General features: G+C 43.2%; 1 protein-coding gene across 1 annotated transcript; it reads right to left on the reverse strand.

Annotated features, from left to right (window-relative positions):
* Positions 1-28,152: 28,152 nt before the first annotated feature.
* On the reverse strand, positions 28,153-51,805 carry LOC130297958 (oocyte zinc finger protein XlCOF7.1-like). The gene is made up of 6 exons (XM_056550827.1): positions 51,593-51,805; positions 48,330-48,509; positions 44,903-45,029; positions 44,656-44,747; positions 44,429-44,537; positions 28,153-30,439 (listed from the first exon to the last, which is right to left on the reverse strand). Exons 1-6 carry the CDS (start codon positions 51,668-51,670, stop codon positions 28,707-28,709), a joined length of 2,319 nt encoding a protein of 772 aa, XP_056406802.1. The 5' UTR covers positions 51,671-51,805; the 3' UTR covers positions 28,153-28,706.
* Between the last annotated feature and the right edge of the window lie 10,649 nt (positions 51,806-62,454).

A 62,454-nucleotide genomic window follows, 5' to 3' on the forward strand; every position in this document is an offset into this window, starting at 1 on the left:
GGAGACTATAACACTGCACACACTGATCTCTTATACTGATCATTATTATCCCATAGGAGACTATAACACTGCACACACTGATCTCTTATACTGATCATTGTTATCCCATAGGGACCTATAACACTGCACACACTGATCTCTTACACTGATCATTATTATCCCATAGGAGACTATAATACTGCATACACTGATCTCTTATACTGATCATTATTATCCCATAGGAGACTATAACACTGCACACACTGATCTCTTATACTGATCATTATTATCCCATAGGAGACTATAACACTGCACACACTGATCTCTTATACTGATCATTATTACCCCATAGGGACCTATAACACTGCACACACTGATCTCTTATACTGATCATTGTTATCCCATAGGGACCTATAATACTGCACACACTGATCTCTTATACTGATCATTATTATCCCATATGAGACTATAACACTGCACACACTGATCTCTTATACTGATCATTATTATCCCATAGGAGACTATAACACTGCACACACTGATCTCTTATATTGATCATTATTATCCCATAGGAGACTATAATACTGATCACACTGATCTCTTATACTGATCATTGTTATCCCATAGGGACCTATAACACTGCACACACTGATCTCTTATACTGATCATTGTTATCCCATAGGAGACTATAACACTGCACACACTGATCTCTTATACTGATCATTATTATCCCATAGGAGACTATAATACTGATCACACTGATCTCTTATACTGATCATTGTTATCCCATAGGAGACTATAACACTGCATACACTGATCTCTTATACTGATTACTGTTATCCCATAGGAGACTATAACACTGCACACACTGATCTCTTATACTGATCATTATTATCCCATAGGGACCTATAACACTGCACACACTGATCTCTTATACTGATCATTATTATCCCATAGGAGACTATAACACTGCACACACTGATCTCTTATACTGATCATTATTATCCCATAGGGAGCTATAACACTGCACACACTGATCTCTTATACTGATCATTGTTATCCCATAGGAGACTATAACACTGTACACACTGATCTCTTATACTGATCATTATTATCCCATAGGAGACTATAACACTGCACACACTGATCTCTTATACTGATCATTGTTATCCCATAGGGACCTATAACACTGCACACACTGATCTCTTACACTGATCATTATTATCCCATAGGAGACTATAATACTGCATACACTGATCTCTTATACTGATCATTATTATCCCATAGGAGACTATAACACTGCACACACTGATCTCTTATACTGATCATTATTATCCCATAGGAGACTATAACACTGCACACACTGATCTCTTATACTGATCATTATTACCCCATAGGGACCTATAACACTGCACACACTGATCTCTTATACTGATCATTGTTATCCCATAGGGACCTATAATACTGCACACACTGATCTCTTATACTGATCATTATTATCCCATATGAGACTATAACACTGCACACACTGATCTCTTATACTGATCATTATTATCCCATAGGAGACTATAACACTGCACACACTGATCTCTTATATTGATCATTATTATCCCATAGGAGACTATAATACTGATCACACTGATCTCTTATACTGATCATTGTTATCCCATAGGGACCTATAACACTGCACACACTGATCTCTTATACTGATCATTGTTATCCCATAGGAGACTATAACACTGCACACACTGATCTCTTATACTGATCATTATTATCCCATAGGAGACTATAATACTGATCACACTGATCTCTTATACTGATCATTGTTATCCCATAGGAGACTATAACACTGCATACACTGATCTCTTATACTGATCATTGTCATCCCATAGGGACCTATAACACTGCACACACTGATCTCTTATACTGATCATTATTATCCCATAGGGACCTATAACACTGCACACACTGATCTCTTATACTGATCATTATTATCCCATAGGAGACTATAATACTGATCACACTGATCTCTTATACTGATCATTATTATCCCATAGGGACCTATAACACTGCACACACTGATCTCTTATACTGATCATTGTTATCCCATAGGGGACTATAACACTGCACACACTGATCTCTTATACTGATCATTATTATCCCATAGGAGACTATAACACTGCACACACTGATCTCTTATACTGATCATTATTATCCCATATGAGACTATAACACTGCACACACTGATCTCTTATACTGATCATTATTATCCCATAGGAGACTATAACACTGCACACACTGATCTCTTATACTGATCATTATTATCCCATATGAGACTATAACACTGCACACACTGATCTCTTATACTGATCATTATTATCCCATAGGAGACTATAACACTGCACACACTGATCTCTTATACTGATCATTATTATCCCATAGGAGACTATAACACTGCACACACTGATCTCTTATACTGATCATTATTATCCCATAGGGACCTATAACACTGCACACACTGATCTCTTATACTGATCATTATTATCCCATAGGAGACTATAACACTGCTCACACTGATCTCTTATACTGATCATTATTATCCCATGGGAGACTATAACACTGTACACACTGATCTCTTATACTGATCATTATTATCCCTTAGGGACCTATAACACTGCACACACTGATCTCTTATACTGATCATTGTTATCCCATAGGAGACTATAACACTGCACACACTGATCTCTTATACTGATCATTATTATCCCATAGGAGACTATAATACTGATCACACTGATCTCTTATACTGATCAATGTTATCCCATAGGAGACTATAACACTGCACACACTGATCTCTTATACTGATCATTGTTATCCCATAGGAGACTATAACACTGCACACACTGATCTCTTATACTGATCATTGTTATCCCATAGGGACCTATAACACTGCACACTGATCTCTTATACTGATCATTATTATCCCATAGGGACCTATAACACTGCACACACTGATCTCTTATACTGATCATTGTTATCCCATAGGAGACTATAACACTGCACACACTGATCTCTTATACTGATCATTATTATCCCATAGGAGACTATAACACTGCACACACTGATCTATTATACTGATCATTATTATCCCATAGGAGACTATAATACTGATCACACTGATCTCTTATACTGATCATTGCTATCCCATAGGAGACTATAACACTGCACACACTGATCTCTTATACTGATCATTGTTATCCCATAGGAGACTATAACACTGCACACACTGATCTCTTATACTGATCATTGTTATCCCATAGGAGACTATAACACTGCACACACTGATCTCTTATACTGATCATTGTTATCCCATAGGGACCTATAACACTGCACACACTGATCTCTTAAACTGATCATTATTATCCCATAGGAGACTATAACACTGCACACACTGATCTCTTATACTGATCATTATTATCCCATAGGAGACTATAACACTGCACACACTGATCTCTTATACTGATCATTGTTATCCCATAGGAGACTATAACACTGCACACACTGATCTCTTATACTGATCATTATTATCCCATGGGAGACTATAACACTGCACACACTGATCTCTTATACTGATCATTATTATCCCATAGGAGACTATAACACTGCACACACTGATCTCTTATACTGATCATTGTTATCTCATAGGAGACTATAACACTGCACACACTGATCTCTTATACTGATCATTGTTATCCCATAGGAGACTATAACACTGCACACACTGATCTCTTATACTGATCATTGTTATCCCATAGGAGACTATAACACTGCACACACTGATCTCTTATACTGATCATTATTATCCCATAGGAGACTATAACACTGCACACACTGATCTCTTATACTGATCATTATTATCCCATAGGGACCTATAACACTGCACACACTGATCTCTTATACTGATCATTGTTATCCCATAGGAGACTATAACACTGCACACACTGATCTCTTATACTGATCATTATTATCCCATAGGAGACTATAATACTGATCACACTGATCTCTTATACTGATCATTGTTATCCCATAGGAGACTATAACACTGCACACACTGATCTCTTATACTGATCATTGTTATCCCATAGGAGACTATAACACTGCACACACTGATCTCTTATACTGATCATTGTTATCCCATAGGAGACTATAACACTGCACACACTGATCTCTTATACTGATCATTGTTATCCCATAGGGACCTATAACACTGCACACACTGATCTCTTATACTGATCATTATTATCCCATAGGAGACTATAACACTGCACACACTGATCTCTTATACTGATCATTATTATCCCATAGGAGACTATAACACTGCACACACTGATCTCTTATACTGATCATTATTATCCCATAGGGACCTATAACACTGCACACACTGATCTCTTATACTGATCATTGTTATCCCATAGGAGACTATAACACTGCACACACTGATCTCTTATACTGATCATTATCCCATGGGAGACTATAACACTGCACACACTGATCTCTTATACTGATCATTGTTATCCCATAGGAGACTATAACACTGCACACACTGATCTCTTATACTGATCATTGTTATCCCATAGGAGACTATAACTATGCACACACTGATCTCTTATACTGATCATTGTTATCCCATAGGAGACTATAACTATGCACACACTGATCTCTTATACTGATCATTATTATCCCATAGGGACCTATAACACTGCACACACTGATCTCTTATACTGATCATCGTTATCCCATAGGAGACTATAACACTGCACACACTGATCTCTTATACTGATCATTGTTATCCCATAGGAGACTATAACACTGCACACACTGATCTCTTATACTGATCATTATTATCCCATAGGAGACTATAACACTGCACACACTGATCTCTTATACTGATCATTATTATCCCATAGGAGACTATAACTGCACACACTGATCTCTTATACTGATCATTGTTATCCCATAGGAGACTATAACTATGCACACACTGATCTCTTATACCGATCATTGTTATCCCATAGGAGACTATAACTATGCACACACTGATCTCTTATACTGATCATTATTATCCCATAGGAGACTATAACTGCACACACTGATCTCTTATACTGATCATTATTATCCCATAGGAGACTATAATACTGATCACACTGATCTCTTATACTGATCATTATTATCCCATAGGAGACTATAATACTGATCACACTGATCTCTTATACTGATCATTATTATCCCATAGGAGACTATAACACTGCACACACTGATCTCTTATACTGATCATTATTATCCCATAGGAGACTATAACTGCACACACTGATCTCTTATACTGATCATTGTTATCCCATAGGAGACTATAACTATGCACACACTGATCTCTTATACTGATCATTGTTATCCCATAGGAGACTATAACTATGCACACACTGATCTCTTATACTGATCATTATTATCCCATAGGAGACTATAACACTGCGCACATTGATCTCTTATACTGATCATTGTTATCCCATAGGAGACTATAATACTGCACACACTGATCTCTTATACTGATCAGTATTATCCCATAGGAGACTATAACACTGCACACACTGATCTCTTATACTGATCATTATTATCCCATAGGAGACTATAACACTGCACACACTGATCTCTTATACTGATCATTGTTATCCCATAGGAGACTATAACACTGCACATACTGATCTCTTATACTGATCATTATTATCCCATAGGAGACTATAACACTGCACACACTGATCTCTTATACTGATCATTATTATCCCATAGGAGACTATAACACTGCACACACTGATCTCTTATACTGATCATTATTATCCCATAGGAGACTATAACTGCACACACTGATCTCTTATACTGATCATTGTTATCCCATAGGAGACTATAACTATGCACACACTGATCTCTTATACTGATCATTGTTATCCCATAGGAGACTATAACACTGCACACACTGATCTCTTATACTGATCATTGTTATCCCATAGGAGACTATAACTATGCACACACTGATCTCTTATACTGATCATTGTTATCCCATAGGAGACTATAACTATGCACACACTGATCTCTTATACTGATCATTATTATCCCAAATGAGACTATAACACTGCACACACTAATCTCTTATACTGATCATTGTTATCCCATAGGAGACTATATTACTGCACACACTGATCTCTTATACTGATCATTATTATCCCATAGGAGACTATAACACTGATCACACTGATCTCTTATACTGATCATTATTATCCCATAGGAGACTATAACACTGCACACACTGATCTCTTATACTGATCATTGTTATCCCATAGGAGACTATAACACTGCACACACTGATCTCTTATACTGATCATTATTATCCCATAGGAGACTATAACACTGATCACACTGATCTCTTATACTGATCATTATTATCCCATAGGTACCTATAACACTGATCACACTGATCTCTTATACTAATCATTATTATCCCATAGGAGACTATAACACTGCACACACTGATCTCTTATACTGATCATTATTATCCCATAGGAGACTATAAAACTGCACACACAGATCTCTTATACTGATCATTATTATCCCATAGGGACCTATAACACTGCACACACTGATCTCTTATACTGATCATTATTATCCCATAGGAGACTATAACACTGCACACACTGATCTCTTATACTGATCATTATTATCCCATAGGAGACTATAATACTGATCACACTGATCTCTTATACTGATCATTATTATCCCATAGGAGACTATAACACTGCACACACTGATCTCTTATACTGATCATTATTATCCCATAGGGACCTATAACACTGCACACACTGATCTCTTATACTGATCATTATTATCCCATAGGAGACTATAACACTGCACACACTGATCTCTTATACTGATCATTGTTATCCCATAGGGACCTATAACACTGCACACACTGATCTCTTATACTGATCATTATTATCCCATAGGAGACTATAACACTGCACACACTGATCTCTTATACTGATCATTATTATCCCATAAGAGACTATAACACTGCACACACTGATCTCTTACACTGATCATTATTATCCCATAGGGACCTATAACACTGCACACACTGATCTCTTATACTGATCATTATTATCCCATAGGGACCTATAACACTGCACACACTGATCTCTTATACTCATCATTATTATCCCATAGGAGACTATAACACTGCATACACTGATCTCTTATACTGATCATTGTTATCCCATAGGGACCTATAACACTGCACACACTGATCTCTTATACTGATCATTATTATCCCATAAGAGACTATAACACTGCACACACTGATCTCTTATACTGATCATTATTATCCCATAGGAGACTATAACACTGCACACACTGATCTCTTATACTGATCATTATTATCCCATAGGAGACTATAACACTGCACACACTGATCTCTTATACTGATCATTATTATCCCATAGGAGACTATAACACTGCACACACTGATCTCTTATACTGATCATTATTATCCCATAGGAGACTATAACACTGATCACACTGATCTCTTATACTGATCATTATTATCCCATAGGAGACTATAACACTGCACACACTGATCTCTTATACTGATTATTATTATCCCATAGGAGACTATAACACTGATCACACTGATCTCTTATACTGATCATTATTATCCCATAGGAGACTATAACACTGATCACACTGATCTCTTATACTGATTATTATTATCCCATAGGAGACTATAACACTGCGCACACTGATCTCTTATACTGATCATTATTATCCCATAGGAGACTATAACACTGATCACACTGATCTCTTATACTGATTATTATTATCCCATAGGAGACTATAACACTGATCACACTGATCTCTTATACTGATCATTATTATCCCATAGGAGACTATAACACTGCACACACTGATCTCTTATACTGATCATTATTATCCCATAGGGACCTATAACACTGCACACACTGATCTCTTATACTGATCATTATTATCCCATAGGAGACTATAACACTGCACACACTGATCTCTTATACTGATCATTATTATCCCATAGGGAGCTATAACACTGCCCACACTGATCTCTTATAGTGATCATTGTTATCCCATAGGAGACTATAACACTGTACACACTGATCTCTTATACTGATCATTATTATCCCATAGGAGACTATAACACTGCACACACTGATCTCTTATACTGATCATTGTTATCCCATAGGGACCTATAACACTGCACACACTGATCTCTTACACTGATCATTATTATCCCATAGGAGACTATAATACTGCATACACTGATCTCTTATACTGATCATTATTATCCCATAGGAGACTATAACACTGCACACACTGATCTCTTATACTGATCATTATTATCCCATAGGAGACTATAACACTGCACACACTGATCTCTTATACTGATCATTATTACCCCATAGGGACCTATAACACTGCACACACTGATCTCTTATACTGATCATTGTTATCCCATAGGGACCTATAATACTGCACACACTGATCTCTTATACTGATCATTATTATCCCATATGAGACTATAACACTGCACACACTGATCTCTTATACTGATCATTATTATCCCATAGGAGACTATAACACTGCACACACTGATCTCTTATATTGATCATTATTATCCCATAGGAGACTATAATACTGATCACACTGATCTCTTATACTGATCATTGTTATCCCATAGGGACCTATAACACTGCACACACTGATCTCTTATACTGATCATTGTTATCCCATAGGAGACTATAACACTGCACACACTGATCTCTTATACTGATCATTATTATCCCATAGGAGACTATAATACTGATCACACTGATCTCTTATACTGATCATTGTTATCCCATAGGAGACTATAACACTGCATACACTGATCTCTTATACTGATCATTGTCATCCCATAGGGACCTATAACACTGCACACACTGATCTCTTATACTGATCATTATTATCCCATAGGGACCTATAACACTGCACACACTGATCTCTTATACTGATCATTATTATCCCATAGGAGACTATAATACTGATCACACTGATCTCTTATACTGATCATTATTATCCCATAGGGGACTATAACACTGCACACACTGATCTCTTATACTGATCATTATTATCCCATAGGAGACTATAACACTGCACACACTGATCTCTTATACTGATCATTATTATCCCATATGAGACTATAACACTGCACACACTGATCTCTTATACTGATCATTATTATCCCATAGGAGACTATAACACTGCACACACTGATCTCTTATACTGATCATTATTATCCCATATGAGACTATAACACTGCACACACTGATCTCTTATACTGATCATTATTATCCCATAGGGGACTATAACTGCACACACTGATCTCTTATACTGATCATTATTATCCCATAGGAGACTATAACACTGCACACACTGATCTCTTATACTGATCATTATTATCCCATAGGAGACTATAACACTGCACACACTGATCTCTTATACTGATCATTATTATCCCATAGGGACCTATAACACTGCACACACTGATCTCTTATACTGATCATTATTATCCCATAGGAGACTATAACACTGCTCACACTGATCTCTTATACTGATCATTATTATCCCATGGGAGACTATAACACTGTACACACTGATCTCTTATACTGATCATTATTATCCCTTAGGGACCTATAACACTGCACACACTGATCTCTTATACTGATCATTGTTATCCCATAGGAGACTATAACACTGCACACACTGATCTCTTATACTGATCATTATTATCCCATAGGAGACTATAATACTGATCACACTGATCTCTTATACTGATCAATGTTATCCCATAGGAGACTATAACACTGCACACACTGATCTCATACTGATCATTGTTATCCCATAGGAGACTATAACACTGCACACACTGATCTCTTATACTGATCATTGTTATCCCATAGGGACCTATAACACTGCACACACTGATCTCTTATACTGATCATTATTGTCCCATAGGGACCTATAACACTGCACACACTGATCTCTTATACTGATCATTGTTATCCCATAGGAGACTATAACACTGCACACACTGATCTCTTATACTGATCATTATTATCCCATAGGAGACTATAACACTGCACACACTGATCTGTTATACTGATCATTATTATCCCATAGGAGACTATAATACTGATCACACTGATCTCTTATACTGATCATTGCTATCCCATAGGAGACTATAACACTGCACACACTGATCTCTTATACTGATCATTGTTATCCCATAGGAGACTATAACACTGCACACACTGATCTCTTATACTGATCATTGTTATCCCATAGGAGACTATAACACTGCACACACTGATCTCTTATACTGATCATTGTTATCCCATAGGGACCTATAACACTGCACACACTGATCTCTTAAACTGATCATTATTATCCCATAGGAGACTATAACACTGCACACACTGATCTCTTATACTGATCATTATTATCCCATAGGAGACTATAACACTGCACACACTGATCTCTTATACTGATCATTGTTATCCCATAGGAGACTATAACACTGCACACACTGATCTCTTATACTGATCATTATTATCCCATGGGAGACTATAACACTGCACACACTGATCTCTTATACTGATCATTATTATCCCATAGGAGACTATAACACTGCACACACTGATCTCTTATACTGATCATTGTTATCTCATAGGAGACTATAACACTGCACACACTGATCTCTTATACTGATCATTGTTATCCCATAGGAGACTATAACACTGCACACACTGATCTCTTATACTGATCATTGTTATCCCATAGGAGACTATAACACTGCACACACTGATCTCTTATACTGATCATTATTATCCCATAGGAGACTATAACACTGCACACACTGATCTCTTATACTGATCATTATTATCCCATAGGTGACTATAACTGCACACACTGATCTCTTATACTGATCATTATTATCCCATAGGAGACTATAATACTGATCACACTGATCTCTTATACTGATCATTATTATCCCATAGGAGACTATAACACTGCACACACTGATCTCTTATACTGATCATTATTATCCCATAGGAGACTATAACTGCACACACTGATCTCTTATACTGATCATTGTTATCCCATAGGAGACTATAACTATGCACACACTGATCTCTTATACTGATCATTGTTATCCCATAGGAGACTATAACTATGCACACACTGATCTCTTATACTGATCATTATTATCCCATAGGGACCTATAACACTGCACACACTGATCTCTTATACTGATCATCGTTATCCCATAGGAGACTATAACACTGCACACACTGATCTCTTATACTGATCATTATTATCCCATAGGAGACTATAATACTGATCACACTGATCTCTTATACTGATCATTATTATCCCATAGGGGACTATAACACTGCACACACTGATCTCTTATACTGATCATTATTATCCCATAGGAGACTATAACACTGCACACACTGATCTCTTATACTGATCATTATTATCCCATATGAGACTATAACACTGCACACACTGATCTCTTATACTGATCATTATTATCCCATAGGAGACTATAACACTGCACACACTGATCTCTTATACTGATCATTATTATCCCATATGAGACTATAACACTGCACACACTGATCTCTTATACTGATCATTATTATCCCATAGGGGACTATAACTGCACACACTGATCTCTTATACTGATCATTATTATCCCATAGGAGACTATAACACTGCACACACTGATCTCTTATACTGATCATTATTATCCCATAGGAGACTATAACACTGCACACACTGATCTCTTATACTGATCATTATTATCCCATAGGGACCTATAACACTGCACACACTGATCTCTTATACTGATCATTATTATCCCATAGGAGACTATAACACTGCTCACACTGATCTCTTATACTGATCATTATTATCCCATGGGAGACTATAACACTGTACACACTGATCTCTTATACTGATCATTATTATCCCTTAGGGACCTATAACACTGCACACACTGATCTCTTATACTGATCATTGTTATCCCATAGGAGACTATAACACTGCACACACTGATCTCTTATACTGATCATTATTATCCCATAGGAGACTATAATACTGATCACACTGATCTCTTATACTGATCAATGTTATCCCATAGGAGACTATAACACTGCACACACTGATCTCATACTGATCATTGTTATCCCATAGGAGACTATAACACTGCACACACTGATCTCTTATACTGATCATTGTTATCCCATAGGGACCTATAACACTGCACACACTGATCTCTTATACTGATCATTATTGTCCCATAGGGACCTATAACACTGCACACACTGATCTCTTATACTGATCATTGTTATCCCATAGGAGACTATAACACTGCACACACTGATCTCTTATACTGATCATTATTATCCCATAGGAGACTATAACACTGCACACACTGATCTGTTATACTGATCATTATTATCCCATAGGAGACTATAATACTGATCACACTGATCTCTTATACTGATCATTGCTATCCCATAGGAGACTATAACACTGCACACACTGATCTCTTATACTGATCATTGTTATCCCATAGGAGACTATAACACTGCACACACTGATCTCTTATACTGATCATTGTTATCCCATAGGAGACTATAACACTGCACACACTGATCTCTTATACTGATCATTGTTATCCCATAGGGACCTATAACACTGCACACACTGATCTCTTAAACTGATCATTATTATCCCATAGGAGACTATAACACTGCACACACTGATCTCTTATACTGATCATTATTATCCCATAGGAGACTATAACACTGCACACACTGATCTCTTATACTGATCATTGTTATCCCATAGGAGACTATAACACTGCACACACTGATCTCTTATACTGATCATTATTATCCCATGGGAGACTATAACACTGCACACACTGATCTCTTATACTGATCATTATTATCCCATAGGAGACTATAACACTGCACACACTGATCTCTTATACTGATCATTGTTATCTCATAGGAGACTATAACACTGCACACACTGATCTCTTATACTGATCATTGTTATCCCATAGGAGACTATAACACTGCACACACTGATCTCTTATACTGATCATTGTTATCCCATAGGAGACTATAACACTGCACACACTGATCTCTTATACTGATCATTATTATCCCATAGGAGACTATAACACTGCACACACTGATCTCTTATACTGATCATTATTATCCCATAGGTGACTATAACTGCACACACTGATCTCTTATACTGATCATTATTATCCCATAGGAGACTATAATACTGATCACACTGATCTCTTATACTGATCATTATTATCCCATAGGAGACTATAACACTGCACACACTGATCTCTTATACTGATCATTATTATCCCATAGGAGACTATAACTGCACACACTGATCTCTTATACTGATCATTGTTATCCCATAGGAGACTATAACTATGCACACACTGATCTCTTATACTGATCATTGTTATCCCATAGGAGACTATAACTATGCACACACTGATCTCTTATACTGATCATTATTATCCCATAGGGACCTATAACACTGCACACACTGATCTCTTATACTGATCATCGTTATCCCATAGGAGACTATAACACTGCACACACTGATCTCTTATACTGATCATTATTATCCCATAGGAGACTATAACACTGCACACACTGATCTCTTATACTGATCATTATTATCCCATAGGAGACTATAACACTGCATACACTGATCTCTTATACTGATCATTATTATCCCATAGGAGACTATAACTGCACACACTGATCTCTTATACTGATCATTGTTATCCCATAGGAGACTATAACTATGCACACACTGATCTCTTATACCGATCATTGTTATCCCATAGGAGACTATAACTATGCACACACTGATCTCTTATACTGATCATTATTATCCCATAGGAGACTATAACTGCACACACTGATCTCTTATACTGATCATTATTATCCCATAGGAGACTATAATACTGATCACACTGATCTCTTATACTGATCATTATTATCCCATAGGAGACTATAACACTGCACACACTGATCTCTTATACTGATCATTATTATCCCATAGGAGACTATAACTGCACACACTGATCTCTTATACTGATCATTGTTATCCCATAGGAGACTATAACTATGCACACACTGATCTCTTATACTAATCATTGTTATCCCATAGGAGACTATAACTATGCACACACTGATCTCTTATACTGATCATTATTATCCCATAGGGACCTATAACACTGCACACACTGATCTCTTATACTGATCATCGTTATCCCATAGGAGACTATAACACTGCACACACTGATCTCTTATACTGATCATTGTTATCCCATAGGAGACTATAACACTGCACACACTGATCTCTTATACTGATCATTATTATCCCATAGGAGACTATAACACTGTACACACTGATCTCTTATACTGATCATTGTTATCCCATAGGGACCTATAACACTGCACACACTGATCTCTTATACTGATCATTATTATCCCATAGGAGACTATAACACTGCACACACTGATCTCTTATACTGATCATTATTATCCCATAGGAGACTATAACACTGCACACACTGATCTCTTATACTGATTATTATTATCCCATAGGAGACTATAACACTGCACACACTGATCTCTTATACTGATCATTATTATCCCATAGGAGACTATAACACTGCACACACTGATCTCTTATACTGATCATTATTATCCTATAGGAGACTATAATACTGATCACACTGATCTCTTATACTGATCATTATTATCCCATAGGAGACTATAACACTGCACACACTGATCTCTTATACTGATCATTATTATCCCATAGGAGACTATAACTGCACACACTGATCTCTTATACTGATCATTATTATCCTATAGGAGACTATAATACTGATCACACTGATCTCTTATACTGATCATTATTATCCCATAGGAGACTATAACACTGCACACACTGATCTCTTATACTGATCATTATTATCCCATAGGAGACTATAACTGCACACACTGATCTCTTATACTGATCATTGTTATCCCATAGGAGACTATAACTATGCACACACTGATCTCTTATACTGATCATTGTTATCCCATAGGAGACTATAACTATGCACACACTGATCTCTTATACTGATCATTATTATCCCATAGGAGACTATAACACTGCACACATTGATCTCTTATACTGATCATTGTTATCCCATAGGAGACTATAATACTGCACACACTGATCTCTTATACTGATCATTATTATCCCATAGGAGACTATAACACTGCACACACTGATCTCTTATACTGATCATTGTTATCCCATAGGAGACTATAACACTGCACATACTGATCTCTTATACTGATCATTATTATCCCATAGGAGACTATAACACTGCACACACTGATCTCTTATACTGATCATTGTTATCCCATAGGAGACTATAACACTGCACATACTGATCTCTTATACTGATCATTATTATCCCATAGGAGACTATAACACTGCACACACTGATCTCTTATACTGATCATTATTATCCCATAGGAGACTATAACACTGCACACACTGATCTCTTATACTGATCATTATTATCCCATAGGAGACTATAACTGCACACACTGATCTCTTATACTGATCATTGTTATCCCATAGGAGACTATAACTATGCACACACTGATCTCTTATACTGATCATTGTTATCCCATAGGAGACTATAACACTGCACACACTGATCTCTTATACTGATCATTGTTATCCCATAGGAGACTATAACTATGCACACACTGAACTCTTATACTGATCATTGTTATCCCATAGGAGACTATAACTATGCACACACTGATCTCTTATACTGATCATTATTATCCCAAATGAGACTATAACACTGCACACACTAATCTCTTATACTGATCATTGTTATCCCATAGGAGACTATATTACTGCACACACTGATCTCTTATACTGATCATTATTATCCCATAGGAGACTATAACACTGATCACACTGATCTCTTATACTGATCATTATTATCCCATAGGAGACTATAACACTGCACACACTGATCTCTTATACTGATCATTGTTATCCCATAGGAGACTATAACACTGCACACACTGATCTCTTATACTGATCATTATTATCCCATAGGAGACTATAACACTGATCACACTGATCTCTTATACTGATCATTATTATCCCATAGGTACCTATAACACTGATCACACTGATCTCTTATACTAATCATTATTATCCCATATGAGACTATAACACTGCACACACTGATCTCTTATACTGATCATTATTATCCCATAGGAGACTATAAAACTGCACACACAGATCTCTTATACTGATCATTATTATCCCATAGGGACCTATAACACTGCACACACTGATCTCTTATACTGATCATTATTATCCCATAGGAGACTATAACACTGCACACACTGATCTCTTATACTGATCATTATTATCCCATAGGGACCTATAACACTGCACACACTGATCTCTTATACTGATCATTATTATCCCATAGGAGACTATAACACTGCACACACTGATCTCTTATACTGATCATTGTTATCCCATAGGGACCTATAACACTGCACACACTGATCTCTTATACTGATCATTATTATCCCATAAGAGACTATAACACTGCACACACTGATCTCTTACACTGATCATTATTATCCCATAGGGACCTATAACACTGTACACACTGATCTCTTATACTCATCATTATTATCCCATAGGAGACTATAACACTGCATACACTGATCTCTTATACTGATCATTGTTATCCCATAGGGACCTATAACACTGCACACACTGATCTCTTATACTGATCATTATTATCCCATAAGAGACTATAACACTGCACACACTGATCTCTTATACTGATCATTATTATCCCATAGGAGACTATAACACTGCACACACTGATCTCTTATACTGATCATTATTATCCCATAGGAGACTATAACACTGCACACACTGATCTCTTATACTGATCATTATTATCCCATAGGAGACTATAACACTGCACACACTGATCTCTTATACTGATCATTATTATCCCATAGGAGACTATAACACTGATCACACTGATCTCTTATACTGATCATTATTATCCCATAGGACACTATAACACTGCGCACACTGATCTCTTATACTGATCATTATTATCCCATAGGAGACTATAACACTGATCACACTGATCTCTTATACTGATTATTATTATCCCATAGGAGACTATAACACTGATCACACTGATCTCTTATACTGATCATTATTATCCCATAGGAGACTATAACACTGCACACACTGATCTCTTATACTGATCATTATTATCCCATAGGGACCTATAACACTGCACACACTGATCTCTTATACTGATCATTATTATCCCATAGGAGACTATAACACTGCACACACTGATCTCTTATACTGATCATTATTATCCCATAGGGAGCTATAACACTGCCCACACTGATCTCTTATACTGATCATTGTTATCCCATAGGAGACTATAACACTGTACACACTGATCTCTTATACTGATCATTATTATCCCATAGGAGACTATAACACTGCACACACTGATCTCTTATACTGATCATTGTTATCCCATAGGGACCTATAACACTGCACACACTGATCTCTTACACTGATCATTATTATCCCATAGGAGACTATAATACTGCATACACTGATCTCTTATACTGATCATTATTATCCCATAGGAGACTATAACACTGCACACACTGATCTCTTATACTGATCATTATTATCCCATAGGAGACTATAACACTGCACACACTGATCTCTTATACTGATCATTATTACCCCATAGGGACCTATAACACTGCACACACTGATCTCTTATACTGATCATTGTTATCCCATAGGGACCTATAATACTGCACACACTGATCTCTTATACTGATCATTATTATCCCATATGAGACTATAACACTGCACACACTGATCTCTTATACTGATCATTATTATCCCATAGGAGACTATAACACTGCACACACTGATCTCTTATATTGATCATTATTATCCCATAGGAGACTATAATACTGATCACACTGATCTCTTATACTGATCATTGTTATCCCATAGGGACCTATAACACTGCACACACTGATCTCTTATACTGATCATTGTTATCCCATAGGAGACTATAACACTGCACACACTGATCTCTTATACTGATCATTATTATCCCATAGGAGACTATAATACTGATCACACTGATCTCTTATACTGATCATTGTTATCCCATAGGAGACTATAACACTGCATACACTGATCTCTTATACTGATCATTGTCATCCCATAGGGACCTATAACACTGCACACACTGATCTCTTATACTGATCATTATTATCCCATAGGGACCTATAACACTGCACACACTGATCTCTTATACTGATCATTATTATCCCATAGGAGACTATAATACTGATCACACTGATCTCTTATACTGATCATTATTATCCCATAGGGGACTATAACACTGCACACACTGATCTCTTATACTGATCATTATTATCCCATAGGAGACTATAACACTGCACACACTGATCTCTTATACTGATCATTATTATCCCATATGAGACTATAACTATGCACACACTGATCTCTTATACTGATCATTATTATCCCATAGGAGACTATAACACTGCACACACTGATCTCTTATACTGATCATTATTATCCCATATGAGACTATAACACTGCACACACTGATCTCTTATACTGATCATTATTATCCCATAGGGGACTATAACTGCACACACTGATCTCTTATACTGATCATTATTATCCCATAGGAGACTATAACACTGCACACACTGATCTCTTATACTGATCATTATTATCCCATAGGAGACTATAACACTGCACACACTGATCTCTTATACTGATCATTATTATCCCATAGGGACCTATAACACTGCACACACTGATCTCTTATACTGATCATTATTATCCCATAGGAGACTATAACACTGCTCACACTGATCTCTTATACTGATCATTATTATCCCATGGGAGACTATAACACTGTACACACTGATCTCTTATACTGATCATTATTATCCCTTAGGGACCTATAACACTGCACACACTGATCTCTTATACTGATCATTGTTATCCCATAGGAGACTATAACACTGCACACACTGATCTCTTATACTGATCATTATTATCCCATAGGAGACTATAATACTGATCACACTGATCTCTTATACTGATCAATGTTATCCCATAGGAGACTATAACACTGCACACACTGATCTCTTATACTGATCATTGTTATCCCATAGGAGACTATAACACTGCACACACTGATCTCTTATACTGATCATTGTTATCCCATAGGGACCTATAACACTGCACACACTGATCTCTTATACTGATCATTATTATCCCATAGGGACCTATAACACTGCACACACTGATCTCTTATACTGATCATTGTTATCCCATAGGAGACTATAACACTGCACACACTGATCTCTTATACTGATCATTATTATCCCATAGGAGACTATAACACTGCACACACTGATCTATTATACTGATCATTATTATCCCATAGGAGACTATAATACTGATCACACTGATCTCTTATACTGATCATTGCTATCCCATAGGAGACTATAACACTGCACACACTGATCTCTTATACTGATCATTGTTATCCCATAGGAGACTATAACACTGCACACACTGATCTCTTATACTGATCATTGTTATCCCATAGGAGACTATAACACTGCACACACTGATCTCTTATACTGATCATTGTTATCCCATAGGGACCTATAACACTGCACACACTGATCTCTTAAACTGATCATTATTATCCCATAGGAGACTATAACACTGCACACACTGATCTCTTATACTGATCATTATTATCCCATAGGAGACTATAACACTGCACACACTGATCTCTTATACTGATCATTGTTATCCCATAGGAGACTATAACACTGCACACACTGATCTCTTATACTGATCATTATTATCCCATGGGAGACTATAACACTGCACACACTGATCTCTTATACTGATCATTATTATCCCATAGGAGACTATAACACTGCACACACTGATCTCTTATACTGATCATTGTTATCTCATAGGAGACTATAACACTGCACACACTGATCTCTTATACTGATCATTGTTATCCCATAGGAGACTATAACACTGCACACACTGATCTCTTATACTGATCATTGTTATCCCATAGGAGACTATAACACTGCACACACTGATCTCTTATACTGATCATTATTATCCCATTGGAGACTATAACACTGCACACACTGATCTCTTATACTGATCATTATTATCCCATAGGAGACTATAACTGCACACACTGATCTCTTATACTGATCATTATTATCCCATAGGAGACTATAATACTGATCACACTGATCTCTTATACTGATCATTATTATCCCATAGGAGACTATAACACTGCACACACTGATCTCTTATACTGATCATTATTATCCCATAGGAGACTATAACTGCACACACTGATCTCTTATACTGATCATTGTTATCCCATAGGAGACTATAACTATGCACACACTGATCTCTTATACTGATCATTGTTATCCCATAGGAGACTATAACTATGCACACACTGATCTCTTATACTGATCATTATTATCCCATAGGGACCTATAACACTGCACACACTGATCTCTTATACTGATCATCGTTATCCCATAGGAGACTATAACACTGCACACACTGATCTCTTATACTGATCATTATTATCCCATAGGAGACTATAACACTGCACACACTGATCTCTTATACTGATCATTATTATCCCATAGGAGACTATAACACTGCATACACTGATCTCTTATACTGATCATTATTATCCCATAGGAGACTATAACTGCACACACTGATCTCTTATACTGATCATTGTTATCCCATAGGAGACTATAACTATGCACACACTGATCTCTTATACCAATCATTGTTATCCCATAGGAGACTATAACTATGCACACACTGATCTCTTATACTGATCATTATTATCCCATAGGAGACTATAACTGCACACACTGATCTCTTATACTGATCATTATTATCCCATAGGAGACTATAATACTGATCACACTGATCTCTTATACTGATCATTATTATCCCATAGGAGACTATAACACTGCACACACTGATCTCTTATACTGATCATTATTATCCCATAGGAGACTATAACTGCACACACTGATCTCTTATACTGATCATTGTTATCCCATAGGAGACTATAACTATGCACACACTGATCTCTTATACTAATCATTGTTATCCCATAGGAGACTATAACTATGCACACACTGATCTCTTATACTGATCATTATTATCCCATAGGGACCTATAACACTGCACACACTGATCTCTTATACTGATCATCGTTATCCCATAGGAGACTATAACACTGCACACACTGATCTCTTATACTGATCATTGTTATCCCATAGGAGACTATAACACTGCACACACTGATCTCTTATACTGATCATTATTATCCCATAGGAGACTATAACACTGTACACACTGATCTCTTATACTGATCATTGTTATCCCATAGGGACCTATAACACTGCACACACTGATCTCTTATACTGATCATTATTATCCCATAGGAGACTATAACACTGCACACACTGATCTCTTATACTGATCATTATTATCCCATAGGAGACTATAACACTGCACACACTGATCTCTTATACTGATTATTATTATCCCATAGGAGACTATAACACTGCACACACTGATCTCTTATACTGATCATTATTATCCCATAGGAGACTATAACACTGCACACACTGATCTCTTATACTGATCATTATTATCCCATAGGAGACTATAACACTGCACACACTGATCTCTTATACTGATCATTATTATCCTATAGGAGACTATAATACTGATCACACTGATCTCTTATACTGATCATTATTATCCCATAGGAGACTATAACACTGCACACACTGATCTCTTATACTGATCATTATTATCCCATAGGAGACTATAACTGCACACACTGATCTCTTATACTGATCATTGTTATCCCATAGGAGACTATAACTATGCACACACTGATCTCTTATACTGATCATTGTTATCCCATAGGAGACTATAACTATGCACACACTGATCTCTTATACTGATCATTATTATCCCATAGGAGACTATAACACTGCACACATTGATCTCTTATACTGATCATTGTTATCCCATAGGAGACTATAATACTGCACACACTGATCTCTTATACTGATCAGTATTATCCCATAGGAGACTATAACACTGCACACACTGATCTCTTATACTGATCATTATTATCCCATAGGAGACTATAACACTGCACACACTGATCTCTTATACTGATCATTGTTATCCCATAGGAGACTATAACACTGCACATACTGATCTCTTATACTGATCATTATTATCCCATAGGAGACTATAACACTGCACACACTGATCTCTTATACTGATCATTATTATCCCATAGGAGACTATAACACTGCACACACTGATCTCTTATACTGATCATTATTATCCCATAGGAGACTATAACTGCACACACTGATCTCTTATACTGATCATTGTTATCCCATAGGAGACTATAACTATGCACACACTGATCTCTTATACTGATCATTGTTATCCCATAGGAGACTATAACACTGCACACACTGATCTCTTATACTGATCATTGTTATCCCATAGGAGACTATAACTATGCACACACTGATCTCTTATACTGATCATTGTTATCCCATAGGAGACTATAACTATGCACACACTGATCTCTTATACTGATCATTATTATCCCAAATGAGACTATAACACTGCACACACTAATCTCTTATACTGATCATTGTTATCCCATAGGAGACTATATTACTGCACACACTGATCTCTTATACTGATCATTATTATCCCATAGGAGACTATAACACTGATCACACTGATCTCTTATACTGATCATTATTATCCCATAGGAGACTATAACACTGCACACACTGATCTCTTATACTGATCATTGTTATCCCATAGGAGACTATAACACTGCACACACTGATCTCTTATACTGATCATTATTATCCCATAGGAGACTATAACACTGATCACACTGATCTCTTATACTGATCATTATTATCCCATAGGTACCTATAACACTGATCACACTGATCTCTTATACTAATCATTATTATCCCATAGGAGACTATAACACTGCACACACTGATCTCTTATACTGATCATTATTATCCCATAGGAGACTATAAAACTGCACACACAGATCTCTTATACTGATCATTATTATCCCATAGGGACCTATAACACTGCACACACTGATCTCTTATACTGATCATTATTATCCCATAGGAGACTATAACACTGCACACACTGATCTCTTATACTGATCATTATTATCCCATAGGGACCTATAACACTGCACACACTGATCTCTTATACTGATCATTATTATCCCATAGGAGACTATAACACTGCACACACTGATCTCTTATACTGATCATTGTTATCCCATAGGGACCTATAACACTGCACACACTGATCTCTTATACTGATCATTATTATCCCATAGGAGACTATAACACTGCACACACTGATCTCTTATACTGATCAATATTATCCCATAAGAGACTATAACACTGCACACACTGATCTCTTACACTGATCATTATTATCCCATAGGGACCTATAACACTGTACACACTGATCTCTTATACTCATCATTATTATCCCATAGGAGACTATAACACTGCATACACTGATCTCTTATACTGATCATTGTTATCCCATAGGGACCTATAACACTGCACACACTGATCTCTTATACTGATCATTATTATCCCATAAGAGACTATAACACTGCACACACTGATCTCTTATACTGATCATTATTATCCCATAGGAGACTATAACACTGCACACACTGATCTCTTATACTGATCATTATTATCCCATAGGAGACTATAACACTGCACACACTGATCTCTTATACTGATCATTATTATCCCATAGGAGACTATAACACTGCACACACTGATCTCTTATACTGATCATTATTATCCCATAGGAGACTATAACACTGATCACACTGATCTCTTATACTGATCATTATTATCCCATAGGACACTATAACACTGCGCACACTGATCTCTTATACTGATCATTATTATCCCATAGGAGACTATAACACTGATCACACTGATCTCTTATACTGATTATTATTATCCCATAGGAGACTATAACACTGATCACACTGATCTCTTATACTGATCATTATTATCCCATAGGAGACTATAACACTGCACACACTGATCTCTTATACTGATCATTATTATCCCATAGGAGACTATAACACTGCACACACTGATCTCTTATACTGATCATTATTATCCCATAGGGACCTATAACACTGCACACACTGATCTCTTATACTGATCATTGTTATCCCATAGGAGACTATAACACTGCACACACTGATCTCTTATACTGATCATTGTTATCCCATAGGAGACTATAACACTGCACACACCGATCTCTTATACTGATCATTATTATCCCATAGAGACCTATAACACTGCACACACTGATCTCTTATACTGATCATTATTATCCCATAGGAGACTATAACACTGCACACACTGATCTCTTATACTGATCATTATTATCCCATAGACTATAACACTGCACATACTGATCTCTTATACTGATCATTGTTATCCCATAGGAGACTATAACACTGCACACACTGATCTCTTATACTGATCATTATTATCCCATAGGAGACTATAATACTGCACACACTGATCTCTTATACTGATCATTATTATCCCATAGGAGACTATAACACTGCACACACTGATCTCTTATACTGATCATTGTTATCCCATAAGAGACTATAACACTGATCACACTGATCTCTTATACTGATCATTATTATCCCATAGGAGACTATAACACTGATCTCTTATACTGATAATTGTTATCCCATAGGGACCTATAACACTGCACACACTAATCTCTTATACTGATCATTATTGTCCCATAGGGACCTAAAACACTGCACACACTGATCTCTTATACTGATCATTATTATCCCATAGGGACCTATAACACTGCACACACTGATCTCTTATACTGATCATTATTATCCCATAGGGACCTATAACACTGCACACACTGATCTCTTATACTGATCATTATTATCCCATAGGGACCTATAACACTGCACACGCTGATCTTTTACATTGATCACTCGTTTCTCATAGGTAACCAGTGATCAATGATTCTACCGCTTGACTGCTCATGTCTGGATCTAAGGCACTGAGCAGTCATTCGGCGATCGGACACCAGGAGGCAAGGTAGGAGACCCTCCGCGTGTCCTACAGCTGTTTGGGATGCCGCGATTTTGCCGCGGCGATCCCAAACAGCCCCCTGAGCTAGCTGGCAGTGATTTACTTTAGATGCAGCGTTCAACTTTGACCGCCATGTCTAAAGGGTTAATAGCGCGCGGCACCGCAAACACTGCTTTGCCTTGACTCACTGGAGAAAACACACTAGCCATACTGACAGTCACTTGTCAGCAGGTTTGTTGCCCCTAGCAACAACTCCATCGGGTTCTCCCAGACTTGGTTCTAGGCACCAGGGTGCTGCAATTCAATCGCTGACCTCATTGCGCTGCCCGCATCCTCCACCAAATGATGACTCGCTCTTGCAGATAGGTGCGGTTGCAGTATGGAGGCAAGGAAACAGGACTTTTCAAATAAAAGTTCAGTGTTTTATTCACACTTGGCAGAACAAAGGAAAACGTAACAAAAGTCCACCTGTATTCCTTAGGTGTTTGTTCATGCCATGCGGCATCAAGCAAGACACATGACGCTCATCCTTCCATGACACCACCCGGAAGTCGGGCAGCAGCATGCATTTACACCTGGTATTTAAGGCAGCAAGGTTCTATATCCTCCACTGGAAAAAAAAATGTTTTAAATCAACTGGTTCCAGAAAGTTAAACATATTTGTTAATTGCTTCTCTTAAAAAATCTTAATCCTTCCAGTACATATCAGCTGCTGTATGCTCCACAGGAAGTTGTGTAGTTATTTCTAGTTTGACCACAATGCTCTCTGCTGACACCTGTGTCCAGAGCAGGAAAAAATCCCCATAACAATCCTCTCCTGCTCTGGACAGTTCCTGACATGGACAGAGGTGGCAGCAGAAAGCACTATGGTAAGACAGAAAAGAAATTCAAAAAGAAAAGAACTTCCTGAGGATTATACAGTAGCTGATAAGTACTGGAAGGATTAATATTTTTAAATAGAAGTAATTTACAAACCTGTTTAACTTTCCGGCACCAGTTGATGTAAAAAAGAAAAATGTTTTCCAGTGGGGTACCCCTTTAACTTTCTCTCCCTAATCCAGTAGTCTCAAACTGTGGCCCTCCAGATTTTGCAAAACTTCAACTCCCAGCATGCACGGACACCAAAGGCTCTCCGGGCATGCTGGGAGTTGAAGTTTTGAAACATTTGAGGTGGCCGCAGTTTGAAGAGGACTGCACTAAAGGATAAGATGAAAGGAAAACCTTGATTTCCCTTTTTGGGGACAGTGTGCATCCTCTGGAGGAAAACCGACCTTTGGTTGAAGCTTTGCAACATCTGGAGGGCCACAGTTTGAGACCACTATCATCTGTGTGGATTATTGGACTCATCATTTATGTTCAGAACGCCGGATGTGCTAGGCTGCAGGCAGCTGTGGTCGTCACCCCTTCCAGTGATGTGTATGGGAGGGGGTGTGACGGCTGTGGTTCCCTCGTAATTCTGCGCCTTTCAATCCACACATCCAGATTACGGGGTGCCGAGCCAGAGATTGCGGGGGGCTCCCAGCTGCATTTGGATCGGGGATTAGATGACTAGGTGCGGAGTACTCTTTTACAGTTTATGGGTAAATTCTTTGTTATCCTAAGAGGAGTGACTTCACTATTCAAGTTCTACATTTGTCTCGTATTTTACTTGCACATATTCTGGCTACTTAGGGTTCTCTCTATTAAAGGAGAACTCCGGGATACCTTAAAATTTTTCAAACTTCTCCAGGGACCCGGGATTTAAGAAAACAAACCGTACATACCTGCTGCTGCTCCCCCAATAACCTGCTCCGACCACCGCAGCGATCCTCTTCCTGGTTGCTGGTGGTTACAGTGATGTCCAGCCTCGGCAAGAAACCAGGAAGAGGATGGCTGTGGAGGGCAATACAAACCCTAAATGGCCAAACCAAACCCCCGCTTTATGTAGATGCTGGGGACGTATATCTGGTGGTGCATTCTCTCCATGGAAAATAGACCTATGAGAGGTTCTCTTATATATAACATGATTTATCTATAAAACATTTCCCACATTCTGCATATGAAAACAAACTTCTCTCCAGTGTGACTTCTCCCATGTAAATCAAGATGTGATTAATGTGCGAAGCATTTCTGGAAGGAAAAAAAAAAAAAAGACTTCTCTCCTGTGCGTCTTCTCTCATGTAGAACAAGATCAGGATAGTCAGACAAACCAGGTCGGCAACACGTGGGCAAACGCAGCACAAAATCACAGAACCAGAGTCAGGGCAAGCAATGGATCAAACCTAGACAGCGGCGCAGTACAAAATGACAGAACCAGAGTCAGGGCAAGCAATGGGTCAAACCTAGACAGCGGCGCAGTACAAAATCAACAGGAAAAGGCAAGGTCAGGTGACAGGAGGTCTGAAGATTAGTCTGGCGGTGTACTCTCTCCATGGAAACCAGATTTGCCATATAAGGGGTTAATAGACTGTAAAACATTTCTTTGGTAAGAAACAGAAGCTGATAAAGTATAAGAGCCTTATAACAAGCGCCTTTTATTTTATTTAACTTAATCACCTTTATTTTATTTAACTTAATCACCTTTATTTTATTTAACTTAATCACCTTTATTTTTATATATTGTGTGGAAAAAGATCAATTATTATCTGTTCATCCTTTTGAACCCATTCAAGAAATTGATCTGTTTGAGGATAGCCTTTTTAGTAGCCATCACCTCGGCTAAGAGAGTAGGGGAGTTGCCGACTCTTTCCTGAAGAGAACCTTACACAATCTTTGTCGAGGACAAGGTCCTATTGAGATTAATCCCTACTTACCTAAGTGTCCGTCCTTCCTAAACACTAATCAGGTTACTGCTTTACCTGATCTTCCAGAGGATGAGGACCAAGTACTCAAGAACTTAGAGGTAGTTTGTTGCTTCAGGACTTACCTTGAACGGACTTTAGCCATTCAAGGTCCTCGCTGAGGCAAGAAAGCCTCTAAACTACTATATCTAGATGGATTTCTAGTTCTATTCACTTTTGTGAGACACCCCATATTGTGCTGCTGAGGAGACTAAGGCAAAACAGATTATCAATCAAATCATATGTTCTCTCCTGTGTGACCTCGCACATGTGTATCAAAATATGATTTACGTGAGAAACATTTCCCACATTCTGAACATGAATACGGCTTCTCTCCTGTGTGACTTCTCTTATGTATAACAAGATTCGATTTATCTATAAAACATTTCCCACACTCTGCACATGAAAATGGCTTCTCTCCTGTGTGACCTCGTATATGTGTATCAAGATTTGATTTACGTGAGAAACATTTCCCACATTCTGCACAAGAAAACGGCTTCTCTCCTGTGTGAACTCTCTTATGTACAAGAAGATTCGATTTATCTATAAAACATTTCCCACACTCAGAACATGAAAATGGCTTCTCTCCTGTGTGACCTCGCACATGTGAACCAAGATATGATTTACTTGAGAAACATTTTCCACATTCTGAACATGAATACGGCTTCTCTCCTGTGTGACTTCTCTTATGTATAAGAAGATTCGACTTATCTATAAAACATTTCCCACATTCTGTACATGAAAATGGCTTCTCTCCCGTGTGACCTCGCATATGTACATCAAGATGTGATTTACGTGAGAAACATTTCCCACATTCAAAACAAGAAAACCGCTTCACTCCTGTGTGACTTCTCTCATGTGTATCGAGCTCTGATTTCCTTGAATAACACTGACCACATACTGAGCATGAATATGGCTTCTCTCCTGTATGAATTCTCTCATGCATGACAAGATTTGATTTTTTTCTAAAACATTTCCCACATTCTGAACATGAATATGGCGTCTCTCCTGTGTGGCTTCTCTGATGTTTAAGAAGCTCAAATTTATATGTAAAGCATTTCCCACATTCTGAACATAAATATGGCTTCTCTCCCGAGTGAGTTTTCACATGTCTAACAAGATACGATTTACATAGAAAGCATTTCCCACATTCTGAACAGGAAAAAGGCTCCTCTCCTGTGTGCCTTCGCTGATGTATAAGAAGATTTGATTTACGTGAGAAACATTTCCCACACTCTGAACATGAAAATGGCTTATTTTCTGTGTGAGTTCTCTCATGATTAGCACAGTTAGACTTGCTGGTAAAGCATTTCTGACATTCTGAACAGGAATACGGCTTCTCTCCTGTGTGAGTTCTTTCATGTGTAACCAGATTTGATTTCTTTCTAAAGCATTTTTCACATCCTGAACAAGAATACGGCTTCTCACCCGTGTGAATTCTCTCATGTATAACAAGATTTGAACTCGTTCGGAAACATTTCCCACATTCTGAACATGAATAAGGCTTCTCTCCTGTGTGAATTCTTCGGTGCTTAAAAAAATCTGATCTATTTGTAAACCATTTCTCGCATTCATCACATTGGATCCTTTTCCCTTCTCTATTCTCTGCCCTTGTGGTAACAATGTGTAGTTGGTCAGGGGGATTATTATATGATAGATCTGAATGGACATTAGGGGTAAGGAGGTTTTCTCCTGAGGAGCGCTCCATGATCTCTCCATCTTCTCCTGAGGAGCGCTCCACGATCTCTCCATCTTCTCCTGAGGAGCGCTCCACGATCTCTCCATCTTCTCCTGAGGAACGCTCCATGATCTCTCCATCTTCTCCTGAGGAGCGCTCCACGATCTCTCCATCTTCTCCTGAGGAGCGCTCCATGATCTCTCCATCTTCTCCTGAGCAGCGCTCCATGATCTCTCCATCTTCTCCTGAGCAGCGCTCCATGATCTCTGATGTTTCCTTCCTCCTGGGATTTCCTGTTGGGATAAAATGGATTTTGTTATTTTGTTTTCCAAAGAAATTTACAAACATTTTTATTAGGCTACAAAAAACACACACCGTTTTTGATTCACTCTGAGGTGCAGTTTTTTGTCTGACAGGAAGTAGAATTGTTCCTTATATTTTTATTACTTTTCAATCCACTTTTTTTGGGCTTAAGAAAAATTTTTGAAAATATAATCTGTTTGCTGGTGGTAATGTATAGAAAAATGTATTAAATTAAAAATATTCACCACTTCAGGAGTAGTCGGGATAGTCAGACAAACCAGGTCGGCAACACATGGGCAAACAAAGTACAAAGCCACAGAACCAAAAGGCAAGACAAGCAATGGATAAAAACCTAGACAGTGGCGCAGTACAAAATTACAGAACCAGAGGCAGGACAAGCAATGGATAAAATCCTAGACAGCGGTGCAGTACAAAATTACAGAACCAGAGGCAGGACAAGCAATGGATAAAATCCTAGACAGCGGTGCAGTACAAAATTACAGAACCAGAGGCTGGACAAGCAATGGATAAAAACCTAGACAGCGGCACAGTACAAAATTACAGAACCAGAGGCAGGACAAGCAATGGATAAAAACCTAGACAGTGGCGCAGTACAAAATTACAGAACTAGAGGCAGGACAAGCAATGGATAAAATCCTAGACAGCGGTGCAGTACAAAATCACAGAACCAGAGGCAGGACAAGCAATAGATAAAAACCTAGACAGCGGCGCAGTACAAAATCACAGAACCAGAGGCAGGACAAGCAATAGATAAAAACCTAGACAGCGGCGCAGTAAAAAAAAAAAAAAAAAAAAAATCCCAGAACCAAAGGCAGGACAAGCAATGGGCAAAAACCTAGACAGCGGCGCAGTACAAAATTACAGAACCAGAGGCAGGACAAGCAATGGATAAAAACCTAGACAGCGGCACAGTACAAAATTACAGAACCAGAGGCAGGACAAGCAATGGATAAAAACCTAGACAGTGGCGCAGTACAAAATTACAGAACCAGAGGCAGGACAAGCAATGGATAAAAACCTAGACAGCGGTGCAGTACAAAATTACAGAACCAGAGGCAGGACAAGCAATGGATAAAAACCTAGACAGTGGCGCAGTACAAAATTACAGAACCAAAAGGCAGGACAAGCAGTGGGTAAAAACCTAGACAGCAGCGCAGTACAAAATCACAGAACCAGAGGCAGGACAAGCAATAGATAAAAACCTAGACAGCTGCGCAGTACAAAATCACAGAACCAGAGGCAGGACAAGCAATAGATAAAAACCTAGACAGCGGCGCAGTAAAAAAAAAAAAAAATCCCAGAACCAAAAGGCAGGACAAGCAATGGGTAAAAACCTAGACAGCGGCGCAGTACAAAATTACAGAACCAGAGGCAGGACAAGCAATGGATAAAAACCTAGACAGCGGCGCAGTACAAAATTACAGAACCAGAGGCAGGACAAGCAATGGATAAAAACCTAGACAGCGGCATAGTACAAAATTACAGAACCAGAGGCAGGACAAGCAATGGATAAAATCCTAGACAGCGGTGCAGTACAAAATTACAGAACCAGAGGCAGGACAAGCAATGGATAAAAACCTAGACAGCGGCACAGTACAAAATTACAGAACCAGAGGCAGGACAAGCAATGGATAAAAACCTAGACAGTGGCGCAGTACAAAATTACAGAACCAAAAGGCAGGACAAGCAGTGGGTAAAAACCTAGACAGCAGCGCAGTACAAAATCACAGAACCAGAGGCAGGACAAGCAATAGATAAAAACCTAGACAGCGGCGCAGTAAAAAAAAATAAAAAATCCCAGAACCAAAAGGCAGGACAAGCAATGGGTAAAAACCTAGACAGCGGCGCAGTACAAAATTACAGAACCAGAGGCAGGACAAGCAATGGATAAAAACCTAGACAGCGGCGCAGTACAAAATTACAGAACCAGAGGCAGGACAAGCAATGGATAAAAACCTAGACAGCAGCATAGTACAAAATCAACAGGAAAAGGCAAGGTCAGGTGACAGAAGGTCAGAAGATTAGTCAGGCACAGGGAATACAGAAATACTGGTGATGGGAAGAACCTATCAGGGGAACAGGTCTGGAATCAGAGCAGGTTTACATCCCCCGGCTTCAGCACCGAGCTGATTGGTCCGGAGCGCTCCCCTCCTCATAGACCAGCTTTGTTCATACTTCTTTCTCTGTATGGGGCCTAAAAGATCGATTTATTCTGTCATGTGGTATGGACGTGCCTCTGTGGGAGGAGCCTTATGAGGTGTGGACAGGCCTGTGGGAGGAGCCTCATCATGTGGTGTGGACAAGCCTGTGGGAGGAGCCTTGCCTGTGGTCAGAGATCATGGCCAATCAATAGCTACAGTTTGTTATGTGTAATGTGAGAGGACTAAGGAATAGAAGGCGGAGATCACTATAAGTCATGTGATGGGGAAGCAGACTGAAGTGCCACCCCTGAGGATCTGTGGACCTGAGATGCCTTTAAGGCTTTTGTGGTTAGCAATCCATGGCTAGAGGCTCCGGGGAGTCTACTCCAGACTGACTGAACCGGAGAGGGAGGTCCTGGCCTCAGAATTGGAGGACATTCGGTCTCCCGACAATACACAAAAATGTCTTCCCACTAAGCAGGTGTATCAGGAGCGGGAACGGAGCAGCTAGATCCTTCTGAGCATAGTCAGTATGAACAGACCTGGGGGGAGGGGAACAGTGTTGGAGTGTATAGGTGGATACTGCACCCCGTCCACCACCATAGATGATCCCACAGGAAATCCTCTTACTGACCACACTCACAACCTCCAATACCCTCCTGTACTTATCAAACACCCCACTCCCCACCTGACAGTATAGAGCACCTGAGGGAACCCATCAACCCAGAGCCATTTCCTCTCTCCAGAATAATAAGTCCCCAGTATAACCGGCTGAATTCTATATAAGACCTTCTCCTCCTTCCTACCCCACAACTACGTACATTGTATGAGGAGGCTCCTGAACGCCCTTATAGTCGTTACCTGTAAACCAGGTAAGTACCCACATAACTGTGATTCGTATAAGCTTTTAGCGCATGTGGTTGGACAGAATATTCTTAAAGTCTTAATGGTACTCTGCTTCAGAACATTTTGTTTCGAACTCTTGGAACTGGCGACGGGGGTCGTGACGTCTCTTCGTGATGTCACACCACACCGCCTCAATACAAGTCTCATATCTCCTCTCCTCCTTTCCTGTGGTGTTCCCCTTTATGTATATAAAGTCTCTATCATCTCCTCTGTCTCCTATATAAATCTCATCCTCCTTTCCTGTGGTGCTCCCCTTTATGTATATCAAGTCTATCATATCGGGAGTGAGCAAACGGCTGTGCTGAGAGCTCCCGCTAACCCCGTTCTGTAGCACTGCTTTTCCTTACCCTGAGTGGCTGGTCTTCTCCTGGTGGGTCCCTCTGGAGTGGAGGAGCACCCAGGGCTGGTTCTGGTCCGGAGGCTGTCTGTGGAGCGGGAGGCTTCCTCCTCCTGCGTCCTGGGCTGTGGATGGTCGCACTGTGAGGCTCCGGCGGAGATCCTGGTGGGTGGAGCGATTTCTCCTGGTCCCGGACGCTCTGTGCTGTCAGGTAGTGGACTTCTCCGGCGCCTGGCTCCCTGTCTTCTCGGCCCTCTCTGGCAGTGAGCGCCATCACGGACCTTCATGGGCGTGGCTTCCAACTGTAGGCCTGGTTGCTGTGAAGACTCCCACCGTGGAGTGCACCCTGAAGAGACCTGCTGGAGTCCCGGCCTCATCCTTCTGGGTCTATTGCTGGGCTGACTGCTGACCTTCTGATACAGCTTGTGAGTACCCTGGTGGGAGACATCTTGCCTTGCTGGGACTTGTGGTGCAGTGCATGCTCCGTGGACATATCTGCAGTGCTGTTGTGTTCCTTGATCAGTGAACTGTGTGGCTAGTGACATGCTGCCTGCCAGGGGGGGCTCTTGTGGTAATAAACGGAACAAGAAGTCCAAACTGATTGCCTTGGCCTCTCGGCGGACCTCTGATGATGGGTCCTCTTGCTCTGGTGTCCCCTCTCTAAGAAATCCTGGTGCTCAGACCCCGCTTGCTTCCAGAGTCTCTGTGCAGGCAGTGAAAGCAATGAGCCGGTTCTCCAGGGCTCTGGACTGTTCTGGGGGAGATTATCTTGATCCTCCACTGTCGATTTTTGAAGGGTCTACGACACCACCGGGGGGTTCTGAACCGCATGGATGACTTGGAGAACTGTCTGAGGCTTAATAACATCCACCTTGTGGACCTTCCTGAGAAGGTAGAGGGGAATGATCCTGTGTTGTTCCCATAAACGTGGCTGAAGGAGATTCTCCCTTTGGATACTTTCTCTCCCTATTTCTCGGTTGAGCGAGCACATCGAGTTGCGTCTCGGCCTACTCCTCCTGGTGGCCCTCCACGTCCCTTCCTTGCCAAACTTCTACACTTCAAGAACAGGGATGTTATTCTCAGAGCTGTACGTATTAAGGGAGAAGTTATTTGTGATGGAAGCAGAGTGTCCTTTTATCCGGACTTTTCTGTGCAGCTTCGCAAGCAGTGGGTGCAGTTCACAGAGGTCCGGGCAAAGCTACGTGCCAAGGGCTACCGCTACCCAATGTTGTATCCGGCTCGCCTGAGAGTAGTGGATGGAGCATCTGCCAAGTTCTTCACTTCTCTGACTGAAGCTCTTCACTGGGTGGATGCGGCCCCCCAGGTTCGGCCTTCGGATTGAACTATCCTAAACTTCATTGCTAAAGACTGTTCCCCATTATTGTCTTTAGACAGAGATTAGGGAGGTAGTTTCTGCTTAGGGCCTCCTTAGGTTCCTCTATTCCTTCCTTTTTAGTTTATGGCGGGAGGGCATATTAGTCTTGGTGGTTTAGTCTCATTTGGCGTTCTTTCGATGCTCCGTAATAGTTGTAGTTTTGGGTCTAGGTCTGCACTGTGTTCGGGTATAGAAGGTTACTATGTCCCGTTTAGTGTTAGAGTTTTCTTGGGGATGTTTTGGTTATGCCATGTTGTTTTTGTACATGTTTTGTGTTTGCGCCCCTTTTGTTTTTTTGTTGGTTGTGTGCGGGGTGTATGGTCCCGGTGCTCTGCCCTGCTCTGTCCCGGCCGTTCTTGGGTCTCTCCTGTTTCTAGCTCATATTTTCAGTTCTGATAGGGACCCTGAAGGTGGTTAGTTGGAATGTTGGGGGGCTTAATTTTAAGTTTAAAAGGGCCTTGTGTCTTGACTTTGTGAAACGCCAATCTCATATTTGTCTACAGGAGACTCATGTTACAGGTCAGAAGGTTCTTGCCCTAAAGAGGGCCTGGATAGCGCGGGGTTATCATGCCTCTTATTCGAATTATGCTAGGGGCGTTTCTGTGTTAATAACTAAATCCCTGCCATTTGCGGTTTCTCAGGCAGCTTGTGACCACTTTGGGAGATTTGTGATTCTACATTGTTCTCTGGGTCCTTTTTCCTTTGTCTTGGTCTCTGTCTATGTTCCCCTCGTCACTAATAAATTGTTGCCTCTTCTCTCTGATCCTGTTCTTTTCATAGATTTCAATGTGGTTCCTGATCTAGCTCTCGATCGCACTGCCACTGCGAACCCTGGCTCTTCCTCAATTAACTGGTGCTTGGCGCTGGGCCTGACCGACCTCTAGAGGTGGAAATACCCAAATACATCTTCCTTCTCCTTCTATTCAGTGGCCCATAGGTCGTTCTCTCGCACTGACCTTGCTCTAGCATCTGAGGACCTTCTTCAAGCGGTAAGAGATGTTTCCTACACCACTAGGGGGCTCTCAGACCACTCAGCTATACTGGTAGTCCATCTAGGCCCCTGTCCTTCTTCCCCTATCTAGCGCATGCATCCTGGCTGGTTACAGGCGGAGGCAGTTGTGGACGCTCTGGGGGTTGCCCATACTGAATATTGGGAGCATAATGATTCTTACCCTGACCCTTTACTGCAATGGGATGCGTACAAAGCCATGGTTAGAGGTGCCTTCATAGCTGGAGTAGTGGGCCGGAGGAAAATTAGGTTGGCTATGGACGTTAAGCTGTTGCAGGAGGTGGGGGAATTAGATGCAGCGTATGTTTGGGACCCTTCCCCTGAGAATGAGGGCGTGGGCCAGGGCTCAGAGATCCCTGCTGGTCATTCAGAAGGATAGGGTCCAGTTGCGCATGGCGGATAGGGAGGATGCCTTGTTTGCATTTGGGGACAAATATGGTAAACTCCAGGCATATCTAGTGAAGGCTAGGCACCCTGCTGCCTCTATCCCTAGTATCAGGGGCCCAGATGGTGCGGTGATGACTGACCCTATGTTGATTAACACTGTCTTTAAGGACTTTTACTTTTCCTTGTATGCTGCCCCTTCTAAGCCATGTCAAGGGGAGATTTTTTCCTTAGGGATTTATCCCTTCCTACGCTTAGGTGTTCTCAGGCGGAGCCGTTAGATTCCCCCTTTTCGGTCGATGAGGTGGAACAGGCTCTGAGAGATCTTTCTCATGGGAAGATCCCCGGTTTAGATGGGATGATAAGTGATTGGTACACGATGAATGAGTAACTATTGGCCCCTATACTTCTTAAATTGTTTCACTCCATAGCTGATGCTGAAGCTCTTCCAGACTCTATGAGGGAGGCGTTGATTGTAGTGCTTCCTAAACCTAGAACAGATCAGTTACTGCCTGACTCCTATAGACCTATTTCCTTATTGAATGTTGATGTTAAGATTTTGGCTAGAGTATTGGTTACTTATCTGTACGGGGTCATTGATACTGTCGTTCATTCTGACCAAACTTGGTTTATGCCGGGTAGAGCTACTGATGTTAATGTGAAGCGTCTGCAACTCAACATAGCAGCTGTGGGGGAAGGCTTTCCTACAGGTGTGGTGGTCAGTCTAGATATTTATAAGGCCTTTGATTCGGTACAGTGGCCCTATCTCTGGGAAGTATTGGGTGGGTTTTGGCCTCGTTTCTGTGCTTGGGTTCGTTTACTTTAGGATAGTCCTAGAGCACGCAGTCGCACTTATTTGACTGTGTCTGCTCCTTTTAGCCTGGGTCGTGGGACGTGGCAGAGGTGCCCGCTCTCTCCTTTTCTCTTTGCGCTGGCGATCGAACCCTTGGCCGCAGCTGTTCATAGGGCACCTGATATCTGTGGTATCCCCAGGAAATCTATTGTGGAGAAGGTTTCCCTTTATGCAGATGACACACTGGTGTACCTGGCGGATGGCGAGGGCTTTCTCCCGTCCCTCATTGATCTACTTGACCGGTTAAGTGTCATTTTGGGCTGGCAGGTCAACTGGGCCAAGTCCTCATTGATGGCTCTGTCGTCTGGAGTTCCCCTTCTCTCCCCTCCTTCGGCCGGGGTACAAATGGTTTCGTGTTTCAGATACTTGGGGGTGGAAGTGACTATATCCCTACTAGACTATATGTTGTTGATCTTAGATCCACTCTTGTGCTCCACTGTGGAGCGGTTGAATGCCTGGCCCTCGCTTCCTCTCTCCTTAGCGGGTAGGATAGTTAAAATGATATACCTTCCTAAATTCCTTTACCTTTTTCATTTAGCGTCAGTGATTTTCCCTAGAAAATATTTTACTACATTGTGTGGTGCTCTGGGATCTCCCAACTGGTCTATGCAGCGTGGTGAATCGACCTAGATCTGGCAAACTCGGCAACAGCCCTGGCTGGTTCGATTATGGGATCCTATGAATCTCTCACTAATACGCTCTACAGGTATCGCTCTCGGTTCTTCCTTCCCTGTTCAGACTATCGCTAAAGTGTGGTCCGTGGTGTTGAGCAAATTTCCACAACTGCTGGTTTCTCCTAGGGCACCCTTGTGGGGGAATGTACATTTACCTCACCTACATGGGTTACAGGAGGCTGGTTTTTGGGGTCCTCATGGTGTCAAATTTGTGCTTCACCTGTTTGGGAAGGACCAAGTTTTCTTGTTCTTTTCAGATATGAAGGAACGTTATGGCATTCCTGGAAATGCCTTCTTTAGGTATCTCCAGCTCAGACATCCGGTTCAAGCGCAGTTTGGCTCCCTAACGTTTACCCCTGTGTTTTCTGAGGTGGAGCCTCTCCTAGGCACTACGGACCTTTCTAAACCTCTTACTCCAGCTTATGCACTCCTCCAGACACTGTGACCTAATCCTTTCTTACAGGCCTTCCATAAATGGGTGGCTGACATCCTGGATTTGTCAGTCAGTCAAAGAAAGGTTAATTGTTCCTATTATGCTACTGTGGTCAGTAGACAAGATATGTTCTGAAGTTGTATTATACCCCTTCTAAGCTTAAAGGCATTGGTGTTTCTCAGTCTGATTTCTGTTTCCGATGCTTTGTGGAAGTTGGTACTTTTCTACAAGCGGTGTGGGAGTGTCCTGTCATTGCTGTCTTCTGGGGGGAGGTGATGGAGTTTCTTGCTGATAATCCGGACTTTCCTTTTTTGTTTACTCCGGTGGTGTCTGCTGGGAGTTATTAATGACGTGGTCTCCGGCTCACAAATCTGCTGGAAGTTATTGATGTGGGCTCCGGCTCACGAGTCTGCTGGGAGTTATTAATGATGTGGTCTCCGGCTCACGGGTCTGCTGGGAGTTATTAATGACGTGGTCTCCAGCTCACGAGTCTGCTGGGAGTTATTAATGACGTGGTCTCCGGCTCACGGGTCTGCTGGGAGTTATTAATGATGTGGTCTCCGGCTCACGGGTCTGCTGGGAGTTATTAATGACGTGGTCTCCGGCTCACGAGTCTGCTGGGAGTTATTAATGATGTGGTCTCCGGCTCACGGGTCTGCTGGGAGTTATTAATGACGTGGTCTCCAGCTCACGAGTCTGCTGGGAGTTATTAATGACGTGGTCTCCGGCTCACGAGTCTGCTGGGAGTTATTAATGACGTGGTCTCCGGCTCAAGAGTCTGCTGGGAGTTATTGATGATGTGGTCTCCAGCTCACGAGTCTGCTGGGAGTTATTAATGACGTGGTCTCCGGCTCACGAGTCTGCTGGGAGTTATTGATGATGTGGTCTCCGGCTCACGAGTCTGCTGGGAGTTATTAATGACGTGGTCTCCGGCTCACGAGTCTGCTGGGAGTTATTGATGATGTGGTCTCTGGCTCACGGGTCTGCTGGGAGTTATTAATGACGTGGTCTCCGGCTCACGAGTCTGCTGGGAGTTATTAATGACGTGGTCTCCGGCTCACGGATCTGCTGGGAGTTATTGATGATGTGGTCTCTGGCTCATGGGTCTGCTGGGAGTTATTAATGACGTGGTCTCCAGCTCACGGGTCTGCTGGGAGTTATTGATGATGTGGTCTCCGGCTCACGGGTCTGCTGGGAGTTATTAATGACGTGGTCTCCGGCTCACGAGTCTGCTGGGAGTTATTAATGACGTGGTCTCCGGCTCACGGGTCTGCTGGGAGTTATTAATGATGTGGGCTCCAGCTCACGGGTCTGCTGGGAGTTATTAATGACGTGGTCTCCGGCTCACGGGTCTGCTGGGAGTTATTAATGACGTGGTCTCCAGCTCACGGATCTGCTGGGAGTTATTAATGACGTGGTCTCCGGCTCACGAGTCTGCTGGGAGTTATTAATGACGTGGTCTCCGGCTCAAGAGTCTGCTGGGAGTTATTAATGACGTGGTCTCCGGCTCAAGAGTCTGCTGGGAGTTATTAATGACGTGGTCTCCGGCTCACGGGTCTGCTGGGAGTTATTAATGACGTGGTCTCCGGCTCACGGGTCTGCTGGGAGTTATTAATGACGTGGTCTCCGGCTCAAGAGTCTGCTGGGAGTTATTAATGACGTGGTCTCCGGCTCAAGAGTCTGCTGGGAGTTATTAATGACGTGGTCTCCGGCTCACGGGTCTGCTGGGAGTTATTAATGACGTGGTCTCCGGCTCACGAGTCTGCTGGGAGTTATTAATGACGTGGTCTCCGGCTCACGGGTCTGCTGGGAGTTATTAATGACGTGGTCTCCGGCTCACGAGTCTGCAGGGAGTTATTAATGATGTGGGCTCCGGCTCACGGGTCTGCTGGGAGTTATTGATGATGTGGTCTCTGGCTCACGGGTCTGCTGGGAGTTATTAATGACGTGGTCTCCGGCTCACGAGTCTGCTGGGAGTTATTAATGATGTGGGCTCCGGCTCACGGGTCTGCTGGGAGTTATTAATGACGTGGTCTCCAGCTCACGGGTCTGCTGGGAGTTATTAATGACGTGGTCTCCAGCTCACGGGTCTGCTGGGAGTTATTAATGACGTGGTCTCCGGCTCACGAGTCTGCTGGGAGTTATTAATGACGTGGTCTCCGGCTCACGGGTCTGCTGGGAGTTATTAATGACGTGGTCTCCAGCTCACGGGTCTGCTGGGAGTTATTAATGATGTGGGCTCCGGCTCACGGGTCTGCTGGGAGTTATTAATGACGTGGTCTCCGGCTCACGGATCTGCTGGGAGTTATTAATGACGTGGTCTCCAGCTCACGAGTCTGCTGGGAGTTATTAATGACGTGGTCTCCGGCTCACGAGTCTGCTGGGAGTTATTAATGACGTGGTCTCCGGCTCACGGGTCTGCTGGGAGTTATTAATGACGTGGTCTCCAGCTCACGGGTCTGCTGGGAGTTATTAATGATGTGGGCTCCGGCTCACGGGTCTGCTGGGAGTTATTAATGACGTGGTCTCCGGCTCACGGATCTGCTGGGAGTTATTAATGACGTGGTCTCCAGCTCACGGGTCTGCTGGGAGTTATTAATGACGTGGTCTCCGGCTCACGGGTCTGCTGGGAGTTATTAATGACGTGGTCTCCGGTTCACACAGACGTTTCCTGATTTGCTTCCTGCAATTCTGCGCTCATAAAGTGGTAGTGATGACCTGGAACGATACTTCCCCTCCCCCCGCTGTCTCGGCTAAATATGGTTATATTTATGGACCCCTTAGCTTCTGCTGGATGTGTATATTATTCCCCCTTGTTGGTGCCGTATGTATATTATTCCCCCTTGTTGGTGCCGTATGTATATTATTCCCCCTTGTTGGTGCCGTATGTATATTATTCCCCCTTGTTGGTGCCGTATGTATATTATTCCCCCTTGTTGGTGCCGTATGTATATTATTCCCCCTTGTTGGTGCCGTATGTATATTATTCCCCCTTGTTGGTGCCGTATGTATATTATTCCACCTTGTTGGTGCCGTATGTATATTATTCCCCCTTGTTGGTGTTGTATGTATATTATTCCCCCTTGTTGGTGCCGTATGTATATTATTCCCCTTGTTGGTGCCGTATGTATATTATTCCACCTTGTTGGTGCCGTATGTATATTATTCCCCTTGTTGGTGCCGTATGTATATTATTCCCCCTTGTTGGTGCCGTATGTATATTATTCCCCCTTGTTGGTGCCGTATGTATATTATTCCCCCTTGTTGGTGCCGTATGTATATTATTCCCCCTTGTTGGTGCCGTATGTATATTATTCCCCCTTGTTGGTGCCGTATGTATATTATTCCCCCTTGTTGGTGCCGTATGTATATTATTCCCCCTTGTTGGTGCCGTATGTATATTATTCCCCCTTGTTGGTGCCGTATGTATATTATTCCACCTTGTTGGTGCCGTATGTATATTATTCCCCCTTGTTGGTGCCGTATGTATATTATTCCCCTTGTTGGTGCCGTATGTATATTATTCCCCTTGTTGGTGCCGTATGTATATTATTCCCCCTTGTTGGTGCCGTATGTATATTATTCCCCCTTGTTGGTGCCGTATGTATATTATTCCCCTTGTTGGTGCCGTATGTATATTATTCCACCTTGTTGGTGCCGTATGTATATTATTCCTATCTTCTCCTCTGTCTCCTATATAAAAATCTCCTCCTCCTTTCCTGTGGTGTTCCCCTTTATGTATATAAAGTCTCTATAATTTCCTCCGTCTCCTCTTTCTTCTATACATGAGAAGATCTTGGAACCTTTCCTGGTCAGTTTTATCCTCAGTCCATGGACTAGTTTAGTATGGTCTCCACTGCTAATACCTCTCCCTATACACCCACGAGCACCTCCCTCTACTGCTAACACCTCTCCCTCTACACCCATGAGCACCTCCCTCTACTGCTAATACCTCTCCCTATACACCCACGAGCACCTCCCTCTACTGCTAATACCTCTCCCTCTACACCCATGAGCACCTCCCTCTACTGCTAATACCTCTCCCTATACACCCACGAGCACCTCCCTCTACTGCTAATACCTCTCCCTCTACACCAATGAGCACTTCCCTCTACTGCTAATACCTCTCCCTCTACACCAATGAGCACTTCTCTCTACTGCTAATATCTCTCCCTATACACCCATGAGCACCTCCCTCTACTGCTAATACCTCTCCCTCTACACCCATGAGCACTTCCCTCTACTTCTAATACCTCTCCCTATACACCCATGAGCACTTCCTTCTACTGCTAATACCTCTCCCTATACACCCATGAGCACTTCCTTCTACTGCTAATACCTCTCCCTATACACCCATGAGCACCTCCCTCTACTGCTAATACCTCTCCCTCTACACCAATGAGCACTTCTCTCTACTGCTAATATCTCTCCCTATACACCCATGAGCACCTCCCTCTACTGCTAATACCTCTCCCTCTACACCAATGAGCACTTCCCTCTACTGCTAATACCTCTCCCTCTACACCAATGAGCACTTCCCTCTACTGCTAATACCTCTCCCTCTACACCAATGAGCACTTCCCTCTACTACTAATACCTCTCCCTCTACACCCATGAGCACTTCCCTCTACTGTTAATACCTCTCCCTATACATCCATGAGCACCTCCCTCTACTGCTAATACCTCTCCCTATACACATATGAGCACTTCCCTCTACTGCTAATACTTCTCCCTATACACCCATGAGCACTTCCCTCTACTGCTAATACCTCTCCCTCTACACCCATGAGCACTTCCCTCTACTTCTAATACCTCTCCCTATACACCCATGAGCACTTCCTTCTACTGCTAATACCTCTCCCTATACACCCATGAGCACTTCCTTCTACTGCTAATACCTCTCCCTATACACCCATGAGCACCTCCCTCTACTGCTAATACCTCTCCCTCTACACCCATGAGCACCTCCCTCTACTGCTAATACCTCTCCCTATACACCCACGAGCACCTCCCTCTACTGCTAATACCTCTCCCTCTACACCAATGAGCACTTCCCTCTACTGCTAATACCTCTCCCTCTACACCAATGAGCACTTCCCTCTACTGCTAATACCTCTCCCTCTACACCAATGAGCACTTCCCTCTACTACTAATACCTCTCCCTCTACACCCATGAGCACTTCCCTCTACTGTTAATACCTCTCCCTATACATCCATGAGCACCTCCCTCTACTGCTAATACCTCTCCCTATACACATATGAGCACTTCCCTCTACTGCTAATACTTCTCCCTATACACCCATGAGCACTTCCCTCTACTGCTAATACCTCTCCCTCTACACCCATGAGCACTTCCCTCTACTTCTAATACCTCTCCCTATACACCCATGAGCACTTCCTTCTACTGCTAATACCTCTCCCTATACACCCATGAGCACTTCCTTCTACTGCTAATACCTCTTCCTATACACCCATGAACACCTCCCTCTACTGCTAATACCTCTCACTATACACCCATGAGGGTTATACAGGTGTATTATCTTGCACCATTCACAAAATATCGCATATGAACATGTAGTCACTTATTTATCTGCTCTAATGTGGGGTCGAAAAAAAGGACAATGGGCCTAATAAAACACAAAACTTTACCATAATTTCTGATTTATGACAGTAAAAAAAGTACCCTCTGAATTCCCTCTGTAATCTATTATTACATCCCTGGGGTAACACCTCCTGGCATTATTACATACCTGGGGTAACACCTCCTGGCATTATTACATACCTGGGGTAACACCACCTGGCATTATTACATACCTGGGGTAACACCTCCTGGAATTATTACATACCTGGGGTAACACCTCCTGGAATTTCCTCCTTCACTTCCCTCATACACGGGTGATGGCCGCTCATCCTCTCTTCTTCATCCTCCACTTTATTATTAGTCAGATCTCCCCCCTGATGTGACATATAGAACAATTCACTACAATACAGCAGACAGGAGGAGCAACAGAGACCCTCAAAATCTATGACTGCAGGACCCCCCCTATAGAGATGTAGGATCAGCCCCATCTACCTGATGCTTCTCTGGGACATTTCCCTCTGGACAGTCCTGGGAATACAGAGGGCGGGGACACCTCTCGGGTGGATTTCTATCAATGACTCCAGCTGTAGGGAACACACAGGGAATGAATACATCAGAGCTGGATAGATTTCTATGTTACTAGGTAGTGAGAGTGATATCTATATATATATATATATATATATATATATATATATATATATATATATATATATATATATATATATATGTCGCTTCTTACCTTGTGATGTGAGGGGCCGGTGATCCTCCATCATGACTATGTCCTGGTACAGATCCTTGTGTCCTTCTACATACTCCCACTCCTCCATGGAGAAATAGACCGCCACATCCTGACACCTTATAGGAACCTGACACACAATGATACCGTCATCACCAGACCCCTCCATTACTGTATAATGTCCCAGCAGTGTCACCTCTCATCACCAGACCCCTTCATTACTGTATAATGTCCCAGCAGTGTCACCTCTCCAGTCATCACCAGACCCCTCCATTACTGTATAATGTCCCAGCAGTGTCACCTCTCCAGTCATCACCAGACCCCTCCATTACTGTATAATGTCCCAGCAGTGTCACCTCTCTAATCATCACCAGACCCCTCCATTACTGTATAATGTCCCAGCAGGGTCACCTCTCCAGTCATCACCAGACCCCTCCATTACTGTATAATGTCCCAGCAGTGTCACCTCTCTAATCATCACCAGACCCCTCCATTATTGTATAATGTCCCAGCAGTGTCACCTCTCTAATCATCACCAGACCCCTCCATTACTGTATAATGTCCCAGCAGTGTCACCTCTCCAGTCATCACCAGACCCCTCCATTACTGTATAATGTCCCAGCAGTGTCACCTCTCCAGTCATCACCAGACCCCTCCATTACTGTATAATGTCCCAGCAGTGTCACCTCTCCAGTCATCACCAGACCCCTCCATTACTGTATAATGTCCCAGCAGTGTCACCTCTCCAGTCATCACCAGACCCCTCCATTACTGTATAATGTCCCAGCAGTGTCACCTCTCCAGTCATCACCAGACCCCTCCATTACTGTATAATGTCCTAGCAGTGTCACCTCTCTAATCATCACCAGACCCCTCCATTACTGTATAATGTCCCAGCAGTGTCACCTCTCTAATCATCACCAGACCCCTCCATTACTGTATAATGTCCCAGCAGTGTCACCTCTCCAGTCATCACCAGACCCCTCCATTACTGTATAATGTCCAGCAGTGTCACCTCTCTAATCATCACCAGACCCCTCCATTACTGTATAATGTCCCAGCAGTGTCACCTCTCCAGTCATCACCAGACCCCTCCATTACTGTATAATGTCCCAGCAGTGTCACCTCTCCAGTCATCACCAGACCCTTCCATTACTGTATAATGTCCCAGCAGTGTCACCTCTCCAGTCATCACCAGACCCCTCCATTACTGTATTATGTCCCAGCAGGGTCACCTCTCTAATCATCACCAGACCCCCTCCATTACTGTATAATGTCCCAGCAGTGTCACCTCTCTAATCATCACCAGACCCCTCCATTACTGTATAATGTCCCAGCAGTGTCACCTCTCTATTCATCACCAGACCCCTCCATTACTGTATAATGTCCCAGCAGTGTCACCTCTCCAGTCATCACCAGACCCCTCCATTACTGTATAATGTCCAGCAGTGTCACCTCTCTAATCATCACCAGACCCCTCCATTACTGTATAATGTCCCAGCAGTGTCACCTCTCCAGTCATCACCAGACCCCTCCATTACTGTATAATGTCCCAGCAGTGTCACCTCTCCAGTCATCACCAGACCCTTCCATTACTGTATAATGTCCCAGCAGTGTCACATCTCCAGTCATCACCAGACCCCTCCATTACTGTATAATGTCCCAGCAGTGTCACCTCTCCAGTCCTCACCAGACCCCTCCATTACTGTATAATGTCCCAGCAGTGTCAACTCTCCAGTCATCACCAGACCCCTCCATTACTGTACTATGTCCCAGCAGGGTCACCTCTCTAATCATCACCAGACCCCTCCATTACTGTATAATGTCCCAGCAGTGTCACCTCTCTATTCATCACCAGACCCCTCCATTACTGTATAATGTCCCAGCAGTGTCACCTCTCCAGTCATCACCAGACCCCTCCATTACTGTATAATGTCCCAGCAGTGTCACCTCTCTAATCATCACCAGACCCCTCCAATACTGTATAATGTCCCAGCAGTGTCACCTCTCCAGTCATCACCAGACCCCTCCATTACTGTATAATGTCCCAGCAGTGTCACCTCTCCAGTCATCACCAGACCCCTCCATTACTGTATAATGTCCCAGCAGTGTCACCTCTAATCAAAACCAGACCCCTCCATTACTGTATAATGTCCCAGCAGTGTCACCTCTCCAGTCATCACCAGACCCCTCCATTATTGTATTATGCCCCAGCAGGGTCACCTCTCTAATCATCACCAGACCCCTCCATTACTGTATAATGTCCCAGCAGTGTCACCTCTCTAATCATCACCAGACCCCTCCATTACTGTATAATGTCCCAGCAGTGTCACCTCTCTATTCATCACCAGACCCCTCCATTACTGTATAATGTCCCAGCAGTGTCACCTCTCCAGTCATCACCAGACCCCTCCATTACTGTATAATGTCCAGCAGTGTCACCTCTCTAATCATCACCAGACCCCTCCATTACTGTATAATGTCCCAGCAGTGTCACCTCTCCAGTCATCACCAGACCCTTCCATTACTGTACAATGTCCCAGCAGTGTCACCTCTCCAGTCATCACCAGACCCCTCCATTACTGTATAATGTCCCAGCAGTGTCACCTCTCTAATCATCACCAGACCCCTCCAATACTGTATAATGTCCCAGCAGTGTCACCTCTCCAGTCATCACCAGACCCCTCCATTACTGTATAATGTCCCAGCAGTGTCACCTCTCCAGTCATCACCAGACCCCTCCATTACTGTATAATGTCCCAGCAGTGTCACCTCTAATCATCACCAGACCCCTCCATTACTGTATAATGTCCCAGCAGGGTCACCTCTCTAATCAAAACCAGACCCCTCCATTACTGTATAATGTCGCAGCAGTGTCACCTTTCCAGTCATCACCAGACCCCTCCATTACTGTATAATGTCCCAGCAGTGTCACCTCTCTAATCATCACCAGACCCCTCCATTACTGTATAATGTCCCAGCAGTGTCACCTCTCCAGTCATCACCAGACCCCTCCATTACTATATAATGTCCCAGCAGTGTCACCTCTCTAATCAAAACCAGACCCCTCCATTACTGTATAATGTCCCAGCAGTGTCACCTTTCCAGTCATCACCAGACCCCTCCATTACTGTATAATGTCCCAGCAGTGTCACCTCTCTAATCAAAACCAGACCCCTCCATTACTGTATAATGTCCCAGCAGTGTCACCTTTCCAGTCATCACCAGACCCCTCCATTACTGTATAATGTCCCAGCAGTGTCACCTCTCTAATCATCACCAGACCCCTCCATTACTATATAATGTCCCAGCAGGGTCACCTCTCCAGTCATCACCAGACCCCTCCATTACTGTATAATGTCCCAGCAGTGTCACCTCTCCAGTCATCACCAGACCCCTCCATTACTGTATAATGTCCCAGCAGGGTCACCTCTCTAGTCAGCAGCTCAGTGATCCTGTGGGTGAGTTCTAGGATCTTCTCCTCATGTATCAGTGAGTGAGGTGGAGGCTCCGTGATGGGGCCCCGGGCCCTGCTCCGTCCTCCTGACTCATGGAGATGGCTGCTGGGGGCCACACACTCCCCCCATGTCTTCTTCACTATGGTGTAATCCTGTGTATGGAGAGAGACAATGAGGGGACTGACCCCAGTATTCCTCCCCCACTACAAAGAGGAGATTGTGCCCCCTGTATAGAGCTCTAGTGAGCACATCTGGAATACTGGGGTCAGTTCTGGAGACCTCACCTACAAAGAGACATCCAGAACATAGAGCGGGGCCAAAGATGGGGACAACAATGGTGGAAATGTAGATGGGGGGACAACAATGGTGGAAATGTAGATGGGAACAACAATGGTGGAAATGTAGATGGGGGGACAACAATGGTGGAAATGTAGATGGGGGGACAACAATGGTGGAAATGTAGATGGGGACAACAATGGTGGAAATGTAGATGGGGGACAACAATGGTGGAAATGTAGATGGGGACAACAATGGTGGAAATGTAGATGGGAACAACAATGGTGGAAATGTAGATGGGAACAACAATGGTGGAAATGTAGATGGAGACAACAATGGTGGAAATGTAGATGGGGACAACAATGGTGGAAATGTAGATGGGGACAACAATGGTGGAAATGTAGATGAGGACAACAATGGTGGAAATGTAGATGGGGGGACAACAATGGTGGAAATATAGATGGGGGGACAACAATGGTGGAAATATAGATGGGGGGACAACAATGGTGGAAATATAGATGGGGGGACAACAATGGTGGAAATGTAGATGGGGGGACAACAATGGTGGAAATGTAGATGGGGGGGACAACAATGGTGGAAATGTAGATGGGGGGGACAACAATGGTGGAAATGTAGATGGGGGGGACAAAAATGGTGGAAATGTAGATGGGGGGGACAACAATGGTGGAAATGTAGATGGGGGGACAACAATGGTGGAAATGTAGATGGGGGACAACAATGGTGGAAATGTAGATGGGGGCCAACAATGGTGGAAATGTAGATGGGGACAACAATGGTGGAAATGTAGATGGAGACAACAATGGTGGAAATGTAGATGGGGACAACAATGGTGGAAATGTAGATGGGGCCAACAATGGTGGAAATGTAGATGAGGGACAACAATGGTGGAAATGTAGATGGGGACAACAATGGTGGAAATGTAGTTGGGGACAACAATGGTGGAAATGTAAATGGGGACAACAATGGTGGAAATGTAGATGGGGACAACAATGGTGGAAATGTAGATTGGGACAACAATGGTGGAAATGTAGATGGGGACAACAATGGTGGAAATGTAGATGGGGACAACAATGGTGGAAATGTAGATGGGGGCCAACAATGGTGGAAATGTAGATGGGGACAACAATGGTGGAAATGTAGTTGGGGACAACAATGGTGGAAATGTAGATGGGGACAACAATGGTGGAAATGTAGTTGGGGACAACAATGGTGGAAATGTAGATGGGGACAACAATGGTGGAAATGTAGTTGGGGACAACAATGGTGGAAATGTAGATTGGGACAACAATGGTGGAAATGTAGATGGGGACAACAATGGTGGAAATGTAGATGGGGACAACAATGGTGGAAATGTAGATGGGGACAACAATGGTGGAAATGTAGATGGGGACAACAATGGTGGAAATGTAGATGGGGGGACAACAATGGTGGAAATGTAGATGGGACAACAATGGTGGAAATGTAGATGGGGGGGCAACAATGGTGGAAATGTAGATGGGGACAACAATGGTGGAAATGTAGATGGGACAACAATGGTGGAAATGTAGATGGGACAACAATGGTGGGAATGTAGATGGGGGGGACAACAATGGTGGAAATGTAGATGGGGGGGAAAACAATGGTGGAAATGTAGATGGGGGGACAACAATGGTGGAAATGTAGATGGGGGGCCAACAATGGTGGAAATGTAGATGGGGCCAACAATGGTGGAAATGTAGATGAGGGACAACAATGGTGGAAATGTAGATGGGGGACAACAATGGTGGAAATGTAGATGGAGACAACAATGGTGGAAATGTAGTTGGGGACAACAATGGTGGAAATGTAAATGGGACAACAATGGTGGAAATGTAGATGGGGGGCCAACAATGGTGGAAATGTAGATGGGGACAACAATGGTGGAAATGTAGATGGGGGCCAACAATGGTGGAAATGTAGATGGGGACAACAATGGTGGAAATGTAGATGGGGACAACAATGGTGGAAATGTAGATGGGGACAACAATGGTGGAAATGTAGATGGGGACAACAATGGTGGAAATGTAGATGGGGACAACAATTGTGGAAATGTAGATGGGGACAACAATGGTGGAAATGTAGACAGGGACAACAATGGTGGAAATGTAGTTGGGGACAACAATTGTGGAAATGTAGATGGGGACAACAATGGTGGAAATGTAGACAGGGACAACAATGGTGGAAATGTAGATGGGGGGACAACAATGGTGGAAATGTAGATGGGACAACAATGGTGGAAATGTAGATGGGGGACAACAATGGTGGAAATGTAGATGGGGACAACAATGGTGGAAATGTAGATGGGACAACAATGGTGGGAATGTAGATGGGGGGGACAACAATGGTGGAAATGTAGATGGGGACAACAATGGTGGAAATGTAGATGGGGGAACAACAATGGTGGAAATGTAGATGGGGGCCAACAATGGTGGAAATGTAGATGGAGGGACAACAATGGTGGAAATGTAGATGGGGACAACAATGGTGGAAATGTAGATGGGGACAACAATGGTGGAAATGTAGATGGGACAACAATGGTGGAAATGTAGATGGGGACAACAATGGTGGAAATGTAGATGGGGACAACAATGGTGGAAATGTAGATGGGGACAACAATGGTGGAAATGTAGATGGGGGGACAACAATGGTGGAAATGTAGATGGGACAACAATGGTGGAAATGTAGATGGGGACAACAATGGTGGAAATGTAGATGGGGGGACAACAATGGTGGAAATGTAGATGGGGACAACAATGGTGGAAATGTAGATGGGGGGACAACAATGGTGGAAATGTAGATGGGGACAACAATGGTGGAAATGTAGATGGGGACAAGAATGGTGGAAATGTAGATGGGGGACAACAATGGTGGAAATGTAGATGGGGACAACAATGGTGGAGATGTAGATGGGTCACCTCACCTCTCCGGTCAGCAGGTGGAGGATCTCCAAGGTGAAGTGTAATATTCTCTTAGTCGTCTCATTCCTGTCCTTGTCCATCCTTAGGGGTCATTCAGGAGAAGAGGAGACAACTGGATCAGCTGGAGGAGGGGAAGAGGAGACAACTGGATCAGCTGGAGGAGGGGACGAGGAGACAACTGGATCAGCTGGAGGAGGGGAAGAGGAGACAACTGGATCAGCTGGAGGAGGGGAAGAGGAGACAACTGGATCAGCTGGAGGAGGGGAAGAGGAGACAACTGGATCAGCTGGAGGAGGGGAAGAGGAGACAACTGGATCAGCTGGAGGAGGGGAAGAGGAGACAACTGGATCAGCTGGAGGAGGGGAAGAGGAGACAACTGGATCAGCTGGAGGAGGGGAAGAGGAGACAACTGGATCAGCTGGAGGAGGGGAAGAGGAGACAACTGGATCAGCTGGAGGAGGGGAAGAGGAGACAACTGGATCAGCTGGAGGAGGGGAAGAGGAGACAACTGGATCAGCTGGAGGAGGGGAAGAGGAGACAACTGGATCAGCTGGAGGAGGGGAAGAGGAGACAACTGGATCAGCTGGAGGAGGGGAAGAGGAGACAACTGGATCAGCTGGAGGAGGGGAAGAGGAGACAACTGGATCAGCTGGAGGAGGGGAAGAGGAGACAACTGGATCAGCTGGAGGAGGGGAAGAGGAGACAACTGGATCAGCTGGAGGAGGGGAAGAGGAGACAACTGGATCAGCTGGAGGAGGGGAAGAGGAGACAACTGGATCAGCTGGAGGAGGGGAAGAGGAGACAACTGGATCAGCTGGAGGAGGGGAAGAGGAGACAACTGGATCAGCTGGAGGAGGGGAAGAGGAGACAACTGGATCAGCTGGAGGAGGGGAAGAGGAGACAACTGGATCAGCTGGAGGAGGGGAAGAGGAGACAACTGGATCAGCTGGAGGAGGGGAAGAGGAGACAACTGGATCAGCTGGAGGAGGGGAAGAGGAGACAACTGGATCAGCTGGAGGAGGGGAAGAGGAGACAACTGGATCAGCTGGAGGAGGGGAAGAGGAGACAACTGGATCAGCTGGAGGAGGGGAAGAGGAGACAACTGGATCAGCTGGAGGAGGGGAAGAGGAGACAACTGGATCAGCTGGAGGAGGGGAAGAGGAGACAACTGGATCAGCTGGAGGGGATAGTCCTGAGGAAGAGATGGAGCCAGAATGTCAGAACTAGCAACACGAAAGGGGATTGTGCTCCTCCTCCTCCTCATCATGTCCTCATCCCTCTACATAGTGCTCTCTTCCTCCTCATGTCCTCAACCCTCTACACAGTGCTCTCCTCCTCATCATGTCCTCATCCCTCTACACAGTATATATAGTGTCCTCCTCCTCCCTGTATATATAGTGTCCTCCTCCTCCTCCTCCTCCCTGTATATATAGTGTCCTCCTCCTCCTCCCTGTATATATAGTGTCCTCCTCCTCCTCCCTGTATATATAGTGTCCTCCTCCTCCTCCCTGTATATATAGTGTCCTCCTCCTCCTCCCTGTATATATAGTGTCCTCCTCCTCCCTGTATATATAGTGTCCTCCTCCTCCCTGTATATATAGTGTCCTCCTCCTCCCTGTATATATAGTGTCCTCCTCCTCCTCCTCCCTGTATATATAGTGTCCTCCTCCTCCCTGTATATATAGTGTCCTCCTCCTCCCTGTATATATAGTGTCCTCCTCCTCCCTGTATATATAGTGTCCTCCTCCTCCCTGTATATATAGTGTCCTCCTCCTCCTCCTCCCTGTATATATAGTGTCCTCCTCCTCCTCCTCCCTGTATATATAGTGTCCTCCTCCTCCTCCTCCTCCTCCCTGTATATATAGTGTCCTCCTCCTCCTCCTCCTCCCTGTATATATAGTGTCCTCCTCCTCCTCCTCCTCCTCCTCCCTGTATATATAGTGTCCTCCTCCTCCTCCTCCTCCTCCCTGTATATATAGTGTCCCTCCTCCTCCTCCTCCTCCCTGTATATATAGTGTCCTCCTCCTCCTCCTCCTCCTCCCTGTATATATAGTGTCCTCCTCCTCCTCCTCCTCCTCCCTGTATATATAGTGTCCTCCTCCTCCTCCTCCCTGTATATATAGTGTCCTCCTCCTCCTCCTCCTCCCTGTATATATAGTGTCCTCCTCCTCCTCCCTGTATATATAGTGTCCTCCTCCTCCTCCTCCCTGTATATATAGTGTCCTCCTCCTCCTCCTCCTCCCTGTATATATAGTGTCCTCCTCCTCCTCCTCCTCCCTGTATATATAGTGTCCTCCTCCTCCTCCCTGTATATATAGTGTCCTCCTCCTCCTCCTCCCTGTATATATAGTGTCCTCCTCCTCCTCCTCCCTGTATATATAGTGTCCTCCTCCTCCTCCTGTATATATAGTGTCCTCCTCCTCCTCCTCCCTGTATATATAGTGTCCTCCTCCTCCTCCTCCTCCTCCCTGTATATATAGTGTCCTCCTCCTCCTCCTCCTCCTCCCTGTATATATAGTGTCCTCCTCCTCCTCCTCCTCCCTGTATATATAGTGTCCTCCTCCTCCTCCCTGTATATATAGTGTCCTCCTCCTCCTCCCTGTATATATAGTGTCCTCCTCCTCCTCCCTGTATATATAGTGTCCTCCTCCTCCCTGTATATATAGTGTCCTCCTCCTCCCTGTATATATAGTGTCCTCCTCCTCCTCCTCCCTGTATATATAGTGTCCTCCTCCTCCTCCTCCCTGTATATATAGTGTCCTCCTCTCCTGTATATATAGTGTCCTCCTCCTCCCTGTATATATAGTGTCCTCCTCCTCCTCCTCCCTGTATATATAGTGTCCTCCTCCTCCCTGTATATATAGTGTCCTCCTCCTCCCTGTATATATAGTGTCCTCCTCCTCCTCCTCCCTGTATATATAGTGTCCTCCTCCTCCTCCTCCTCCCTGTATATATAGTGTCCTCCTCCTCCTCCTCCCTGTATATATAGTGTCCTCCTCCTCCTCCCTGTATATATAGTGTCCTCCTCCTCCTCCTCCCTGTATATATAGTGTCCTCCTCCTCCTCCTCCCTGTATATATAGTGTCCTCCTCCTCCTCCCTGTATATATAGTGTCCTCCTCCTCCCTGTATATATAGTGTCCTCCTCCTCCTCCTCCCTGTATATATAGTGTCCTCCTCCTCCTTCTCCCTGTATATATAGTGTCCTCCTCCTCCTCCTCCCTGTATATATAGTGTCCTCCTCCTCCTCCTCCCTGTATATATAGTGTCCTCCTCCTCCTCCTCCCTGTATATATAGTGTCCTCCTCCTCCTCCTCCCTGTATATATAGTGTCCTCCTCCTCCTCCCTGTATATATAGTGTCCTCCTCCTCCTCCTCCTCCCTGTATATATAGTGTCCTCCTCCTCCTCCTCCTCCCTGTATATATAGTGTCCTCCTCCTCCTCCCTGTATATATAGTGTCCTCCTCCTCCTCCTCCTCCCTGTATATATAGTGTCCTCCTCCTCCTCCTCCCTGTATATATAGTGTCCTCCTCCTCCTCCTCCCTGTATATATAGTGTCCTCCTCCTCCTCCTCCCTGTATATATAGTGTCCTCCTCCTCCTCCCTGTATATATAGTGTCCTCCTCCTCCTCCTCCCTGTATATATAGTGTCCTCCTCCTCCTCCTCCCTGTATATATAGTGTCCTCCTCCTCCTCCTCCCTGTATATATAGTGTCCTCCTCCTCCTCCTCCCTGTATATATAGTGTCCTCCTCCTCCTCCCTGTATATATAGTGTCCTCCTCCTCCTCCTCCCTGTATATATAGTGTCTCCTCCTCCTCCCTGTATATATAGTGTCCTCCTCCTCCTCCTCCCTGTATATATAGTGTCCTCCTCCTCCTCCCTGTATATATAGTGTCCTCCTCCTCCTCCTCCCTGTATATATAGTGTCCTCCTCCTCCTCCTCCTCCTCCCTGTATATATAGTGTCCTCCTCCTCCTCCCTGTATATATAGTGTCCTCCTCCTCTCCTGTATATATAGTGTCCTCCTCCTCCTCCTCCCTGTATATATAGTGTCCTCCTTGTATATATAGTGTCCTCCTCCTCCTCCCTGTATATATAGTGTCCTCCTCCTCCTCCTCCCTGTATATATAGTGTCCTCCTCCTCCTCCTCCTCCCTGTATATATAGTGTCCTCCTCCTCCTCCCTGTATATATAGTGTCCTCCTCCTCCTCCTCCTCCCTGTATATATAGTGTCCTCCTCCTCCTCCTCCCTGTATATATAGTGTCCTCCTCCTCCTCCTCCCTGTATATATAGTGTCCTCCTCCTCCTCCTCCCTGTATATATAGTGTCCTCCTCCTCCTCCTCCTCCCTGTATATATAGTGTCCTCCTCCTCCTCCTCCTCCTCCCTGTATATATAGTGTCCTCCTCCTCCTCCTCCTCCCTGTATATATAGTGTCCTCCTCTCCTCCTCCCTGTATATATAGTGTCCTCCTCCTCCTCCTCCTCCCTGTATATATAGTGTCCTCCTCCTCCTCCTCCTCCTCCCTGTATATATAGTGTCCTCCTCCTCCTCCTAGTCCTCCTCCTCCTCCCTGTATATATAGTGTCCTCCTCCTCCTCCTCCTCCTCCCTGTATATATAGTGTCCTCCTCCTCCTCCTCCTCCTCCCTGTATATATAGTGTCCTCCTCTCCTCCTCCTCCCTGTATATATAGTGTCCTCCCTCCTCCTCCCTGTATATATAGTGTCCTCCTCCTCCTTCCTCCTCCCTGTATATATAGTGTCCTCCTCCTCCTCCCTGTTATATAGTGTCCTCCTCCTCCTCCCCTGTATATATAGTGTCCTCCTCCTCCTCCTCCCTGTATATATAGTGTCCTCCTCCTCCTCCTCCTGTATATATAGTGTCCTCCTCCTCCTCCTCCTCCCTGTATATATAGTGTCCTCCTCCTCCTCCCTGTATATATAGTGTCCTCCCTCCTCCCCTGTATATATAGTGTCCTCCTCCTCCTCCTGTATATATAGTGTCCTCTCCTCCTCCCTGTATATATAGTGTCCTCCTCCTTCCTCTCCTCCCTGTATATATAGTGTCCTCCTCCTCCTCCTCCCTGTATATATAGTGTCCTCCTCCTCCTCCTCCCTGTATATATAGTGTCCTCCTCCTCCTCCTCCCTGTATATATAGTGTCCTCCTCCTCCTCCTCCTGTATATATAGTGTCTCCACCTCCTCCCTGTATATATAGTGTCCGTATATATAGTGTCCTCCTCCTCCTCCTCCCTGTATATATAGTGTCCACCTCCTCCCTGTATATATAGTGTCCTCCTCCTCCCCTGTATATATAGTGTCCTCCTCCTCCTCCTGTATATATAGTGTCCTCCTCCTCCTCCTCCTCCTGTATATATAGTGTCCCTCCTCCTCCCTGTATATATAGTGTCCTCCTCCTCCTCCTCCCTGTATATATAGTGTCCTCCTCCTCCCTGTATATATAGTGTCCTCCTCCTCCTCCTCCCTGTATATATAGTGTCCTCCTCCTCCTCCTCCCTGTATATATAGTGTCCTCCTCCTCCTCCTCCCTGTATATATAGTGTCCTCCTCCTCCTCCTCCCTGTATATATAGTGTCCTCCTCCTCCCTGTATATATAGTGTCCTCCTCCTCCTCCTCCCTGTATATATAGTGTCCTCCTCCTCCTCCTCCCTGTATATATAGTGTCCTCCTCCTCCCTGTATATATAGTGTCCTCCTCCTCCCTGTATATATAGTGTCCTCCTCCTCCTCCTCCCTGTATATATAGTGTCCTCCTCCTCCTCCTCCCTGTATATATAGTGTCCTCCTCCTCCCTGTATATATAGTGTCCTCCTCCTCCCTGTATATATAGTGTCCTCCTCCTCCCTGTATATATAGTGTCCTCCTCCTCCTCCTCCCTGTATATATAGTGTCCTCCTCCTCCTCCTCCCTGTATATATAGTGTCCTCCTCCCTGTATATATAGTGTCCTCCTCCTCCTCCTCCTGTATATATAGTGTCCTCCTCCTCCTCCTCCTGTATATATAGTGTCCTCCTCCTCCTCCTCCCTGTATATATAGTGTCCTCCTCCTCCTCCTCCCTGTATATATAGTGTCCTCCTCCTCCTCCTCCCTGTATATATAGTGTCCTCCTCCTCCTCCTCCCTGTATATATAGTGTCCTCCTCCTCCTCCTCCCTGTATATATAGTGTCCTCCTCCTCCTCCTCCCTGTATATATAGTGTCCTCCTCCTCCTCCCTGTATATATAGTGTCCTCCTCCTCCTCCTCCCTGTATATATAGTGTCCTCCTCCTCCTCCTCCCTGTATATATAGTGTCCTCCTCCTCCTCCTCCCTGTATATATAGTGTCCTCCTCCTCCCTGTATATATAGTGTCCTCCTCCTCCTCCTCCCTGTATATATAGTGTCCTCCTCCTCCTCCTCCCTGTATATATAGTGTCCTCCTCCTCCTCCTCCCTGTATATATAGTGTCCTCCTCCTCCCTGTATATATAGTGTCCTCCTCCTCCTCCTCCTCCCTGTATATATAGTGTCCTCCTCCTCCTCCTCCCTGTATATATAGTGTCCTCCTCCTCCTCCTCCCTGTATATATAGTGTCCTCCTCCTCCTCCTCCCTGTATATATAGTGTCCTCCTCCTCCTCCTCCCTGTATATATAGTGTCCTCCTCCTCCTCCTCCCTGTATATATAGTGTCCTCCTCCTCCTCCTCCCTGTATATATAGTGTCCTCCTCTCCTCCTCCCTGTATATATAGTGTCCTCCTCCTCCTCCTCCCTGTATATATAGTGTCCTCCTCCTCCTCCTCCCTGTATATATAGTGTCCTCCTCCTCCTCCTCCCTGTATATATAGTGTCCTCCTCCTCCTCCTCCCTGTATATATAGTGTCCTCCTCCTCCTCCTCCCTGTATATATAGTGTCCTCCTCCTCCTCCTCCCTGTATATATAGTGTCCTCCTCCTCCTCCTCCCTGTATATATAGTGTCCTCCTCCTCCTCCTCCCTGTATATATAGTGTCCTCCTCCTCCTCCTCCCTGTATATATAGTGTCCTCCTCCTCCTCCTCCCTGTATATATAGTGTCCTCCTCCTCCTCCTCCCTGTATATATAGTGTCCTCCTCCTCCTCCTCCTCCCTGTATATATAGTGTCCTCCTCCTCCTCCTCCTCCCTGTATATATAGTGTCCTCCTCCTCCTCCCTGTATATATAGTGTCCTCCTCCTCCTCCCTGTATATATAGTGTCCTCCTCCTCCTCCTCCTCCCTGTATATATAGTGTCCTCCTCCTCCTCCTCCTCCCTGTATATATAGTGTCCTCCTCCTCCTCCTCCCTGTATATATAGTGTCCTCCTCCTCCCTGTATATATAGTGTCCTCCTCCTCCCTGTATATATAGTGTCCTCCTCCTCCTCCCTGTATATATAGTGTCCTCCTCCTCCTCCCTGTATATATAGTGTCCTCCTCCTCCTCCCTGTATATATAGTGTCCTCCTCCTCCTCCTCCCTGTATATATAGTGTCCTCCTCCTCTCCCTGTATATATAGTGTCCTCCTCCCTGTATATATAGTGTCCTCCTCCTCCTCCTCCCTGTATATATAGTGTCCTCCTCCTCCTGTATATATAGTGTCCTCCTCCTCCTCCCTGTATATATAGTGTCCTCCTCCTCCTCCCTGTATATATAGTGTCCTCCTCCTCCTCCCTGTATATATAGTGTCCTCCTCCTCCTCCTGTATATATAGTGTCCTCCTCCTCCCTGTATATATATAGTGTCCTCCTCCTCCCTGTATATATAGTGTCCTCCTCCTCCCTGTATATATATAGTGTCCTCCTCCTCCCCTGTATATATATAGTGTCCTCCTCCTCCCTGTATATATATAGTGTCCTCCTCCTCCCTGTATATATAGTGTCCTCCTCCTCCCTGTATATATAGTGTCCTCCTCCTCCTCCCCTGTATATATAGTGTCCTCCTCCTCCCTGTATATATAGTGTCCTCCTCCTCCCTGTATATATAGTGTCCTCCTCCTCCCTGTATATATAGTGTCCTCCTCCTCCCTGTATATATAGTGTCCTCCTCCCTGTATATATAGTGTCCTCCTCCTCCCTGTATATATAGTGTCCTCCTCCCTGTATATATAGTGTCCTCCTCCTCCTCCCTGTATATAGTGTCCTTCCCCCCTCCTCCCTGTATATATAGTGTCCTCCTCCTCCCTGTATATATAGTGTCCTCCTCCTCCCTGTATATATAGTGTCCTCCTCCTACCTGTATATATAGTGTCCTCCTCCTCCCTGTATATAGTGTCCTCCTCCCTGTATATAGTGTCCTCCTCCCTGTATATATAGTGTCCTCCTCCTCCCTGTATATATAGTGTCCTCCTCCTCCCTGTATATATAGTGTCCTCCTCCTCCTCCCTGTATATATAGTGTCCTCCTCCTCCTCCCTGTATATATAGTGTCCTCCTCCTCCTCCCTGTATATATATAGTGTCCTCCTCCTCCCTGTATATATATAGTGTCCTCCTCCTCCCTGTATATATAGTGTCCTCCTCCTCCCTGTATATATAGTGTCCTCCTCCTCCCTGTATATATATAGTGTCCTCCTCCTCCCTGTATATATATAGTGTCCTCCTCCTCCCTGTATATATATAGTGTCCTCCTCCTCCCTGTATATATAGTGTCCTCCTCCTCCCTGTATATATAGTGTCCTCCTCCTCCCTGTATATATAGTGTCCTCCTCCTCCCTGTATATATAGTGTCCTCCTCCTCCCTGTATATATAGTGTCCTCCTCCCTGTATATATAGTGTCCTCCTCCTCCTCCCTGTATATAGTGTCCTCCCCCTCCTCCCTTTATATATAGTGTCCTCCTCCTCCCTGTATATATAGTGTCCTCCTCCTCCCTGTATATATAGTGTCCTCCTCCTACCTGTATATATAGTGTCCTCCTCCTCCCTGTATATAGTGTCCTCCTCCCTGTATATAGGTCCTCCTCCCTGTATATAGTGTCCTCCTCCTCCCCTGTATATATAGTGTCCTCCTCCTCCTCCCTGTATATATAGTGTCCTCCTTCTCCACCCTGTATATATAGTGTCCTCCTCCTCCTCCCTGTATATATAGTGTCCTCCTCCTCCTCCCTGTATATATAGTGTCCTCCTCCTCCTCCCTGTATATATAGTGTCCTCCTCCTCCTCCCTGTATATATAGTGTCCTCCTCCTCCTCCCTGTATATATAGTGTCCTCCTCCTCCTCCCTGTATATATAGTGTCCTCCTCCTCCTCCCTGTATATATAGTGTCCTCCTCCTCCTCCCTGTATATATAGTGTCCTCCTCCTCCTCCCTGTATATATAGTGTCCTCCTCCTCCTCCCTGTATATATAGTGTCCTCCTCCTCCTCCCTGTATATATAGTGTCCTCCTCCTCCTCCTGTATATATAGTGTCCTCCTCCTCCTCCCTGTATATATAGTGTCCTCCTCCTCCTCCCTGTATATATAGTGTCCTCCTCCTCCTCCTCCTGTATATATAGTGTCCTCCTCCTCCTCCTCCTCCCTGTATATATAGTGTCCTCCTCCTCCTCCCTGTATATATAGTGTCCTCCTCCTCCTCCCTGTATATATAGTGTCCTCCTCCTCCTCCCTGTATATATAGTGTCCCCTCCTCCCTGTATATATAGTGTCCTCCTCCTCCTCCCTGTATATATAGTGTCCTCCTCCTCCTCCCTGTATATATAGTGTCCTCCTCCCCTGTATATATAGTGTCCTCCTCCTCCCTGTATATATAGTGTCCTCCTCCCTGTATATATAGTGTCCTCCTCCCTGTATATATAGTGTCCTCCTCCCTGTATATATAGTGTCCTCCTCCTCCCTGTATATATAGTGTCCTCCTCCTCCTCCCTGTATATATAGTGTCCTCCTCCTCCTCCCTGTATATATAGTGTCCTCCTCCTCCTCCTGTATATATAGTGTCCTCCTCCTCCCTGTATATATAGTGTCCTCCTCCTCCCTGTATATATATAGTGTCCTCCTCCTCCCTGTATATATAGTGTCCTCCTCCTCCCTGTATATATAGTGTCCTCCTCCTCCCTGTATATATAGTGTCCTCCTCCCTCCCTGTATATAGTGTCCTCCCTCCCTGTATATATAGTGTCCTCCTCCTCCTCCCTGTATATATAGTGTCCTCCTCCTCCCTGTATATATAGTGTCCTCCTCCTCCCTGTATATATAGTGTCCCTCCCTGTATATATAGTGTCCTCCTCCTCCCTGTATATATAGTGTCCTCCTCCTCCCTGTATATATATATATAGTGTCCTCCTCCTCCCTGTGTATATATATAGTGTCCTCCTCCTCCCTGTATATATAGTGTCCTCCTCCTCCCTGTATATAGTGTCCTCCTCCTCCCTGTATATATATAGTGTCCTCCTCCTCCCTGTATATAGTGTCCTCCTCCCTGTATATAGTGTCCTCCTCCCTGTATATATATAGTGTCCTCCTCCTCCTCCTGTATATATAGTGTCCTCCTCCTCCTCCCTGTATATATAGTGTCCTCCTCCTCCCTGTATATATAGTGTCCTCCTCCTCCATGTATATATATAGTGTCCTCCTCCTCCCTGTATATATAGTGTCCTCCTCCTCCCTGTATATATAGTGTCCTCCTCCTCCTCCTCCCTGTATATATAGTGTCCTCCTCCTCCCTGTATATATAGTGTCCTCCTCCCTGTATATATAGTGTCCTCCTCCTCCTCCCTGTATATATAGTGTCCTCCTCCTCCTCCCTGTATATATAGTGTCATCCTCCTCCTCCCTGTATATATAGTGTCCTCCTCCTCCTCCCTGTATATATAGTGTCCTCCTCCTCCTCCCTGTATATATAGTGTCCTCCTCC

The sequence above is a fragment of the Hyla sarda genome, assembly GCF_029499605.1.
Source record: "Hyla sarda isolate aHylSar1 chromosome 1 unlocalized genomic scaffold, aHylSar1.hap1 SUPER_1_unloc_12, whole genome shotgun sequence".
NCBI classification, from domain to species: Eukaryota; Metazoa; Chordata; class Amphibia; order Anura; family Hylidae; genus Hyla; species Hyla sarda.

What these genes read in the sequence shown, in the direction of transcription:
- LOC130297958 (XM_056550827.1), bottom strand. Translation starts at nt 51,670, where the DNA reads ATGGACAAGGACAGGAATGAGACGACTAAGAGAATATTACACTTCACC. An exon ending in TCCACCTGCTGACCGGAGAG is followed by an intron (nt 48,510 to 51,592) that starts GTGAGGTGACCC and finishes CTCCATACACAG; the next exon opens with GATTACACCATAGTGAAGAA. An exon ending in CCGGCCCCTCACATCACAAG is followed by an intron (nt 44,748 to 44,902) that starts GTAAGAAGCGAC and finishes TGTTCCCTACAG; the next exon opens with CTGGAGTCATTGATAGAAAT.